The sequence below is a fragment of the Symphalangus syndactylus genome, chromosome 3 (genome assembly GCF_028878055.3).
Source record: "Symphalangus syndactylus isolate Jambi chromosome 3, NHGRI_mSymSyn1-v2.1_pri, whole genome shotgun sequence".
NCBI classification, from domain to species: domain Eukaryota; kingdom Metazoa; phylum Chordata; class Mammalia; order Primates; family Hylobatidae; genus Symphalangus; species Symphalangus syndactylus.
Genome location: NC_072425.2, coordinates 3,969,286 through 4,041,374, shown reverse-complemented (window position 1 = coordinate 4,041,374; position 72,089 = coordinate 3,969,286).

Sequence of the window (72,089 nt, the reverse complement as noted above, 5' to 3'; positions counted from 1 at the left end):
GGTCTCACTCTGTCACCCAGACTGGAGCGCAGTGGCATAATCACGGTCCACCGCAGCCTGCACCTGCCGGGCTCCGATCCTTCCACCGCAGCCTCCTGAGTGGCTGGGACCACAGGCGCCGCCACCACGTCTGCCTGGTTTTTGTATTTTTGTGGAGATGGGGTTTCACATGTTGCCCAGGCTGATCTGAGACTCCTGGGCTCAAGAGATCCACCTGCCCCGGCCTCCCAAAGTGCTGGGATTACATGAACGAGCCATTGTGCCCAGCCGGTCCCGCCCGGTTTTTAACCTTCGTACTGTTTATATAATCATCCTTCACAAAATAGAACACTTCATTACTCGATGGTTCTCATTATTCTAATATGAAGAACTATATTAAGAAAATAAATTCCTGGCCGGGCGCGGTGGCTCACACTTGTAATCCCAGCACTTTGGGAGGCCGAGGCGGGCGGATCACGAGGTCAGGAGATCGAGACCACGGTGAAACCCCGTCTCTACTAAAAATACAGAAAATTAGCCGGCGTGGTGGCGGCGCCTGTAGTCCCAGCTACTCGGGAGGCTGAGGCAGGAGAATGGCGGGAACCCGGGAGGCAGAGCATGCAGTGAGCCGAGATCGCGCCACTGCACTCCAGCCTGGGCGACAGAGCCAGACTCCAGCTCAGACAAAAAAATAAATCAATAAATTTCCAATATTTCCTAGCATATCCAATTTAATTCTATACATCACATAAAAATAAAAGCCATCTTACTGTGTTAGTTTCTTACTGCTGTTACAGTAAATTAACATAAACTCAGAGGCTTAAAACAACACATTTTTTTTCTTTATACTTCTGGGGGTCAGAAGTCCAAAATGGGTCTTAGTGTGCTAAAATCAAGGTATCATCAAGTGTATATTTTGTCTAGAGATTCCAGGAGAGAATTCACCAGGTTTGAGGGGTCACATGTATCCCTGAGCTCTTGGCCTCTGCACATCTTGGACACAGCACATCACTTCAGCCTCGGCTCCAGTTTACCCAAGCTCTTCTGCTCACTCTGGTCTCTCCGCCTTCCTGTCTGAAGGTTCTTTGTGACTACAGTGGGCCCACCTAGATAATTCAGGATAATCGCTCCAGTTTAAGGTGAGGTGATTAGCAATCTTAATTCCACCTCTAACCATAATGCTTCCATGCTGCCTAACAACACATTCAAAAGGTCATCCTGCTAAGGGTCATTATTCTACCTACACACTAAGTGACTGAGAAAAAGTAAAGTTATCTATCATGCCTTACCTATGGCGAGGAAATAATAACTTATAATGATTTATCTACGAAAACCTGTTTTTAAAAGCTTTGGTCCTAGTCTATTGATTAAAGTTTTGGTATATTCCAGATAAATTTCATGTCCTTGATGCTAACACATTGTGCACAGTAGATGGCCTTTTTAAAATAGTACTGCATAAAGGAATATTTAAGGTTGTCTGGACAATAGAAAAGGAACTTTAGTTGCTATGCCACAAAAGGCCGGATTTCTGCACATTACACCTCCTACCAGTGCACACATGTGCCAAACTCCTTCCTGAAAGCCTGGTTTATGTTTCCTATGTGCTTAGCAATAGTTTTACTCTCACGACTGTTTATATTAAGTCCTATTTTTTAAAGCATATCCTCATTTGTTTGTTTTCCTGAGCCTCTGAACTGGATTTCATCTGGTATGTATTGCACAGGTTTGCACACTTGATTGTACGCTACCTAAAAGCATCCTCTTGTGTTCTGGACACGGTTATTTTTCTCCATGGTAAGGTGATAAGTGACTTCTCTGAGGACTTGCCACCTTAGAATGCAGTGGTGACATCACCTGCTCAGGCTCTGTCTGCAATGTGGAATTTAGTATTTTCCAACTTCTGGTCTAACTTGAACTTCATAATTAAGCAGAGCCGCCTTTTGAGGGAACAGTAGGGTGTCTGCCCCTAAACGTCTGTGTAAATGCAGAGACACATTTGGGAACATAACTGACTTTTACGTACAGAAGCCAGATGCATTTCATGACCATGCATGCTTAGGGAAGCAAGTTCATCTCATCTATCACAATAAGCATCTGTGCCACTAAATTCCACTGCAGGATACTTTTCACACTTAGACAACAAAACATTTAAGGAAATAAAAGCTCTTTCCAATAAAAATGTGCATCAAATACTGTGTGTATGTTTAAAAAAAAACCTTCCTCTATAAGATAAGGCCACAGGAACTACTAAAAAAGCATTCTTGAAATACATTTTCTGATAGGAATCTAGGCCCTTGCCTTATATAAGATTTAAGGAAAGTGATGTGTGTGTCTTTATACTTGAAAGGCTGTTTTCAACAGCAAAGGGTATGCTTTGAGGTATCAATATAGTTTTGAGAATGCAAAAGTTTAAAAGAAATGGAATGCATATTCTCCAGGTATGAATATGCAATTGTCATTATTTTCCTACCATCTACTAGATTAGAAACAGAAGAAAAATTATGGAAATGTCTGTTTTCCCTCAATAGGAGTACCTATTTATTAAAGTTAATTAATTACTATTCTTTAAACATTTTCAAAATAGACTCATAAGTGACAACTTTCAGAGAAAACAAGGGTTTTTGGATGTAAATATTTACTTATAACATGGATAAAATAATTTTGTTAAATATTAACTCCATATTCATAATGTTCTCTATTGTTTTTGCATTTTGTTTAACAATAGAGAATCTAAGACATTTAGTGTTCATGAGTTTCATACAGTTTCCTGTCAATGTACTTTGTCTTTTTTTTATTGGACTACTAATCATTTATTTATGATTTGTTGGAACTACTCATATTTTAAATATGTCAAGTGAACTGCAAGCACTTGTTGCTGATTTGATATTTGCTTTTTACACATATTCATTGTATCCTCTGAAAAAGAAAAGTTTTATATTTTAACAAATTCCAATCCATAAATTTTTTTTTAAATTTTCTGTTATTGGTTAGGGCTATGTTTGGATATTTAATTTTAACCGTAATGTTGCAAGTGATATTTGTCTATGGTATTTTTTCTTTATATTTTGGAAAAGTGTATTTGACATCCACTATGGAATTAATATTTATTAATGACATATTATACCTTTGTGCAACTATAAAATACATATAGCCAATTATCTGAACACCATTTTATGAACTGTTTATCACTTATCCACTGATTTGAAACACTATCTTTATCATATATTGGATTTTAGGTTTATCGAGATTATGTAACATGAAATTATTTAATTATGAAATTATGTGAATTCAAGCATGACAGTCAGCTCTTCTTCCCCACCACTACCCTGTAAAAGGATGGATGGAATAATTGCTTCCCTATGGCTTAAGTGTATGAGAGGTATACAACATGGTCTTGATGAAGTGGGAACTACACAGAAACTGTTTTTGGTCCTGAAATGTACTCCAGCTTTACCAATTTGTTCTACACATATACCATTGAGGGTAGAAGCTGAATTTTGCTAATGATTATATTTACACTACTTAACATTGTGCCAGATACTGAGTAGATGCTTAGAAACATGTTTAATGACTTGTTTTATTGATAGAGACCTGATTATCTGCTGTAGTGGTGCTATCTCATTCAGAATCATTTTGACCAGCCTTTCTCCATCATGAATAAAACACTTATTTACACACTTGTGTACATGCACATGTGCATAGAAACACACACACCCTTTGCAGAGACAAACTGCATCGAAAGCATGTACAAACATTATAGTATTTTTGTTGATTCTGACCTGATTCTGATTCTATTGTATACATTTTCATTCTGATCACAATAACAATAAAAATAGAAAACTATAAGTTGTGAAGCTGGAAGATGCAGAACATGAAAGATCGAATTACCAATTTTTTTTTCTATTTTCTTTAGTTGGCTGCTGATAAAATCAGAAAAGAAATGGACACAAAAATGAAAGTATGCAATGTGTGTGCGTGTGTGTGTGTGTGTATCACATGCACTCGTTTCCATGATGTACATATGGAATTTCATAACCAGCCAAACTAAGCTTCATAAGTGAATGAGAAATAAAATCCTTTACAGACAAGCAGATGCTGACAGATTTAGTCACCATCAGACCTGCCTTCCAAGAGCTCCTAAAGGAAGCACTAAACATGGAAAGGAAAAACCAGTACCAGCCTCTGCAAAAACACACCAAAATATATAAACCAATGAAACTAGGAAGAAACTGCTTCAACTAATGTGCAGAATAACCAGCTAACATCATGATGACAGGACCAAATTCACACATAACAATATTAACGGTAAATATAAATGAGCTAAATGCCCCAATTAAAAGACATACACTGGCAAATTGGATAAAGAGTCAATACCCACAGGTGTGCTGTATTCAGGAGACACATCTCACTTGCAAGGTCACACATAGGCTCAAAATAAAGGGATGGAGGAATATTTACCAAGCAAATGGAAAGAAAGAAAAAAAAAGCAGGAGTTGCAATCCTAGTCTCTAATAAAACAGACTTTAAACCAACAAGGATAAAAAAGGACAAAGAAGGGCATTACATAGTAGTAAAGGGATCAATGCAACAAGAAGAGCTAAGTATCCTAAATATATATATATATGCCAAATACAGGAGCACCAGGATTCTTAAAACGAGTTCCTAGAGACCTACAAGGAGACTTAGACTCCCACACAATAATAGTGGGAAACTTTAACAACCCACTATCAATATTAGACAGATCAACAAGAAAGGAAATTAACAAGGATATTCAGACTTGAACTCAGCTCTGGTCCAAGTGGACCTAATAGATACCTACAGAACTCTCCACCCCAAATCAACAGAATATACATTCTTCTCAGCACCACATAGCACTTATTCTAAAATCAACCACATAATTGGAAGTAAAACACTCCTCAGCAAATGCAAAAGAATGAAAATCATAACAAACAATCTCTCACACCACAGTGTAATCAAATTAGAACTCAGAATTAAGAAGCTCACTCAAAACTGCACAACTACATGGAAACTGAACAACCTGCTTATGAATGACTACTGGGTAAATAGCAAAATTAAGGCAGAAATAAATAAGTTCTTTGAAACCAATGAGAACAAAGACACAACATATCAGAATTTCTGGGATACAGTTAAAACAGTGTTTAGAGGGAAATTTACAGCATTAAATGTCCACATTAGAAAGTGGGAAAGATCTAAAATAGACACCCTAACATCACAATCAAAAGAAGCAATGGAAAACACATTAAAAACCTAGTATAAAACAAGAAATAACTAAGATCACAGCAGAACCGAATGGGAGAGAAACACAAAAAAACCTTCAAAAAAAAATCAATGAATCTAGGAGTGGGTTTTTTGAAAAGATTAACAAAATAGATAGACCGGTAGCCAGACTAACAAGGAAGAAAAGAGAGAAAGATCAAATAGACACATTAAAAAACGATAAAGGGGATATCACCACTGATCCCACAGAAATACAAACTATTATTAGAGAATACTGTAAACACCTCTACACAAATAAACTAGAAAATCTAGAAGAAATGGATAAAGTCCTGGACACATACACCCTCCCAAGACTAAAGCAGGAAGAAGTCAAATCCCTGAATAGACCAATAACAAGTTCTGAAATTGACTCAGTAATTACTAGCCTACCAACCAAAAAAAGCCCAGGACCAGATGTCTTCACAGCCGAGTTCTACCAGAGGTACAAAGAGGAGCTGGTACCATTCCTTCTGAAACTATTCTGAACAATAGAAAAAGAAAGACTCCTCCCTAAATCATTTTATGAGGCCAGCATCACTCTGATTCCAAAACCTGGCGGAGACCCAATAGAAAAAGAAAATTTCAGGCCAATATCACTGATGAACATCGATGCGAAAATCCTGAATAAAATACTGGCAAGAGAATCCAGCAGCACATCAAAAACTTATCCACCACGATCAAGTTGGCTTCATGCCTGGCATGAAAGGCTGGTTCAACATATGCAAATCAATAAACATAATCCATCACATAAACAGAACCAATGACAAAAACCACATGATTATCTCAATAGATGCAGAAAAGGCCTTCAATAAAATTCAACACCCCTCATACTAAAAACTCTCAATAAACTAGGTATTGATGGAACATATCTCACAAAAATAAGAGCTATTTATGACAAATGCATAGCTAATATCATGCTAAATGGCCGAAAGCTGGAAGCATTACCTTTGAAAACTGGCCCAAGAGTAGGATGCCCTCTCTCCCCACTCTTATCAACATAGTATTGGAAGTTCTGGCCAGGGCAATCGAGTAAGAGAAAGAAATAAAAGCATGCAAATAGGAAGAGAGGAAATCAAATTGTCTCTGTCTGCAGATGACATGATTGTATATTTACAAAACGCCACCACCTCAGCCCAAAAATTCCTTAACCTGATAAGCAACTTTGGCAAAGTCTCAGGATATAAAATTAATGTGCAAAAATCACAATCATTCTTATATACCAATAACAGACAAGCAGAGAGCCAAATCATTAGTAAACTCCCATTCACAATTGCTATAAAGAAAACAAAATACCTAGGAATACAACCTACAAGGGATGTGAAGGACCTCTTCAAAGAAAACTACAAACCAGAGCTCAAGGAAATGACAGGACACAAACATATAGAGAAACACTCCATCCTCATGGATAGGAAGACTCAATATCATGAAAATGGCCATATTGCCCAAAGTAATTTATAGATTCAATGCTATTCCCATCAAGCTACCATTGACTTTCTTCACAGAACTAGAAAAAAACTATGTTAAATTTCATATGGAAGCAAAAAAGAGCCTGTGGAGCCAAGGCTAACCTAAGCAAAAAGAACAAAGCTGGAGGCATGACGCTGCCTGACTTCAAACTATATTACAAAGCTAAAGTAACCAAAACAGCATGGTGCTAATACCAAAACAGATATATAGACGAATGAAACAGAATAGAGGCCTCAGAAATAACACCACACATCTACAACAATCTGATCTTCAACAAACCTGACAAAAGCAAGCAATGGGGAAAGGATTCCCTATGTAATTAATGGCGCTGGGAAAACTGGGTAGCCATATGCAGAAAAGAGAAACTAGACCCCTTCATTATACCTTATAAAAGAATTAACTCAAGGTGGATTAAAAACATAAATGTAAAACCTAAAACTATAAAAACCCTAGAAGAAAACCTAGGCAATATGATTCAGGACATAGGTGTGGGCAAAGACTTCATGACTAAATCACCAACAGCACTTGAAACAACAGCCAAAATTGACAGATGGAATCTAATCAAACTAAAGAGCTTCTGCTCAGTAAAATAAACTATCACAAGAGTGAACAGGCAACCTACAAAATATGAGAAAATTTTTGCAATCTATCCATCTGACAAAGGTCTAATATCCAGAATCTAGAAGGAACTTAAACAAATTTACAAGAAAAAAAAAACAAACAACCCCATCAAAAAGTGGGCAAAGGATATGAACAGACACTCCTCAAAAGAAGATATGTATATGGCCAATAAACATATGAAAAAAGCTCATTATCACTGTTCATTAGAGAAATGCAAATCAAAACCACAATGACATACCATCTCACACCAGTTAGAATGGTGATCATTAAAAATTCTGGAAACAGCAGATGCTGGAGAAGATGCAGAGAAATAGGAACACTTTTACACTGTTGGTGGGCTTGTAAAATAGTTCAACCATTGTGGAATACAATGTGGTGATTCCTCAAGGATATAAAACCAGAAATACCATTTGACCCAGCAATCCCATTACTGGGTATATACCAAAGGATTATACATCATTCTACTCTAAAGACACATGTACATATATGTTTATCATGGGACTATTTACAATAGCAAAGACTTGGAACCAACATAATGCCCATCAATGATAGACTGGATGAAGAAAATGTGGCACATATTCACCATGGAATACTACACAGCCATAAAAAAGGATGAGTTCACGTCCTTTGCGGGGATATGGATGAAGCTGGAAACCATCATCCTCAGCAAACTAACACAGGAACGGAAAACCAAACACTGCATGTTCTCACTCATAAGTGGGTGCTGAACAATGAGAACATGTTGACACAGGGAGAGGAACATCACACACTGGGGTCTGTAGGTGGGTGTGGGGAAAGGGGAGGGAGAGCATTAGGACAAATAGCTAATGCATGTGGAGCTTAAAACCTAGATGACGGGTTGATGGGTGCAGCAAATTACCATGGCACAAGTATACCTATGTAACAAACCTGCATGTTCAGCACATGTATCCCAGAACTTAAAGTAAAATTTTAAAAAATGAAAGTATGCAATATGTGTATGTGTGTGTATACATACATATAAAACAAGCACTCATTTTCATTTTGTACATATATGCACATTATGAGTGTGAATATATGTTAAATAATATCCTATCAGTTTTGTATTTGTAACACATATATGTACATGCATATACAACAAATAGAGGTGTTTTGCATAATAATTTCATTTATATTCATTTCATCAGCTAAGAACTAAAAAGAATTTAAATCAAAATCAATTATTCATTTACAGGTGTTTTTAACCATCATCTCCCCCTTTATCTTCAGTTTTATGCCTCCTTGTATTGCCATTTTGTGACTTTTTTGCCATAAATTATACATATTTGGAACAGTCACTTTAAGAAATTCAATCTTTGGATAAGATCTCTAAGATTGATTTAGTATGAATACGTGTGTGGGCACACACTTGACAAAGAAAGGTCAGTTATAAATATATGTGTACACTTATCAAAATAATTCACATAAAATCTCTGAATAAAATTATCTGTATGCTTTTTCTGTCAATAAAAGCAATATAGTATAATTCTTGGTAGTAAACCTGTTTGTTTTCATTCTGTTGCCTACCATGTGAGCTGCCATGTTGGTATAAAACATCGATCATTTGATATTTTACTACAGCAAATAATAGTGATCCCCACGAAATAATAAATAAATCAGTGAGTTTCACGGAAATAAGTTTTTGGATGGATCAGATAATTTGAAGTTGTTAGTTTATTCTCCAGCAAGGTGAAAGAAAAAAGCTGTTAGTTTGTTCTCTATCAGGTGATCGAAGATGAAAACTAAAGTTCTCAAGGCCAGTGCATAATAATGGTGCCGTATTCTGTGCATCAATCACCATTACCAAATACCTATATTGCCAAATATTTCATGTACCGCTTTAGTGGTGATTAATCAATGTGCCATGGCACTGAAACTGAAACGAGACTTTGTAGTACAAGTGATATTCAAAGGGTTTTGAAAATTTATCAGCTCTATAGATATAGATGAAAATTTATCATCATCTATCTAGAAATCCTGTTTTTATAAATGTTACCTAGCCAAATATTGGTTTTATTTACTTAATATTTAGAAAACATGAGTTTAGTAAAAATTGTTCAGATTTTCTTAATGTAGTGTGTGAAATTACTATGTAATTATACAAGAAATATGCTACACAGCTGAATACACAAAGAGGTCAGCAGAGGGAGCAAAAGGTGCCTTTCCCCTATAATCCACAGCAACATCACCCGCTCTTCTCTCTACATCATCGATGTATGTTATCTAAAGTCCTGTGCAAATGCCACCTCAACACGAGTCCTCTAGCCTTGCCTTCTTATCAGAAGCAGCTCGAAAGCCCCGATAATTCTAGAACCACTGAAAAATACACACTTGTTGCAAGGATTGAAAAGCCTCATATTGCAAATTCAGAATTCACAGTACTGAAAAAATTCATAATTTTTTAAAGTTACAATACTGTGAACTATACAAAATGAATTATGCTGGGATCCGATGACTCTCTTCATTCCAGCCTATCTTATATTTTCTCATTCATTTCTCCACATAGTCACAACAACAGACTCACTATTACATTTCATTAATGGCTATTTTATAATAAATGATCTCAATAGCATTTCTGAAACCTCTGCTGTTCTGGTTTTACAGAACTCTTGAATTTTTGAATGAGTTAGTTTTTGATTGAAAAAGACCTGACTCTTATGCTTAGAAAAGCCATCATTTCTTTCTGTAAGCTTTCCGTCTTCTATAAGCTTTACATGTTCCATAAGCAAACATTCGCTGGTTTTGTGATCAAACTAGAGAGGCAAATTCAGTTAATAATAACAACGTCATTTATCATCCTCAAATCTAGTGTTATGGATAATACGATCTCCACAAGGAGACGGTTGCACGAGCGACAAGAGAAAGACAATCAACAGTCTTTTACTCATACCAAGATATGTCCACACACACTTGTTTCAACAGTCAAAGTAACGCCATATGTCCCCAGTGATGTGGGTGGGCAAAAGGAACAGTTGGCCTGCTAATGAGGGCCATATGTACACGCAGCCTATCGTACCATCCTTCTTACTTATGGTTGCTGAAAACTCAGTGGAAGAGCTTGCTCTGAGGAATGGCATGGCTGGAGGAGGAGAGGCTTCCTTAAGAGCAGGAAAGGACCATTTGTTGTACAACTACTGTATCTCTGAAACTGGGAGCTAAAGATATGCATGTACGTTACTCATTCTTATTAAGAGTTACTTACGCATCCGTAGAGTTCTTTACTCCAGTTTCACCTTCTTTCACTAAATTCTTTTGCATTTATGTGCAAAGGGATTTTGGGCCCTTTTCAAAAATTACTTTTCCTAATCAATCTTGTTAATTTGATGTTCATTTACATCGGCTTCTCTTTATTTTTAGCTTGATTTCCAGAAAAATTATACTTTCTTTGACATTGTTAAATGTTACAATATTAAAAGAAATGAAAAAGACTTAAAAACTTAGAATATTTGAATGAGGGTTTCTGGAAGGCAGAGAGAACAATAAGGCAAAAGTACTTACTGCACTACTGTTCCAAAGTAAAAGAAAAACAAAGATTTTAAAAATGATTATAGCAGCTTTGTATCTCAACCAGGGTTTCCTTTGAAATTTCTACAACTGCAAACACTATTCAGCAATTTGCACTGATTATAAAATTTATTGTTTTAAGGTCAATTGTGATACTATGATCAGATAATATAATTTACTTTACTCTTAATGGCTTCATTTTGACAACTGAGGGAGCTTTCAGGAAGGACAACGCTTCCTGCACAACAACCAGTAAAGCAGGTCACATCCATTTTCAATCTAATTTTAAGAAAAATGAAGGACAAACTACTTGTGAGGCAGCAAGAATTCATTTGCATTAAATTAATTTGAACAGGGCATTTCAAGTTCTCTCTGGCAACAATGGAATAAAGGGGAAAATGAATCTATCTTATGCAATGATCCTCTTCTAGGTTACAGAAAGATTTGAAAGGCTGACATGACCATTGCTAAATTTCTTCTAGAAGTCTATGATTAGTGTCATAGATATAACTCATGAGATAAAATATTCACAAAGAATGTCTGTGAACTGCATCAATTGTGATGGAACTACTGTCTAACATCCCTTTGAAAAGTTATATTCTGCAAAGGTTAAAAAACACCAACCTTTCGATGCTTTCTTATATGGATGAGCTTTTGTCAACAAGAACTAAGCTTCACAATTAAGCACTATGGAAGATAATGTTCTAGGTTAATTTAAACCTAACTAATCCAGGACTTGGCCTTGATAAATAATGGGTTTAATTAATATTTTTGACCCTAGCAGTGCAAATACTTTTACTTATATTTTACTAAAGCTAGTTTTGACAAATCTAAGGGTATTTAATTTATCAGTATCTGTTGTCAGATGAAAACTTCCCCATCAATACCTTCTAATGGTTCAAAAATAAACTGTTACCCCCACAGATACATTGTTTTTCCATGCGTAAGCAAGTACATTAATTTCAGGGTCTCAAGGCATAAAAGTGATATTACCACTTGTGATAGGCTGCATAATAGTCCCAAAAGATGTTCTTCACCTAATCTCCCGGCCCTGGGAATGTGCTGCCTTACACAGCCAAAGGACTTGTAGATACGATTCATTTAAGGATCTGGAGACAAGGTGATTATCCCAGATCATCCATGAGTCCAAAGTAATCACAGGAGTCCTTAGATGAAGTGGAGAGAAGGACTCAAAGTTAAAGGAGGAGACAGCGCGGAGACAGAAACAGAAATAAAAGCAACGCACCTTGAAAATGGAGGAATGGGGAAAAGACAATGAAGACAGGTGCCACCAGAAGCAGAAAATGCAAGAGAATGGATTCTCCCCTCAGCACCTCCAGAAGGAACCCACACTGCAGACACATTGACTTAGCCATATTAAAGTGATTTTGGACTTCTGACCTTTGAAACTGCAAGACAATAAATATGTGTTAAGTTATGTAAATGTGTCGTAATTTGTTATAGCAGCAGTAATACAACTAATACACCACTACAATAAGCAAAGGAAATAAAGTGCAATAGTGACAAACTTAAGGGTTTCCAGGAAAGAGAAACGAAGTGGTAAACTCAATCACAGGATTATATTAGTAACTGTAGTATATGTTACTTGCTTACCCTTTCAATCACATTATTGCTGTAATTATCATTATCATCCAATCAATATGATTACACCAGTATGTATAACTTAGACATGAAAATTTTTTTCTATTTCACTCTTCCCATAATTCCATGCAGCTACCTCTAAGCAACTATGTATCTGATGAAGCTAATATTTTCAGGGAAAATCTTCCATGTTAAGCAGAAAATTTACATCTAAAATTAAATTCTTTTAAGCCAGTCTGGGGACAATACCTAGAAAATTCAAACATTACTTCTCAAGAATACCACTAGCAGTGAATTTGTGACGCTATCTTCCACCAACTGAATCAAAATTAATTTTAAATATTTTCAAAGCAATATTTTAAAAAATCGTGTACACATTTTTTCCTCTTGGTAAAAATAAACCACTTCTCAACCATCCATTATATTTATGTTAGTTACATGAAGTCCATACATGAATTATCATACCACAAATAGAAAACTATTTAAATAGAAAAATCTCACTTGGTGCTGACAGAATGACAGCATAAAACTGTTAAGCATGAGGAGAAAGTTGTTTGCAGTGTAAATATTTCCCTTTTCCTATCAAAGTGTGTCCTGTGATCTAGCGCTCTTCTCTCCACATGCTTAAGTACAGCAAAAGTTATAAAAACACTCATTCTAGTTTTCTATACTTTAATGGTTGTAGAACATCAGAAGAGAATTGGGAGATGGGAATGTTTTGTGCTTGACATTGCATTTGAGGGGAAAATAAAAACTTGGACATAATATGTGGGATGTCTCCACAGTAATACATGGGAGGGCAAGAAAAAAATGCTATCAAATTTCTACCATGCGCTGAGCCCCTTATATCAACAAATATCCAGCCTTTCTAATGTACTAACAACCACTCTTCATAGCAAGTATTCTATTCCCAGCTTGTAGGTAAGAAACAAAGCTTCAGAAAGGGATCTTCACCAATTTCACACAGTCAATAAAAGGCAGAACTAGGGCAAATATCAATAATAAAAATAGCAATCTAATCCTAATTGGACCTGGCACTGTTCTAAGAAGAAAATCATTAACAAAGGATTTTGAGTTACCACACTCTTAGTCTCCCCGTTTTACAAAAGAAGCAACTGGGGTAAAGTGAAGCTATGCCGTTTCTTTTGAAGCTCATATACCTAACAAGATACCACTTTAATCATGGGTCTCTGATAGATCGTGTACCTCATTTCTAGCGTTTGCTGAGATTTTTCTTATTAACCCTAAGCAAGTATTTGATCCCTGGTAAGTATGCTGTAATTTTTTCACCGCTCATTCTTATCACGGTTCTTCAAGAAAAGTACAGTTCAACACATTTGTCCTATTTGGTTACAAATTTTGAAATTCAAAATATGTATCACACTAAGCTGTTAGCTCCATTTGGAATTTTAAAAAACTAAATTTTTCACTCAGTTAAAAAAAATTGCATTGTTTACTCCCATATCTACAATATAGCTTATAAGTGTATATTTGTATTGAAAACATAATTTTCTACAACTTTTATAATATTTAAATATTATTTAAGGTTTTAATAATATTTAAATATTTAAATAATACATTTAAAAACATAGTTCAACAAGTCCGAATAATCCATCACTTACTTATGACAGAATATTTGTTCAGTATCTTCTGTTTGTTCACTCTTGTGTAATATATCCTATTTTAAGAATCAAAAACTTCTCTTAATGTCAACACTACAGCCTCTTCACAATTCCTACTTATTCCTAATTACCCTTCAGGAGCAAATAAAATGAATTTATCCCAAATTTCTTTGCTTTGAAACAACTTCAGTGAAAATGGTGGTTGTCAACCATATCTACCATTCATATATCCCATTGTTTTCTGCATTAAATTTCATCTAATACTCCTTATGCCATCAGTGTCACTACAAAGGGGGACAGGGGATGAATCTCATCATGAACAAAGGTATATACACTAGATCTTAGGATGTTCAATCATTTCCTTACTCTATTATGTCCCATCTGAACTACTCATATTAAAATGAGCAACTATATGAACATGGTACTTTTAAGAAAGGATGTTCAAAAATTAATTCATATCTTGTACAAATTGGTATCCAAGAAATCATGACCTAATAGGCATCACATATGTGAATGAAAAAATTCACTTTCAGCAATGAATGTTGATGACACTCCTTTAGCAAGAGTTGTACCGAGCTACCCACAACTCCTCAGCACTCACTATTCTCATACATGCGGTCGGACAATGTCCAAGGGTGCAGTGATTCTGTCCAGAGGCTTTTCTGGGCCGTTAGAGCTGTCTCAGCCTGTGTACAGGGTTATACAGACACTCTAGGGCATTCATGACTCTGATCACTGGAGCAGCCCTGTACTAACTGCAAATTTATGGAGGAAACTTTCAAGTCCTCTTGCCCCCCAGTTGGGGTAACTCTGTTACCTATTTCATGTGGTCTCAGTTCTCCAACAAAAATGATCTCGGCCTGCTCATCTTACTTCCATTTCACTACATGGCATAACTAGAAGTTGACTAGGTATTCTGCTTTAATGTATATGCAAAGCCCTCTTGTTCAGGAATGTTTGTAGAATAATATTTCTAAATTAGGAATACAATTGGTCTTGTTCTTTCCTGAGGGATAAAATGTCATCTCTCTTCTTCTCTCCCTCTCTCCTTTCTTCCTAACTCAGCTAACCCTCTATCTGAAAGAATTACAAAGGAAGAAATCTAGGGCATTGTTTAGCATTCTCAGGAGGATTGGAAATGTTGGAATGACAGCGAGTATCACACATACACTGCTTGAAGTATTTTGTAGGATCCAAGGGAAGAGAAAATTTTGACATTCCAGAAAATTTAAGTCATCCTTTTAATATCAGGACCAGAAAGAAACAGGTCACACGGGCAAGAGCCATAAAACTAATTATCTTGACTCTTTCCAGAATACCTGAGCTATAAATGTACAGGGAATCCTGTAATCAGATGCAAAGTTGTGTATAATATACTTAGTTCCCAAATGTAACTAGGAATTTTATGTATATAATGTGAAAAATCGTTCCAAAGTATTTGAGACTCCAAAAACTTTCCTAGCTAGCATTCAATATTCTTGCTTAACTTCTCCTTATACCCCTAACTGTATTGAGCATGCATAGACACACAAAAGCTAGGATCAACTATTACCGCTTAAGAAAGAAAAGGAGGAAAAAGGCTGTATTATAGGGATTTAGTTTTCTTCCTCAACTCTTGAAGAAGCCTATTTGTATCAGCCCGTGTCAGACAACAAAGTACTTATCAATAAAGTTTTATGAATGTGGTCACATATGAAATATAAGAGCATTCAGTTTCTACCTCTCCTTTTCTCATAAATCCTACATCAGATAGACATTAGCTATATCTGCCAATGTTTCCACGGAATCTTAAAGACTATTCACTGCAAAGCTGGCAGTGTAGCCTGAAAGCAAGTTATGTCTGCGTTGCAACTTCACACTAAGTGGTTTAAAAATACAACTAAATGTGGCCTGTCTTTATCTTGATTATAAGACATAAATTATCCCAAGAATATTCTTAGTAAAAATTGGGTCTCCCGGTCAAGCCACTTCTATTAAGAAGGACACAGGTCAGTTTTTAGGAGTTTAGGTGTTATTTGGAAGTTAGGAGCATCTAAATATGGAATATAACTCCATTAAATTATAGTATATTTTATATCAAAGAGAAACGACAAAAATAAGAAATGTTTTAAGTATTTTTTCGTATAGCGTGTTCATATATAATTACTTCAGTAGTCTCAATGTAGTCATGCAATTGTTTGGGTAAAGAACTAAACTTGAAGTTAAATAGCATAGGTCTGAATTCTTATGGTTTATAACATTCATATATTTTATATGTTCCAGAATAATATGTAATTTCTAAGTTTATAACATAATAATTACCGAAATCTAGGTAAAGTAATACTTCTGTGACACAGTCTCTTCATCTACAAAATGGAATATTGCTTTTCTCCTTAAATTTATATTAAAAATTGGAGAAGTAATATATGTGAAAGAACCTTACATTAAATATGCAAGTTTTATTTGTTGAATTCAAACAGTCATTAAAGAACAAAATAAAACATTACATTTGGATTAACAAAGTAGATACATATATCTCAATCTGAGAAACCTTTAAGCTCTCTTGACCATAAAATGACATTGGATCCTATAAGAGAGTTTGGTAAATATTTGAAAGATATTTCAATTTCACACCTAAATGTTGATTCTGACATTTATTTCCTAAACTTATCATTTGTATACTTACCTGCTATTAAATCCACAGGGGTCATGTCACTAACTGTATGCCCACCGATTTTATTGAGAGGTATTCAGCAAGGCCCACAAAGTAAGTATTGAATTTTTTTAAAAAACAGACCCAAAACACCTAAAAGCAAAACACTTAGTAAATTCTTATAATCATGAAGATCACAAATTAGTGCTATTAGTAAGAAAGAAACTTCTAAACCAAATAAAGTCCTAATACCTCCAACGAATTTTGTCTCTCTGATACACACACACACGATTAAAAAAAAAATGAAGGAAATGTAAAAAAATAAATAAATGAAGGAAGTTCTGTGGGAAATGTCCATAATTTCATGCCCAGAATTTCCCTATCAATCTCTTTCCCCAAAGTTCTTCCGAGAAAATAAAGTTGCCTTTCTCTCAACGTTAACTCATCACTTTTCTCATAGCATTTTCAAAAGAAATATTTCCTGTCAGCCGGCCACTTAAACTTTGTGCTGTTAAAGAAATCCAAAAAGGTATCAATTTTGCAACAAAGGATAAAGAGGAGACGAAGTGAACCAACATGGCTTTTAAGCTAAATTGCCTTCATCTGTCACAGGTTGTCTAGCGAGCCTCAAGTTCCCTCTAATAAGCTTATGGAGGGTGCGGAGCAAAGGCACCTCAAGGTGCTCTGCGGGTTTTCCCCTGGTAAATTAGGCTGAAAGGAAAAGAGTCCCACCCCCCACCCCCAAACTTGGAGACCAGGGCTGCCCTTCCAAATGCTGTGCCCAGACCTCCTACTTCCACGCCCTTCCAGTCCTTTCCTCGGCTTGGAAAATTGGGCATGAGGCAAGCAAAAGGAAGGACAGAAGGCCAAAACGGGCATCCGGGAAGCCAAATTTCTGTCTCAAAAGCTCGTCTAGAAACGCGTACATAGCGCGTGCCTTGCGGACATCTCCTAAAACCCCGTTCACTGAAGCTAATTCCTCCCGAACGCCCCCACGCCGGCTGAGGATCGCAACCGCCCATCCGCCCCTCCAGCCTGTGCAGCCGCCCCCAAAACCTCCCGTGAATCGGGAAATGTCAAGGCAGCAGCGCTTGGGGAGCCGAGCAGCCTCGCCAGTTCCAAGTCTCTGGTTCGAGACCCCTCGCTTCGCCTCTTTGGGGAACTCACCTGGAGTCAGGTTTAGATGGCAGCCTCCACCCAGGGGACCGGGAAGCGGCCCCGGGAAGCGCCGCCGCGTCCTGTGAATAACGAGCGCAGCGCAGCGGAGCAGCTCCCCCTGGACTGGCCGCTCCCCGATTCCTCCCGCTCTGTCCGGGAACCGTCCCTCCGTTCTTTCCTCTCCCTCCCCTGCCTGCAGCCGCCGCGCTCCCTCCTCCTGCTGGCGGCTCAGGGCTGTGCTTCCGCCTCCCTCCTGCGGGCGCACGAGCTGCCCGCGCTGCTAATGAGCAGGCTCCAGGCTCCGCCCGGCCAGGGGTGCGCACACACCCCACGCCGGAGACGAGCTCCCGGGAGCGGAGCTATGGATACGCCTGGTGCGGCGGCTGGAGAAATGAACTGGAGGAGGCATCCAGCATCTCACACTTTCTGGCCACTCAGCTTAACTAAGCCATAACCCCAGACTTCTTCCTAAATCTCCAGTAATTTACAGGTGCTGAAAAGTCAATGAGGGGTTTGAGCACAATCTGTGTTAACAGTATTGCCAGTATAGAGATGCTAATCTGGCTAGATTCTAGGGATGAAATGTTCAAGGGACGGTATATGATTCTTTCTGGTGGTTATTTTGACATATTTTGGCTATACTTACAGATCTGTAAAATAAACCAGCAATCTTCTAATCATGACAACACAGATTCCTAATTGAAGGCAGCTGATACTTATTAAATACCAGGCTCTGTTTAATAGGCTCTTCTTTCCCAGCTGATCTTTACTACAATTCTGTGAGCACTACTAGCACCCCTATTCTATATTTTAAGAATTTGGGTTTAACTTTTAAAACAAGACGGTCTTAAAACAAGACTAAGGATCATGTCCAACCTTGCAGAGATTCTAAGTTTCTGAGCCTAAATAATAACTGAAATCTGTAGCTCCCACAACCCATAGCCTGTGTATAATGTGTTGCAGCATCTTGGATGGTACTGTGTAACTGAACCAACAAAGATAATAGGACCATCAGCAAATACACACCACGAGACTAATGAATACCTAGAATCCTAGTGAGACTTGTAAATAGTCAAGCACCCTAAGTAACAATAGTTCAAGTGCATGCTAAACATGGTGATTACTTATAAAAGAACAGCAACCAGTATGAGTGAAGACAGGCAAATAATGTTCAAAATGTTCAGAATCAATGTCCAGCCACTTATGAGTTGAATTCCCCACTCTAAAAAGGAGGCCAGATGTGATGTATTCTAAGAAGTCTACAATGGGCGTGGTCTTTTCGCAACCAAAAAGGGCTTTTTAAACACTTATTTCCCATTAAGAATATGCAATAGCTAATTAATATTAAATCTGAAAATCAGTGATAATTTATTTCAACTAACCTTACATGAAAAAATCATTACTCATTCAAGCTTTTAGAATTAGATTAAATAGCATTGAGTATCAAATTTACTTCAACCCATAGAAATAATAGACAGTTAATTAATAAAGTAAGTAATTTAATTAACTTTACTTTTGTGTCATGATGTATTTTTCCTTAGGAAAAGGATAAGACATTTTTTCCATGGTATAAAATACTAGAATATGACTTTTATATTTTTCTTCATGAAGATTAAAGACTTAATAAAATAAGTACAGACATATTGTCAACAAATCTATCCAGATCATTCATTCTCCACTCAAGAAATTATGCTAGGCAAGCTTTATTTCTCCATATGTACAAGGCAATTCAGAGGTCAAAAATTTGAAAACACTTCAATGAACATCAACCATTAATTAACTAAGAGTAGATTTTATTTATAAACAACTTTAAAAGACTATAAAAAAGGTATAACAAACTTCTACTTTATCAGTACTGCTACTCCTGTTGAACACAAAGATATATAATTATAGTTTTCTCCCTATTTAAAATATTTATTGATTCTGGCATAATAATGTCATACTCATCCCTCAATAATCAGTGTACATGGAACCAGAAATCTTTTCTTTCACCTAGTCAATTTAAGTATTTCTGTGTTTTGCATGTTAACACTCTATTTATTCTGTGTTTCTAGTGCTTATCCTCAAAATTTTTCTAGTTCCGTTCACATATGAGTTCTACCAATCAGCACTATATATAAATAATGCAACGTATAAAATGTGTTAAATAAATGGATGTAAGATTTATGCTAAATTTTTCACATAGTAAGTACTTCAAAACCCTTATTATTTTTCCTTAAGCTTTTATGTGCATATATTTTATCTCTCCAACTAAAGAATAAACTTCTAAATAAGAAGAGTTTTGTCTATAAATTTTACGCATTTTAATACATTATTAATCTAAAACCTTGGACTAGAGTTTGGAATTCTTTTATGTATTCATTTATTGATTCAAAAAATAGGTGTCCATGCCATTTTTTCTAAACCTTGTGCAAGATGTAGGGTATACAATGATGTCCAGACTTTAGAGTCCTTGACCTCATGGCGTTTAAAGTGCAGTAATGTACAGTAATTTTAAAATCTATTTATTATTATTTAAAACAATCAATGAATACATTCTTGTCGAAAATAACTGAAAAGTCTGTCTGAATTCCCTGGCCAAGGCCAAAACATGAAAGCAAAAGAGCTGCCTGAAAACAGTGCAAGCCACTCTCCAGAGGGTTTCTCTGTTGAAACAGCACATCGCATTATGGAAATAATGAGAAAAATTAGTAACTGTGCAAACGACAACACATATGCATCTTTGTGGTTTCTGACCTTTTAGCATCGTCGAAGCAAGACCACAAACCTTTCAACACCAGGCGTGGTATTAATCTTGCACAGAATATAATGTTTTCACATATTTTATTCTGATTTCCTACAAAGTAATTTCAATTTCTAGCTAAAGCTAATGGATTTTTCTAGTGAAAACATTGTGTACCGAATGACTTTCCAGTGAGATCCGCGTACCATGCGCCATTTTCATGTTCGTGCTCATTTCTCTGAAGTCTGTTTGCCTTTAATTCACCATAATGAAATTCCTTGTGTACTTTTATTGGCAACCATTGCATAGTGACACTTGCATCCAAATGTAATTCCATTTGAGTTTGGCAGTGTTTGCTTTTTTATCAGAAGAGGAAAGTTAGAGGGAACAAGGGGCAAAGATGTGTGTAAGAATATCTGAGGGACCATCACAGCATCACAAATTCAAGATTTTTTTGAAACATTAGACAAGGGACTCACAGCCATGCCCTGGGATGGCTGAAACACTTCACAACCTGCTCATGTTTATGACCAAAATCATCACCTAAAATGAATTCAATGTGTCAATATCATAATATTGTTTGTGTATAAGTAATCATGAAGCAGTTAGGGAAGGGAGTATAATCTAGTAAGAAATTGGAACAAAAAGTGTTAGACAAAATTCAAGAAGATTTAAAAGAAGAAAATTAACCTGTCTGATCTGAACAGAATTGGAAAAGCACATCAATCATAGCTCTATACATTGACCATAGACTTAAAGCATAACATAAAAATAAAGAAGGCAGATAACTCAGGAAAACATTTCTATTAAATCTACTCCGTAAAGTTTTCCCATACTTTTATTTTACTAACAGGAGCATACATTTAAATCTGACAAAATCATATATATTTTGTTGATTCAATTTGTAGCAGATAGAGAAGCATGTCCCAGTGCTATGACAGTGAGTTGTCACTATAACATACCACTGCTTTACATCTTACCCACAGGCTAAAATGTTTACCCCTAGAGTCGTGACTTTGTATATGACAGGAGATTGCTACTAAAAGTAAATATATTTGGCTGAAGGGTAGATACAACTTTAGGCCATTATATCATTCACTAAAATTTAGCTGGCATTTACATATTTACCTGCTTAGTTCATATGACAAATATGTTTGAGAGACTGCCATATACAAAAAAAAAAAGATGGAACCATCTTACAAATTTAGAGATTACTTAAAGAAATGGAACTGAAGGGTTAACTGTGATGGCAAGAATGAAGAGAGCAAAACCAGAGGGTACTTCAAGGAGAACAGGCATGAGAGAGGCATTATAATTTGGAGGGTGCTATGATTTGAACCTATGTGCCCATCCAAAGTTTGTATGTTGAAACTAAAATCCCAGGACAATGACATCAAGAGATGGGGCTTTTGGTTAAGTGATTAAATGAAGAAGGATCCACCCTCATGAATGAGATAAACGTCCTCGTAAAAGATGCTTTAGAGGAATGCCGGGCTCCTCAGTCTCTTCTGCCATGTCGTTACATTGTCCGTTTTTGCCCACTTTTGTCACGTGAAGACGAAGCAAGAAGGTGCCACCTCGGGACCAACTGCCAAATCTCCACTGCCTTGATTTCGGACTTCTCAGCCCCAGAACTGTGAGAAATACATTTCTGTTTTTTATGAATTACTCAATCTGTGGCATTTTGTTATAGCAGCATACAGACAAAAACAGGGTAAACAGCCTGGTGAGAGTGGATATTTTAGAAACTTGAGATGATTCAATGTCGCTGATTCTCCATTTTCTCATATGTAAAATGAAGGAAATAATGCTGATTACTTCATAGTTCATTGTACAAATTAAATTAACTATGTAAATAAAGCAATATAGTTCCTTTTATCTAGTATACATTGTTTAAGTGTTGTTGTCATTACATGAGGAAAACAAGAACTTCCCCAAACAGAAGGATGTGGGAACCAAAACTAAGATATAAGAAAGGACCAAAGTTCACTGTGACAATCTGGTCAAGCGCTGGTTAGGGAAGATAGCATAATGTTACGCATAGATATTATTATAGGATAATTTTCCTCCACCCCGAACTCCTCTAGCACTTTCCCTACGTCTTTCATTGCACTTCTTCATTTGTCTCTTTAATTACGGTTATTTATATAAATCTTTTAGCTTCCTACAAAAATAAGCTTGTAGTGGGACAGATTCTTGAGGATCTATGTCAAAGCAATTTTTCTATTTCCTACAGCAAGTAACCCAGTAGTAATCACACAGAATTTGTTAAAAGAATAAACATAGGAAGATTAATTTCCATTTTTTTCTTTGCTAATTTTTAATCAGAATTATACCATTGTTAGGGAGGGAGAAATTATAAATTGAGGACATGAGTATTAACATTTAAATCTGTTATTCTGCTTTATTTTAGAGCTTGCCATGTTTTGTGATTAAAAAAAGAAACAGGACATTCTATATAGCTGTTGCAAAACGTGTGGTCTGTTGGTGAACTAGCAGCACCAGCATTATCAAGATTTCCTTAGTTTGCAGGGCTACTGAGTCAGAATTCGCATTTTGACAAAACTCCAGGTGATTCATGCTCTGCATTTAAGTTGGAGAAGCACTGTTCTATAGTTCTCCTTATGTCCTAAATGCATTGTCAGTGAAAGAAAATACTATACGTATGATAATAATAACGGTAATATTAACAAAAATGTAACTATTAGTAATTTTCTATGCTCTCCCAGATACTAAGTCCTTTATTTAATACTTGTGATATTTCTGCGAAGTTGCAATTGATATCACCTACTAAACTGATACTCAGAAATCTGAAGTAATTCTCCAAGGTCACAAAGCTAGTGAATCACAAACCAGATTTTTAAACTCTTGCTGCTTCATTCCAAAGACTAAACCGTTTCTAACTCACGGTTAATACATTTGCTTCTGCCTTCCATTTCCTAAATATGGTTTCCTTTCTATTTCATTAGCTTTACTTATACATGACTGATTTTTAACCCTCTCTAACATTTGCAGAATATGGTGTACTATGGTTAATAAGGACAATACCAAGTAATATCATGTTGAGAAAGTGTGCAGAAGTAGCATCAAAAAACAGACTTTTTCCAAAATGTTTACTAAAAACTTTCAATAAAAACAAGATTTTCTACTTAGAATTTCTACCTTGCATAACTCAAATGGAGCATGATTATTAAAATGACAAAAAGATTCCGTAATTGCCTAAGAGCTAAGAATAAGAATTGCTATATAAAAAAGCATAAATATGCCATATGAATGACATGTATAAGAATCATGGGAGTGCTATTTGGTATTTAGTATTTAGTTCCATTCTGCAGCATGATCAAAAAGAAGCATCTGTATAGTTCACTGTGCATTATAGCACAATAAATCACCTCATTAGGCTCAGATATATGTAAAGATTTACAGTCTGGGAAAGTCCACTAGATATTCTTAATCACTTCTTAGACTGTACTGTCCCCCATATTTCTCTTTTTCTATAGAAAGGTTGCACATGGAAAGGCTTTATTTGAAATCCAGCAATGAATGGAATGTCTGTGAAGCAAGAAATAGATGGAAATTGACATTTTAAAAGAAAGTTTGGCTTCTGAAGAGATACAGCTGTGACCTTGGTCTTTTTGTTGGAGAGAAGTATTCCCTAGCCTTACTGTACTATTTTTCCCAAAGCACCCTCTCTATTGTTCTCCCTTCATCTCTGGCTCGTATCATATGGCCCCTCCCTCATTCTATCTGGTGAGTTCTGAGAAAAATGCTTAAATTCTGCAGAGAAGATTGAGAACAATGCTAAATATTCCTCAGAGAAGCAAAATATTATGTTAACAGTTTATATTTTCACATGAAATTGTCTATCTCTTCTCTCTGTCTCATGTGTGTATGTGTGTATGTGTGTATGTGTATATATATATATATACATATAATATACAGTAGATATGTATATATAGAGTATAATATTCAGTATATATGTATATATAGTATAATATACCGTATATATGTATATATATACAGTGTGTGTGTGTATATATATATACATATATATATATATATGTATATATATACTACCATTTACCTCCCAGGCTATACGTCCTGACATCTTAAAAGTAGAAAGCCCTCACAGGCCGCGGTTGCTCATGCCTGTAATCCCAGCACTTTGAGAGGCCGAGGCGTGCAGATCACCTGAGGTCGGGAGTTCAAGACCAGCCTGACCAACATGGTGAAACCCCATCTCTACTAAAAATACAAAAAATTAGCTGGGCGTTGTGTTGCGCACCTGTAATCCCAGCTACTCAGGAGGTGGAGGCAGGAGAATCACATGAACCCGGGAGTCGGAGGTTGTGTGAGCCGAGACCATGACATTGCACTGCAGCCTGGGCAATGAGAGCAAAACTCCATCTGAAAAATAAAGGTGGATAGGCCTTAAAAGACTTTTGAAAATGAGATTTGTCAAATATTTATTAGAGATGAAGAAAATAAGTGCGGACCCACACGTAACTTGTCTGAGGTCACAGAAGTAGGGACCCACACGTAACTTGTATGAGGTCACAGAGGTAGTCATGCTGCAGCAGCCTTATTGGTTTTCCTCTATGACATGCATTATTATTGTTTTTGATCATTTCAAGAGGTTTCTAGTCGATAGTGGGACAAAATTTCTAATTTGGGAACCTAATTTTCTCTGCAAATCTTCTTTACATCTCTAGCTTATTAATACACCTCAGAAGTGTTACAGGAATTAATTCGCAGGATTTTGAAGAATATTTTGAGGTATGCTGGGAAAAATCATGTCAAGTATCAATGATTAGAAACTAAACAATCAATATTAGATATTGTAAAATTATATTTAATCTTCCATATGGCATAAATAAGTTATTTTAATGTACAGTCGTTGTACTTTGTAAATTTGCATATAAAATATTTGAAAAAATAACTTTCAATATGTAAAATGTAAATATACAAAGGAAAGGATCGGAAAAAATAGATAAAAATAATCAGGCTAAGAAAACACTACAGTGTCACCCTCAGAAGACTATAGAAGGATTCTCACCCTCGAGAAACAGAGGAACTTGAACATGGAAATGACCCTCTGCTGGCCATACTGATTATGGTACATAATTTTAAAAGGCTTTTAGAGAGAAGGGAAATGTTTTATTATGCATTCAGCACAGTGTTATGGTGATGTTTCTTAACTATCAGCTATTTTTAAAATTCTTATAATCTTTCTATAGATGACAAAGTTACATAAATATGAAGGATAAGAAGGGCCCCTGCAAACCTGATAATACAATTCTCTTTTCAATGATAACGTATTTCTAAGCGCGCATCTCCTAATCATATTGATGTGCATTAAGTGTTCTTTAACCTGCCCCTGTCAAAGTGGCTAAAGTAATATTTCATGAGGAGATAATTTTTTCCTTTAGGTGATTTTTTCCACATAATAGTCTAAAATTTCCAATTCCATATTTCTCGAAAAAGTTTACATGATATACATATACAATTACTAGAATTTTGGCGGCATAAATAAATTAAATGGACTTTACTTCAAAGATAATATTTATTTTTAAAGTTGTAAACCTTGGAATCATCAATTAATTAGAATTATCTTTTTCTTTATAAATAAAGTTTTTTGTCCCTACATATTTATGATTTGGAAATTTTCACCTGGAAAATTTCATTTTCAGTTGTATGCCTTGTCTTTAGTATAAAATTCAGTATTTCAATTTCAATATAATTTTTTGATTGATTTTAATGCAGAGAACAGAAAGGAATATCTTCAAATATAAACTACACAGAATCATTCTGTGAAACATCTTTCTGATCTGTGCATTCAGCTAACAGAGTTAAACCGTACTTTTGATTGAGCAGTTCTGAACACTCTTTCTGTAGAAAATGCAACTGGACATTTGCAGCGCTAAGAGGGTAGTAGTGGAAAAAGGAATATATTCAAATATAAAGTAAACAGAAGCATTCTGTGAAATTTCTTTCTGTTCTCTGCAACTTCTTTCTGTTCTCTGCATTCAACTAACAGAGTTGAGCCTTACTTTTGAAGGAGCAGTTCCGAAACACTCTTTGTGTAGAAACTGAAATTGGACATTCGGAGAGCTAAGAGGATAAAAGTCGAAAAAGGAATATCTTCAGCTAAATACTACACAGAAGCATTCTGTGAAACTTATTTCTGATATGTGCATTCAACTAACAGAGTAAAACCATACTTTTGATTGAGCCATTATGAACACTCTTTCTGAAGAAAATGCAAGTGGACATTCGGAGCACTAAGAAGGTAATACAGGAAAAAGGAATATATTCAAATATAAACTACACAGAAGAATTCTGTGAAACTTCTTTCTGTTCTGTGCATTCAACTAACAGAGTTGAACCTTACTTTTGATTGAGCCGTCCTGAAACACTCATTCTGTAGAAATCGCAATTGGACATTCTGAGCGCTAAGTGGCCTATATTGGGAAAAAGAATATCTCCAAATAAAAACTACTCAGAAGAATTCTGTGAAACTTATTTCTGATCTGTGCATTCAGCTAACAGAGTTAAACCATACTTTTGATTGAGCAGTTATTAAACACTGTTTCTGTAGGAAATGCAAGTGGACATTAGGAGCGCTAAGATTGTAATAGTGGAAAAAGGAATATCCCTAAATAAAAACTACACAGAAGCATTCTCTGAAACTCCTTTCTGTTCTCTGCATTAAACTAACAGAGTTGAGCCTTACTTTTGAAGGAGCTGTTCTGAAACACTCTTTGTGTAGAAACTGCCAGTGGACATTCGGAACGCTAAGAGGGTAATAGTCGAAAAAGGAATATCTTCAACTAAATACTAAACAGAAGCATTATGTGAAACTTCTTTCTTTTCTGTGCATTCAACTAAAAGAGTTGAACCTTACTTTTCATTGAGCCGTTCTGAAACACTCTTTCTGTAGAAAATGCAAGTGGTGATTCAGAGCGCTAAGAGGGTAATAGAGGAAAAAGGAATATCTTCAAATATAAACTACACAGAAGCATTCTGTAGAACTTCTTTCTGTTCCTTGCATTCAACTAACAATATTGAACCTTACTTTTGATTGACCAGTTCTGAAACTCTCTTTCTGTAGATACTGCAATTGGAAATTCTGAACGCTAAGAGTCCTATATTGGAAAAAGGAATATCTTCAAATAAAAACTACACAGAAGAATTCTGTGAAACTTCTTTCTGATCTGTGCATTCAACTAACAGAGTTAAACCATACTTTTGATTGAGCAGTTCTGAACACTCTTTCTGTAGAAAATGCAAGTGGACATTCGGAGCTCTAAGAGGGTAATAGTGGAAAAAGTAATATCGTCAAATAAGAACTACAGACAAGCATTCTGTGAAACTACTTTCTGTTCTGTGCATTCAAATAACAGAGTTGAACCTTACTTTTGATAGAGCCATTCTGAAACACTCTTTCTGTAGAAAATTCAATTGGACAATCTGAGCGATAAGAGGCCTATATTGGGAAAAAGAATATCTTCAAATAAAAACTACACAGAAGCATTCTGTGACACTTTTTCTGATCTGTGCATTCAGCTAACAGAGTTAAATCATACATTTGATTGATCAGTTCTGAACACTCTTTCTGTAGAAAATACAACAGGACATTTGGAGCGCTAAGAGGGTAGTAGTGCAAAAAGGAATATATTCAAATATAAACTACACAGAAGCATTCTGTGAAACTTGTTTCTGTTCTGTGCATTCAACTAACATAGTTGAACCTTACTTTTGATTGAGCCTTTCTGAAACACTCTTTCTGTAGAAAATGCAATTGGACATTCTGAGCGCTAAGAGGCCTATATTGGTAAAAAGAATATCTTCATATAAACACTACACAGCAGCATTCTGTGAAACTTCTTTCTGATCTGTGCATTCAGCTAACAGAGTTAAACCATACTTTTGATTGAGCAGTTCTGAAACACTCTTTCTGTAGAAAATGCAACTGGACATTCAGAGCGCTAAGTGGGTAATAGTGGAAAATGGAATATCTTCAAATATAAACTACACAGAAGAATTCTGTGAAACTTATTTCTGATCTGTGCATTCACCTAACACAGTTAAGCCATACTTTTGAAAGAGCAGTTCTGAACACACTTTCTGTAGAAAATGCAAGTGGACATTCGGAGATCTAAGAGGCCTATATTGGTAAAAAGAATATCTTCATATAAACACTACACAGCAGCATTCTGTGAAGCTTCTTTCTGATCTCTGCATTCAGCTAACAGAGTTAAACCATACTTTTGATTGAGCAGTTCTGAAACACTCTTTCTGTAGAAAATGCAACTGGACATTCAGAGCGCTAAGTGGGTAATAGTGGAAAATGGAATATATTCAAACATAAACTACACAGAAGCATTCTGTGAAACTACATTCTGTTCTGTGCATTCAACTAACAGAGTTGAACCTTAATTTTGATTGAGCAGTTCTGAAACACACTTTCTGTACAAAGTGTAATTGGATTTCTGAACGCTAAGAGTCCTATATTGAGAAAAATAATATCTTCAAATAAAAACTACAGAGATGCATTCTCTGAAACTACTTTCTGATCTGTGCATTCAGCTAACAGAATTAAATGATACATTTGATTTAGCAGTTCTGAAACACTCTTTCTGTAGAAAATGCAAGTGGACATTCGGTGCGCTAAGTTGGTAATTGTGGAAAAAGTAATATCTTCAAATAAAAACTACACAGAGGCATTCTCTGAAACTTCTTTCTGTTCTCTGCATTCAACTAACAGAGTTGAGCCTTATTTTTGAAGGAGCAGCCCTGAAACACACTTTCTGTAGAAACTGCAAGTGGACATTCCGAGCGCTACTAGGGTAATAGTGGAAAAAGAATACCTTCAAATAAATACTACACAGAAGCAATCTGTGAAACTACTTTCTGTTCTGTGAATTCAACTAAAAGTGTTGAATCCTACTTTTCATTTTGCCGTTCTGAAACACTCTTTCTGTAGAAACTGCAATTGGATATTCGGAGCGCTAAGAGGCCTATATTTGAAAAAGGACTATCTTCAAATAAAAACTACACAGAAGCATTCTGTGAAACTTCGTACTGATATGTGCATTCAGCTAACAGAGATAAACCATACTTTTGATTGAGCAGTTCTGAACACTCTTTTTGTAGAAAATGCAGGTGGACATTCGGAGCGCTAAGAGGGTAATACTGAAAAAAGGAATATATTCAAATATAAACTACACAGAAGCATTCTGTGAAACTTCTTTCTGTTCTCTGCATTCAACTTACACTGTTGAGCATTACTTTTGAAGGAGCAGTTCTGAAAAACTCTTTGTGTAGAAACTGCCAGTGGACATTCGGAGCGCTAAGAGGTTAATATTCAAAAAAGGAATATCTTCAACTAAATACTACACAGAAGCCTCCTCTGAAACTTATTTCTGATATGTGCATTTAACTAACAGAGTAAAACCATATTTTTGATTGAGCCGTTCTGAACACTCTTTATGTAGAAAATGCAAGTGGACATTCGGAGCGCTAAGAGGGTAATAGTGGAAAAAGGAATATATTCAAATATAAACTACTGAGAAGAATTCTGTGAAACTTCTTTTTGTTCTGTGCATTCAACTAACAGAGTTGAACCTTACTTTTGATTGAGCCGTTCTGAAACACTCTTTCTGTAGAAACTGCAATTTAACATACTGAGCGCTATGATGCCTATATTGGGATAAAGAATATCTTAAAATAAAAACTAAACAGATGCATTCTGTGAAACTTCTTTCTTATCTGTGCATTCAGCTAACAGAGTTAAACGATACTTTTGATTTAGCAGTTCTGAAACACTCTTTCTGTAGAAAATGCAAGTGGTCATTCGGTGCGCTAAGATGGTAATTGTGGAAAAAGGAATATCTTCAAATAAAAACTACACAGAGGCATTCTCTGAAACTTGTTTCTGTTCTCTGCTTTCAACTAACAGGGTTGAGCCTTATTTTTGAAGGAGCAGTCCTGAAACACTCTTTCTGTAGAAACTGCAAGTGGACATTCGGAGCGCTAAGAGGGTAATAGTGGAAAAAGGAATATATTCAAATAAATACTACACAGAAGCATTCTGTGAAACTACTTTCTGTTCTGTGCATTCAACTAAAAGAGTTGAACCCTACTTTTGATTGAGCCATTCTGAAACACTCTTTCTGTAGAAACTGCAATTGGATATTCGGAGCGCTAAGAGGCCTATATTGGAAAAAGGACTATCTTCAAATAAAAACTACACAGAAGCATTCCGTGAAACTTCGTACTGATCTGTGCATTCAGCTAACAGAATTAAACCATACTTTTGATTGAGCAGTTCGGAAACACTCTTTCTGTAGAAAATGCAAGTGGACATTCGGAGCGCTTAGAAGGTAATAGTGGAAAAAGGAACATCTTCAAATATAAACTACACAGAAGCATTCTATGAAACTTCTTTCTGTTCCGTTCATTCAACTAACAGAGTTGAACCTTACATTTGATTGAGCAGTTCAGAAACACTCTTTCTGTAGATACTGCAATTGGACATACTGAGCGCTAAGGCTCCTATATTGGAGAAAGGAATATCTTCAAATAAAAAGTACACAGAAGCATTCTGTGAAAATTCTTTCTGATCTGTGCATTCAGCTAACAGAGTTAAACCATACTTTTGATTGAGCAGTTCTGAACACTCTTTCTGTAGAAAATGCAAGTGGACATTCAGAGCGCTAAGAGGGTAATACTGAAAAAGGGAATATATTCAAATATAAACTACACAGAGGCATTCTGTGTACCTCCTTTCTGTTCTCTGCATTCAACTAACAGAGTTGAGCCCTACTTTTGAAGGAGCAGTTCTGAAACACTCTTTGTGTAGAAACTGAAATTGGACATTCGGAGAGCTAAGAGGATAATAGTCGAAAAAGGAATATCTTCAACAAAATACTACACGGAAGGATTCTGTGAAACTTATTTCTGTTATGTGCATTCAAATAACAGAGTAAAACCATACTTTTGATTGAGCCGTTCTGAACACTCTTTCTGTAGAAAATGCAAGTGGACATTCGGAGCACTAAGAGGGTAATACTGGAAAAAGGAATATATTCAAATATAAACTACACAGAAGTATTCTGTGAAACTTCTTGCTGTTCTGTGCATTCAAGTAACAGAGTAGAACCTTACTTTTGATGGAACCGTTCTGAAACCCTCTTTCTGTAGAAAATGCAAGTGGACATTCGGAGCGCTAAGAAGGTAATAGTGGAAAAAGAAATACATTCAAATATAAACTACACAGAAGCATTCTGTGAAACTTCTTTCTGTTCTGTGCATTCAACTAACAGAGTTGAACCTTACTTTTGATTGAGCCTTCTGAAACACTCATTCTGTAGAAACTGCAATTGGACATTCTGAGCACTAAGTGGCCTATATTGGGAAAAAGAATATCTCCAAATAAAAACTACTCAGAAGCATTCTGTGAAACTTATTTCTGATCTGTGCATTCAGCTAACAGAGTTAAACGATACTTTTGATTGAGAATTTATGAGAAACTCTTTCTGTAGAAAATGCAAGTGGACATTCGGAGCGCTAAGATTGTATTAGTGGAAAAAGGAATATCCCCAAATTAAAACTACACAGAAGCATTCTCTGAAACTCTTTTCTGTTCTCTGCATTCAACTAACAGATTTGAGCCTTACTTTGAAGGAGCTGTTCTGAAACACTCATTGTGTAGAAACTGCCAGTGGACATTCGGAACGCTAAGAGGGTAATAGTTGAAAAAGGAATATCTATAACTAAATACTACACAGAAGCATTCTGTGAAACTTCTTTCTGTTCTGTTCATTCAACTAAAAGAGTTGAACCTTACTTTTGATTGAGCCGTTCTGAAACACTCTTTCTGTAGGAAATGCACGTGGTGATTCGGAGCGCTAAGAGGGTGATAGTGAAAAAAGGAATATCTTCAAATATATACTACAAAGAAGCATTCTCTGAAACTTCTTTCTGTTCCGTGCATTCAACTAACAGTATTGAACCTTACTTTTGATGGAGCAGTTCTGAAACTCTCTTTCTGCAGATACTGCAATTGGACATTCTGAGCGCTAAGAGACCTATATTGGAAAAAGGAATATCTTCAAATAAAAACTACACAGAAGAATTCTGTGAAACTTCTTTCTGATCTGTGCATTCAACTAACAGAGTTAAACCATACTTTTGATTGAGCAGTTCTGAACACTCTTTCTGTAGAAAATGCAAGTGGACATTCGGAGCTCTAAGTGGGTAATAGTGGAAAAAGTAATATCGTCAAATATGAATTACAGAGAAGCATTCTGTGAAACTACTTTCTGTTCTGTGCATTCAAATAACAGAGTTGAGCCCTACTTTTGAAGGAGCAGTTCTGAAACACTCTTTGTGTAGAAACTGCAATTGGACAATCTGAGCGCTAGAGGCCTATATTGGGAAAAAGTATATCTTCAAATAAAAACTACACAGAAGCATCCTGTGCAACTTCTTTCTAATCTGTGCATTCAGCTAAGAGAGTTAAATCATACATTTGATTGAGCAGTTCTGAACACTCTTTCTGTAGAAAATGCAACTGGACATTTGGAGCGCTAAGAGGGTAGTATTGGAAAAAGCAATATATTCAAATATAAACTACACAGAAGCATTCTGTGAAACTTCTTTTTGTTCTGTGCATTCAACTAACATAGTTGAACCTTACTTTTGATTGAGCTTTTCTGAAACACCCTTTCTGTAGAAACTGCAATTGGACATTCTGAGCGCTAAGAGGCCTATATTGGTAAAAAGAATATCTTCATATAAACATTACACCACAGCATTCTGTGAAACTTCTTTCTGTTCTGTGCATTCAGCTAACAGAGTTAAACCATTCTTTTGATTGAGCAGTTCTGAAACAATCTTTCTGTAGATAATGCAATTGGAGATTCAGAGCGCTAAGTGGGTAATAGTGAAAAATGGAATATCTTCAAATATAAACTCCCCAGAAGAATTCTGTGAAACTTCTTTCTGATCTGTGCATTCACCTAACAGGGTTAAACCACACTTATGTTTGAGCAGTTCTGAACACTCATTCTGTAGAAAATGCAACTGGACATTTGGAGAGCTAAGAGGTTAATAGTGGAAAAAGGAATACCTTCAAATAAATACTACACAGAAGCATTCTGTGAAACTTCTTTCTGTTCTGTGAATTCAACTAAAAGAGTTGAACCCTACTTTTCATTGAGCCGTTCTGAAACACTCTTTCTGTAGAAACTGCAATTGGATATTCGGAGCGCTAAGAGGCCTATATATGAGAAAGGACTATCTTCAAATGAAAACTACACAGAAACATTCTGTGAAACTTCGTACTGATCTGTGCATTCAGCTAACAGAGTTAAACCATACTTTTGATTGAGCAGTTCGGAAACACGCTTTCTGTAGAAAATGCAAGTGGACATTCGGAGCGCTTAGAAGGTAATAGTGGAAAAAGGAATATCTTCAAATATAAACTACACAGAATCATTCTCTGAAACTACTTTCAGTTCTGTTCATTCAACTAACAGAGTTGAACCTTACTTTTGATTGAGCCTTTCTGAAACACTCTTTCTGTAGAAACTGCAATTGGACATTCTGTGCGATAAGAGGCCTATATTGGTAAAAAGAATATCTCCATATAAACACTACACAGCAGCATTCTGTGAAACATCTTTCTGATCTGTGCATTCAGCTAACAGAGCTAAACCATACTGTTGATTGAGCAGTTCTGAAACACTCTTTCTGTAGAAAATGCAAATGGACATTCAGAGAGATAAGTGGGTAATAGTGGAAAATGGAATATCTTCATATATAAACTACACAGAAGAATTCTGTGAAACTTATTTCTGATCTGTGCATTCACCTAACAGAGTTAAATCATACTTTTGATAGAGCAGTTCTGAACACACTTTCTGTAGAAAATGCAAGTGGACATTCTGAGCTCTAAGAGGGTAACAGTGGAAAAAGGAATATCTTCAATTACAAACTACACAGAAGCAATCTGTGAAACTACATTCTGTTCTGTGCATTCAACTAACAGATTTGAACCTTAGATTTGATTGAGCCGTTCTGAAACACTCTTTCTGTAGAAAATGCAAGTGGAGATTCGGAGCGCTAAGAGGGTAATAGTGGAAAATGGAATGTCTTCAAATATAAACTGCACAGAATGATTCTGTGAAACTTCTTTCTGATCTGTGCATTAAGCTAACAGAGTTAAACCATACTTTTGATTCAGCAGATCTGAACACTCTTTCTGTAGAAAATGCAACTGGACATTTGGAGCGCTAAGAGGGTAGTAATGGAAAAAGGAATATATTCAAATATAAACTACACAGAAGCATTCTGTGAAACTTCTTTCTGATCTGAGCATTCAGCTAACAGAGTTAAACCATACTTTTGATTGAGCAGTTTTGAAACACTCTGTCTGTAGAACATGCAACTGGTCATTCGTAGCGCTAAGTGGGTAATATTGGAAAAAAGAATATGTTCAAATATAAACTACACAGAACCATTGTATGAAACTTCTTTCTGTTCTGTGCATTCAACTAAAAGAGTTGAACCTTACTTTTGATTGAGCCGTTCTGAAACACTCTTTCTGTAGAAACTGCAATTGGACATTCTAAGCGCTAAGAGGCCTACATTGGGAAAAATAATATCTTCAAATAAAAACTACACAGATGCATTCTGTGAAACTTATTTCTGATCTGTAAATTCAGATAACAGAGCTAAACCATATTTTTGATTGAGCAGTTATGAAACACTCTTTGTGTAGAAATTGCCAGTGGATATTCGGAGCGCTAAGTGGGTAATAGTCCAAAAAGGAGTATCTTCAACTAAATACTACACAGAAGCATTCTGTGAAACTTCTTTCTGTTCTGTGCATTCAACTAAGAGAGTTGAACCTTACATTTGATTGAGCCGTTCTGAAACACTCTTTCTGTAGAAACTGGAATTGGACATTCTGAGTGCTAAGAGGACTATATTGGGAAAAATAATATCTTCAAATAAAAACTACACAGAAGCATTGTTTGAAACTTATTTCTGATATGTGCATTCAGCTAACAGAGTGAAACCATACTTTTGATTGCGCAGTTCAGAACACTCTTTCTGTGGAAAATGCAAGTGGACATTCGGAGCGCTATGAGGGTAAGATTGGAAAAAGGAATATATTCAAATATAAACTACACAGTAGCATTCTGTGAAACTTCTTTCTCTTCTGTTCATTCAACTAAAAGTGTTCAACCTTAGTTTTGATTGAGCCGTTCTGAAACACTCTTTCTGTAGAAACTGCAATTGGACATTCTGAGCGCTAAGAGGCCTATATTGGGAAAGAGAATATCTACAAATAAAAACTACACAGAAGCATTCTGTGAAACTACTTTCTGTTCTGTTCATTCAACTAAAAGTGTTGAACCTTAGTTTTGATTGAGCCGTTCTGAAACACTCTTTCTATAGAAAATGCAAGTGGAGATTCGGAGCGCTAAGAGGGTAATAGTGGAAAAAGGAATGTCTTCAAATATAAACTACACAGAATCATTCTGTGAAACTTCTTTCTGATCTGTGCATTCAGCTAACAGAGTTAAACTATACTTTTGATTGAGCCGATCTGAACACTCTTTCTGTAGAAAATGCAACTGGACATTTGGAGCGCTAAGAGGGTAGTAGTGGAAAAAGGAATATATTCAAATATAAACTACACAGAAGCATTCAGTGAAACTTCTTTCTGATCTTAGCATTCAGCTAACAGAGTTAAACCATACTTTTGATTGAGCAGTTTTGAAACACTCTGTCTGTAGAAAATGCAACTGGACATTCGTAGCGCTAAGTGGGTAATAGTGGAAAAAATAATATGTTCAAATATAAACTACACAGAAACATTGTATGAAACTTCTTTCTGTTCTGTGCATTCAACTAACAGAGTTGAACCTTACCTTTGATTGAGCCGTTCTGAAACACTCTTTCCGTGGAAACTGCAATTGGACATTCTGAGCGCTAAGAGGCCTCTATTGGGAAAAATAATATCTTCAAATAAAAACTACACAGAAGCATTGTGTGAAACTTATTTCTGATATGTGCATTCAGCTAACAGAGTTAAACCATACTTTTGATTGCGCAGTTCCGAACACTCTTTCTGTAGAAAATGCAAGTGGACATTCGGAGCGCTAAGAAGGTAATAGTGGAACAAGGAATATATTCAAATATAAACTACACAGTAGCATTCGGTGAAACTTTTTTCTGTTCTGTGCATGCAACTAACAGAGTTGAACCTTACTTTTGATTGAGCCGTTCTGAAACACTCTTTCTGTAGAAACTGCAATTGGACATTCTAAGCGCTAAGAGGCCTACATTGGGAAAAAGAATATCTTCAAATAAAAACTACACAGATACATTCTCTGAAACTTATTTCTGATCTGTAAATTCAGTTAACAGACCTAAACCATATTTTTGATTGAGCAGTTATGAAACACTCTTTTTGTAGAAAATGCAAGTGGACATTCGGAGCGCTAAGATTGTAAGAGAGGAAAAAGGAATATCTCCAATTAAAAACTACACAGAAGCATTCTCTGAAACCCCTTTCTGTTCTCCGCATTCAACTAACAGAGATGAGCCTTACTTTCGAAGGAGCAGTTCTGAAACACACTTTGTGTAGAAACTGCCAGTGGATATTCGGAGCGCTAAGTGGGTAATAGTCCAAAAAGGAGTATCTTCAACTAAATACTACACAGAAGCATTCTGTGAAACTTCTTTCTGTTCTGTGCATTCAACTAAGAGAGCTGAACCTGACATTTGATTGAGGCGTTCTGAAACACTCTTTCTGTAGAAACTGCAATTGGACATTCTGAGCGCTGAGAGGCCTATATTGGGAATAATAATATCTTCAAATAAAAACTACACAGAAGCATTGTTTGAAACTTATTTCTGATATGTGCATTAAGCTAACAGAGTTAAACCATACTTTTGATTGCTCAGTTCAGAACACTCTTTCTGTAGAAAATGTAAGTGGACATTCGGAGCGCTAAGAGGGTAATAGTGGAAAAAGGAATATATTCAAATATAAACTACACAGAAGCATTCTGTGAAACTTCTTTCTGTTCTGTGCATTCAACTACCAGGATTGAACCTTAATTTTGATTGAGCCGTTCTGAAACACTCTTTCTGTAGAAACTGCAATTGGACATACTGAGCGCTAAGAGGCCTATATTGGGAAAAAGAATATCTACAAATAAAAACTACACAGAAGCATTCTGTGAAACTTCTTTCTGTTCTGTTCATTCAACTAAGAGAGTTGAACCTTAGTTTTGATTGAGCTGTTCTGAAACACTCTTTCTGTAGAAAATGCAAGTGGAGATTCGGAGCGCTAAGAGGGTAATAGTGGAAAAAGGAATATCTTCACATATAAACTACACAGAATCATTCTGTGAAACTTCTTTCTGATCTGTGCATTAAGCTAACAGAGTTAAACTATACTTTTGATTGAGCAGATCTGAACACTCTTTCTGTAGAAAATGCAACTGGACATTTGGAGCGCTAAGAGGGTAGTAGTGGAAAAAGGAATATATTCAAATATAAACTACACAGAAGCATTCTGTGAAACTTCTTTCTGATCTGAGCATTCAGCTAACAGAATTAAACCATACTTTTGATTGAGCAGTTTTGAAACACTCTGTCTGTAGAAAATGCAACTGGACATTCGTAGCGCTAAGTGGGTAATAGTGGAAAAAAGAATATGTTCAAATATAAACTACACAGAAGTATTGTATGAAACTTCTTTCTGTTCTGTGCATTCAACTAACAGAGTTGAACCTTACTTTTGATTGAGCCGTTCTGAAACACTCTTTCCGTAGAAACTGCAATTGGACATTCTGAGCGCTAAGAGGCCTATATTGGGAAAAATAATATCTTCAAATAAAAACTACACAGAAGCATTGTGTGAAACTTATTTCTGATATGTGCATTCAGCTAACAGAGTTAAACCATACTTTTGATTGCGCAGTTCCGAACAATCTTTCTGTAGAAAATGCAAGTGGACATTCGGAGCGCTAAGAGGGTAATAGTGGAAAAAGGAATATATTCAAATATAAACTACACAGTAGCATTCTGTGAAACTTCTTTCTGTTCTGTGCATTCAACTAACAGAGTTGAACCTTACTTTTGATTGAGCCGTTCTGAAACACTCTTTCTGTAGAAACTGCAATTGGACATTCTAAGCGCTAAGAGGCCTACATTGGGAAAAAGAATATCTTCAAATAAAAACTACACAGATACATTCTCTGAAACTTATTTCTGATCTGTAAATTCAGTTAACAGAGCTAAACCATATTTTTGATTGAGCAGTTATGAAACACTCTTTTTGTAGAAAATGCAAGTGGACATTGGGAGCGCTAAGATTGTAATAGAGGAAAAAGGAATATCTCCAATTAAAAACTACACAGAAGCATTTTCTGAAACCCATTTCTGTTCTCCGCATTCAACTAACAGAGTTGAGCCTTACTTTCGAAGGAGCAGTTCTGAAACACTCTTTGTGTAGATACTGCCAGTGGATATTCGGAACGCTAAGTAGGTAATAGTCCAAAAAGGAGTATCTTCAACTATATACTACACAGAAGCATTCTGTGAAACTTCTTTCTGTTCTGTGCATTCAACTAAGACAGTTGAACCTGACATTTGATTGAGGCGTTCTGAAACACTCTTTCTGTAGAAACTGCAATTGGACATTCTGAGCGCTAAGAGGCCTATATTGGGAATAAAAATATCTTCAAATAAAAACTACACAGAAGCATTGTTTGAAACTTATTTCCGATATGTGCATTCAGCTAACAGAGTTAAACCATACTTTTGATTGCGCAGTTCAGAACACTCTTTCTGTAGAAAATGCAAGTGGACATTCGGAGCGCTAAGAGGGTAATAGTGGAAAAAGGAATATATTCAAATATAAACTACACAGAAGCATTCTGTGAAACTTCTTTCTGTTCTGTGCATTCAACTGCCAGGGTTGAACCTTAATTTTGATTGAGCCGTTCTGAAACACTCTTTCTGTAGAAACTGCAATTGGACATTCTGAGCGCTAAGAGGCCTATATTGGGAAAAAGAATATCTACAAATAAAAACTACACAGAAGCATTCTGTGAAACTTCTTTCTGTTCTGTTCATTCAACTAAAAGAGTTGAACCTTAGTTTTGATTGAGCCATTCTGAAACACTCTTTCTGTAGAAAATGCAAGTGGAGATTCGGAGCACTAAGAGGGTAATAGTGGAAAAAGGAATGTCTTCAAATATAAACTACACAAAATCATTCTGTGAAACTTGTTTCTGATCTGTGCATTCAGCTAACAGTGTTAAAACATACTTTTGATTGAGCAGATCTGAACACTCTTTCTGTAGAAAATGCAACTGGACATTTGGAGCGCTAAGAGGGTAGTAGTGGAAAAAGGAATATATTCAAATATAAACTACACAGAAGCATTGTGTGAAACTTCTTTCTGATCTGAGCATTCAGCTAACAGAGTTAACACATACTTTTGATTGAGCAGTTTTGAAACACTCTGTCTGTAGAAAACGCAACTGGACATTCGTAGCGCTAAGTGGGTAATAGTGGAAAAAAGAATACGTTCAAATATAAACTACAGAGAAGTATTGTATGAAACTTCTTTCTGTTCTGCGCATTCAACTAACAGAGTTGAACCTTACTTTTGATTGAGCCGTTCTGAAACACTCTTCCCGTAGAAACTGCAATTGGACATTCTGAGCGCTAAGAGGCCTATATTGGGAAAAATAATATCTTCAAATAAAAACTACACAGAAGCATTGTGTGAAACTTATTTCTGATATGTGCATTCAGCTAACAGAGTTAAACCATACTTTTGATTGCGCAGTTCCGAACAATCTTTCTGTAGAAAATGCAAGTGGACATTTGGAGCGCTAAGAGGGTAATAGTGGAAAAAGGAATATATTCAAATATAAACTACACAGTAGCATTCTGTGAAACTTCTTTCTGTTCTGTGCATTCAACTAACAGAGTTGAACCTTACTTTTGATTGAGCCGTTCTGAAACACTCTTTCTGTAGAAACTGCAATTGGACATTCTAAGCGCTAAGAGGCCTACATTGGGAAAAAGAATATCTTCAAATAAAAACTACACAGATACATTCTCTGAAACTTATTTCTGATCTGTAAATTCAGTTAACAGAGCTAAACCATATTTTTGATTGAGCAGTTATGAAACACTCTTTTTGTAGAAAATGCAAGTGGACATTGGGAGCGCTAAGATTGTAATAGAGGAAAAAGGAATATCTCCAATTAAAAACTACACAGAAGCATTCTCTGAAACCCCTTTCTGTTCTCCTCATTCAACTAACAGTGTTGAGCCTTACTTTCGAGGGAGCAGTTCTGAAACACTCTTTGTGTAGATACTGCCAGTGGATATTCGGAACGCTAAGTGGGTAATAGTCCAAAAAGGAGTATCTTCAACTATATACTACACAGAAGCATTCTGTGAAACTTCTTTCTGTTCTGTGCATTCAACTAAGACAGTTGAACCTGACATTTGATTGAGGCGTTCTGAAACACTCTTTCTGTAGAAACTGCAATTGGACATTCTGAGCGCTAAGAGGCCTATATTGGGAATAAAAATATCTTCAAATAAAAACTACACAGAAGCATTGTTTGAAACTTATTTCCGATATGTGCATTCAGCTAACAGAGTTAAACCATACTTTTGATTGAGCAGATCTGAACACTCTTTCTGTAGAAAATGCAACTGGACATTTGTAGCGCTAAGTGGGTAATAGTGGAAAAAGGAATATATTCAAATATAAACTACACAGAAGCATTCTGTGAAACTACTTTCTGATCTGAGCATTCAGCTAACAGAGTTAAACCATACTTTTGATTGAGCAGTTTTGAAACACTCTGTCTGTAGAAAATGCAACTGGACATTCGTAGCGCTAAGTGGTTAATAGTGGAAAAAAGAATATGTTCAAATATAAACTACACAGAAGCATTCTATGAAACTTCTTTCTGTTCTGTGCATTCAACTAACAGAGTTGAACCTTACTTTTGATTGAGCCTTTCTGAAACACTCTTTCTGTAGAAAATGCAACTGGACATTTGGAGCGCTAAGAGGGTAGTAGTGGAAAAAGGAATATATTCAAATATAAACTACACAGAAGCATTCTGTGAAACTTCTTTCTGATCTGAGCATTCAGCTAACAGAGTTAAACCATACTTTTGATTGAGCAGTTTTGAAACACACTGTCTGTAGAAAATGCAACTGGACATTCGTAGCGCTAAGTGGGTAATAGTGGAAAAAAGAATATGTTCAAATATAAACTACACAGAAGCATTGTATGAAACTTCTTTCTGTTCTGTGCATTCAACTAACAGAGTTGAACCTTACTTTTGATTGAGCCTTTCTGAAACACTCTTTCTGTAGAAACTGCAATTGGACATTCTGAGCGCTAAGAGGCCTCTATTGGGAAAATAATATCTTCAAATAAAAACTACACAGAAGCATTGTGTGAAACTTATTTCTGATATGTTCATTAAGCTAACAGAGTTAAACCATACTTTTGATTGCGCAGTTCTGAACACTCTTTCTGTAGAAAATGCAAGTGGACATTCGGAGCGCTAAGAGGGTAATAGTGGAAAAAGGAACATATTCAAATATAAACTACACAGTAGCATTCTGTGAAAATTCTTTCTTTTCTGTGCATTCAACTAACAGAGTTGAACCTTACTTTTGATTGAGCCGTTCTTAAACACTCTTTCTGTAGAAACTGCAATTGGACATGCTAAGCGCTAAGAGGCCTACATTGGGAAAATAATATCTTCAAATAAAAACTACAAAGATGCATTCTTTGAAACTTATTTCTGATCTGTAAATTCAGTTAACAGAGATAAAACATATTTTTGATTGAGCAGTTATGAAACACTCTTTCTGTAGAAAATGCAAGTGGAGATTCGGAGCGCTAAGAGGGTAATAGTGGAAAAAGGAATATCTTCAAATATAAACTACACAGAATCATTCGGTGAAATTTCTTTCTGATCTGTGCATTCAGCTAACAGAGTTAAACCATGCCTTTGATTGAGCAGATCTGAACACTCTTTCTGTAGAAAATGCAACTGGACATTTGGAACGCTAAGTGGGTAATAGTGGAAAAAGGAATATATTCAAATATAAACTACACAGAAACATTCTGTGAAACTTCTTTCTGATCTGAGCATTCAGCTAACAGAGTTAAACCATACGTTTGATTGAGCAGTTTTGAAACACTCTGTCTGTAGAAAACGCAACTGGACATTCGTAGCGCTAAGTGGGTAATAGTGGAAAAAAGAATATGTTCAAATATAAACTACACAGAAGTATTGTATGAAACTTCTTTCTGTTCTGTGCATTCAACTAACAGAGTTGAACCTTACTTTTGATTGAGTCGTTCTGAAACACTCTTTCTGTAGAAACTGCAATTGGACATTCTGAGTGCTAGGAGGCCTATATTGGGAAAAAGAATGTCTACAAATAAAAACTACACAGAAGAATTGTGTGAAACTTCTTTCTGTTCTGTTTGTTCAACTAAAAGAGTTGAACCTTAGTTTTGATTGAGCCGTTCTGAAACACTCTTTCTGTAGAAAATGCAAGTGGAGATTCGGAGCGCTATGAGGGTAATAGTGGAAAAAGGAATGTCTCCAAATATAAACTACACAGAATCATTCTGTGAAACTTCTTTCTGATCTGTGCATTCAGCTAACAGAGTTAAACCATACTTTTGATTGAGCAGATCTGAACACTCTTTCTGTAGAAAATGCAACTGGACATTTGGAGCGCTAAGAGCGTAGTAGTGAAAAAAGAAATATATTCAAATATAAACTACCCAGAAGCATTCTGTGAAACTTCTTTCTGATCTGAGCATTCAGCTAACAGAGTTAAACCATACTTTTGATTGAGCAGTTTTGAAACACTCTGTCTGTAGAAAATGCAACTGGACATTCGTAGCGCTAAGTGGGTAATAGTGGAAAAAAGAATATGTTCAAATATAAACTACACAGAAGCATTGTATGAAACTTCTTTCTGTTCTGTGCATTCAACTAACAGAGTTGAACCTTACTTTTGATTGAGCCGTTCTGAAACACTCTTTCTGTAGAAACTGCAATTGGACATTCTGAGCGCTAGGAGGCCTATATTGGGAAAAATTATGTCTACAAATAAAAACTACACAGAAGAATTGTGTGAAACTTCTTTCTGTTCTGTTTGTTGAACTAAAAGAGTTGAACCTTAGTTTTGATTGAGCCGTTTTGAAACACTCTTTCTGTAGAAAATGCAAGTGGAGATTCGGAGCGCTATGAGGGTAATAGTGGAAAAAGGAATGTCTCCAAATATAAACTACACAGAATCATTCTGTGAAACTTCTTTCTGATCTGTGCATTCAGCTAACAGAGTTAAACCATACTTTTGATTGAGCAGATCTGAACACTCTTTCTGTAGAAAATGCAACTGGACATTTGGAGCGCTAAGAGAGTAGTAGTGGAAAAAGGAATATATTCAAATATAAACTACACAGAAGCATTCTGTGAAACTTCTTTCTGATCTGAGCATTCAGCTAACAGAGTTAAACCATACTTTTGATTGAGCAGTTTTGAAACACTCTGTCTGTAGAAAATGCAACTGGACATTCGTAGCGCTAAGTGGGTAATAGTGGAAAAAAGAATATGTTCAAATATAAACTACACAGAAGCATTGTATGAAACATCTTTCTGTTCTGTGTATTCAACTAACAGAGTTGAACCTTACTTTTGATTGAGCCTTTCTGAAACACTCTTTCTGTAGAAACTGCAATTGGACATTCTGAGCGCTAAGAGGCCTCTATTGGGAAAATAATATCTTCAAATAAAAACTACACAGAAGCATTGTGTGAAACTTATTTCTGATATGTTCATTAAGCTAACAGAGTTAAACCATACTTTTGATTGCGCAGTTCGGAACACTCTTTCTGTAGAAAATGCAAGTGGACATTCGGAGCGCTAAGAGGGTAATAGTGGAAAAAGGAATATATTCAAATATAAACTACACAGTAGCATTCTGTGAAAATTCTTTCTGTTCTGTGCATTCAACTAACAGAGTTGAACCTTACTTTTGATTGAGCCGTTCTGAAACACTCTTTCTGTAGAAACTGCAATTGGACATGCTAAGCGCTAAGAGGCCTACATTGGGAAAAAGGATATCTTCAAATAAAAACTACAAAGATGCATTCTGTGAAACTTATTTCTTATCTGTAAATTCAGTTAACAGAGATAAAACATATTTTTGATTGAGCAGTTATGAAACACTCCTTCTGTAGAAAATGCAAGTGGAGATTCGGAGCGCTAAGAGGGTAATAGTGGAAAAAGGAATATCTTCAAATATAAACTACACAGAATCATTCGGTGAAACTTCTTTCTGATCTGTGCATTCAGCTAACAGAGTTAAACCATACTTTTGATTGAGCAGATCTGAACACTCTTTCTGTAGAAAATGCAACTGGACATTTGGAGCGCTAAGTGGGTAATAGTGGAAAAAGGAATATATTCAAATATAAACTACACAGAAGCATTCTGTGAAACTACTTTCTGATCTGAGCATTCAGCTAACAGAGTTAAACCATACTTTTGATTGAGCAGTTTTGAAACACTCTGTCTGTAGAAAATGCAACTGGACATTCGTAGCGCTAAGTGGTTAATAGTGGAAAAAAGAATATGTTCAAATATAAACTACACAGAAGCATTGTATGAAACTTCTCTCTGTTCTGTGCATTCAACTAACAGAGTTGAACCTTACTTTTGATTGAGCCGTTCTGAAACACTCTTTCTGTAGAAACTGCAATTGGACATTCTGAGCGCTAGGAGGCCTATATTGGGAAAAAGAATGTCTACAAATAAAAACTACACAGAAGAAATGTGTGAAACTTCTTTCTGTTCTGTTTGCTCAACTAAAAGAGTTGAACCTTAGTTTTGATTGAGCCGTTCTGAAACACTCTTTCTGTAGAAAATGCAAGTGGAGATTCGGAACGCTAAGAGGGTAATAGTGGAAAAAGGAATGTCTCCAAATATAAACTACACAGAATCATTCTGTGAAACTTCTTTCTGATCTGTGCATTCAGCTAACAGAGTTAAACCATACTTTTGATTGAGCAGATCTGAACACTCTTTCTGTAGAAAATGCAACTGGACATTTGGAGCGCTAAGAGAGTAGTAGTGGAAAAAGGAATATATTCAAATATAAACTACACAGAAGCATTCTGTGAAACTTCTTTCTGATCTGAGCATTCAGCTAACAGAGTTAAACCATACTTTTGATTGAGCAGTTTTGAAACACTCTGTCTGTAGAAAATGCAACTGGACATTCATAGCGCTAAGTGGGTAATAGTGGAAAAAAGAATATGTTCAAATATAAACTACACAGAAGCATTGTATGAAACACCTTTCTGTTCTGTGTATTCAACTAACAGAGTTGAACCTTACTTTTGATTGAGCCTTTCTGAAACACTCTTTCTGTAGAAACTGCAATTGGACATTCTGAGCGCTAAGAGGCCTCTATTGGGAAAATAATATCTTCAAATAAAAACTACACAGAAGCATTGTGTGAAACTTATTTCTGATATGTTCATTAAGCTAACAGAGTTAAACCATACTTTTGATTGCGCAGTTCTGAACACTCTTTCTGTAGAAAATGCAAGTGGACATTCGGAGCGCTAAGAGGGTAATAGTGGAAAAAGGAATATATTCAAATATAAACTACACAGTAGCATTCTGTGAAAATTCTTTCTGTTCTGTGCATTCAACTAACAGAGTTGAACCTTACTTTTGATTGAGCCGTTCTGAAACACTCTTTCTGTAGAAACTGCAATTGGACATGCTAAGCGCTAAGAGGCCTACATTGGGAAAAAGGATATTTTCAAATAAAAACTACAAAGATGCATTCTGTGAAACTTATTTCTTATCTGTAAATTCAGTTAACAGAGATAAAACATATTTTTGATTGAGCAGTTATGAAACACTCTTTCTGTAGAAAATGCAAGTGGAGATTCGGAGCGCTAAGAGGGTAATAGTGGAAAAAGTAATATCTTCAAATATAAACTACACAGAATCATTCGGTGAAACTTCTTTCTGATCTGTGCATTCAGCTAAAAGAGTTAAACCATACTTTTGATTGAGCAGATCTGAACACTCTTTCTGTAGAAAATGCAACTGGACATTTGGAGCGCTAAGTGGGTAATAGTGGAAAAAGGAATATATTCAAATATAAACTACACAGAAGCATTCTGTGAAACTACTTTCTGATCTCAGCATTCAGCTAACAGAGTTAAACCATACTTTTGATTGAGCAGTTTTGAAACACTCTGTCTGTAGAAAATGCAACTGGACATTCGTAGCGCTAAGTGGTTAATAGTGGAAAAAAGAATATGTTCAAATATAAACTACACAGAAGCATTGTATGAAACTTCTCTCTGTTCTGTGCATTCAACTAACAGAGTTGAACCTTACTTTGGATTGAGCCGTTCTGAAACACTCTTTCTGTAGAAACTGCAATTGGACATTCTGAGCGCTAGGAGGCCTATATTGGGAAAAAGAATGTCTACAAATAAAAACTACACAGAAGAAATGTGTGAAACTTCTTTCTGTTCTGTTTGCTCAACTAAAAGAGTTGAACCTTAGTTTTGATTGAGCCGTTCTGAAACACTCTTTCTGTAGAAAATGCAAGTGGAGATTCGGAGCGCTATGAGGTTAATAGTGGAAAAAGGAATGTCTCCAAATATAAACTACACAGAATCATTCTGTGAAACTTCTTTCTGATCTGTGCATTCAGCTAACAGAGTTAAACCATACATTTGATTGAGCAGATCTGAACACTCTTTCTGTAGAAAATGCAACTGGACATTTGGAGCGCTAAGAGAGTAGTAGTGGAAAAAGGAATATATTCAAATATAAACTACACAGAAGCATTCTGTGAAACTTCTTTCTGATCTGAGCATTCAGCTAACAGAGTTAAACCATACTTTTGATTGAGCAGTTTTGAAACACTCTGTCTGTAGAAAATGCAACTGGACATTCGTAGCGCTAAGTGGGTAATAGTGGAAAAAAGAATATGTTCAAATATGAACTACACAGAAGCATTGTATGAAACTTCTTTCTGTTCTGTGCATTCAACTAACAGAGTTGAACCTTACTTTTGATTGAGCCTTTCTGAAACACTCTTTCTGTAGAAACTGCAATTGGACATTCTGAGCGCTAAGAGGCCTCTATTGGGAAAAATAATATCTTCAAATAAAAACTACACAGAAGCATTGTGTGAAACTTATTTCTGATATGTTCATTAAGCTAACAGAGTTAAACCATACTTTTGATTGCGCAGTTCTGAACACTCTTTCTGTAGAAAATTCAAGTGGACATTCCGAGCGCTAAGAGGGTAATAGTGGAAAAAGGAATATATTCAAATATAAACTACACAGTAGCATTCTGTGAAAATTCTTTCTGTTCTGTGCATTCAACTAACAGAGTTGAACCTTACTTTTGATTGAGCCGTTCTGAAACACTCTTTCTGTAGAAACTGCAATTGGACATGCTAAGCGCTAAGAGGCCTACATTGGGAAAAAGAATATCTTCAAATAAAAACTACAAAGATGCATTCTGTGAAACTTATTTCTGATCTGTAAATTCAGTTAACAGAGATAAAACATATTTTTGATTGAGCAGTTATGAAACACTCTTTCTGTAGAAAATGCAAGAGGAGATTCGGAGCGCTAAGAGGGTAATAGTGGAAAAAGGAATATCTTCAAATATAAACTACACAGAATCATTCGGTGAAACTTCTTTCTGATCTGTGCATTCAACTAACAGAGTTAAACCATACTTTTGATTGAGCAGATCTGAACACTCTTTCTGTAGAAAATGCAACTGGACATTTGGAGCGCTAAGTGGGTAATAGTGGAAAAAGGAATATATTCAAATATAAACTACACAGAATCATTCTGTGAAACTGCTTTCTGATCTGAGCATTCAGCTAACAGAGTTAAACCATACTTTTGATTGAGCAGTTTTGAAACACTCTGTCTGTAGTAAATGCAACTGGACATTCGTAGCGCTAAGTGGGTAATACTGGAAAAAAGAATATGTTCAAATATAAACTACACAGAAGCATTGTATGAAACTTCTTTCTGTTCTGTGCATTCAACTAACAGAGTTGAACCTTACTTTTGATTGAGCCGTTCAGAAACACTCTTTCTGTAGAAACTGCAATTGGACATTCTGAGCGCTAGGAGGCCTATATTGGGAAAAAGAATGTCTACAAATAAAAACTACACAGAAGAATTGTGTGAAACTTCTTTCTGTTCTGTTTCTTCAACTAAAAGAGTTGAACCTTAGTTTTGATTGAGCCGTTTTGAAACACTCTTTCTGTAGAAAATGCAAGTGGAGATTCGGAGCGCTATGAGGGTAATAGTGGAAAAAGGAATGTCTCCAAATATAAACTACAAAGAATCATTCTGTGAAACTTCTTACTGATCTGTGCATTCAGCTAACAGAGTTAAACCATACTTTTGATTGAGCAGATCTGAACACTCTTTCTGTAGAAAATGCAACTGGACATTTGGAGCGCTAAGAGAGTAGTAGTGGAAAAAGGAATATATTCAAATATAAACTACACAGAAGCATTCTGTGAAACTTCTTTCTGATCTGAGCATTCAGCTAACAGAGTTAAACCATACTTTTGATTGAGCAGTTTTGAAACACTCTGTCTGTAGAAAATGCAACTGGACATTCGTAGCGCTAAGTGGGTAATAGTGGAAAAAAGAATATGTTCAAATATAAACTACACAGAAGCATTGTATGAAACATCTTTCTGTTCTGTGTATTCAACTAACAGAGTTGAACCTTACTTTTGATTGAGCCTTTCTGAAACACTCTTTCTGTAGAAACTGCAATTGGACATTCTGAGCGCTAAGAGGCCTCTATTGGGAAAATAATATCTTCAAATAAAAACTACACAGAAGCATTGTGTGAAACTTATTTCTGATATGTTCATTAAGCTAACAGAGTTAAACCATACTTTTGATTGCGCAGTTCGGAACACTCTTTCTGTAGAAAATGCAAGTGGACATTCGGAGCGCTAAGAGGGTAATAGTGGAAAAAGGAATATATTCAAATATAAACTACACAGTAGCATTCTGTGAAAATTCTTTCTGTTCTGTGCATTCAACTAACAGAGTTGAACCTTACTTTTGATTGAGCCGTTCTGAAACACTCTTTCTGTAGAAACTGCAATTGGACATGCTAAGCGCTAAGAGGCCTACATTGGGAAAAAGGATATCTTCAAATAAAAACTACAAAGATGCATTCTGTGAAACTTATTTCTTATCTGTAAATTCAGTTAACAGAGATAAAACATATTTTTGATTGAGCAGTTATGAAACACTCCTTCTGTAGAAAATGCAAGTGGAGATTCGGAGCGCTAAGAGGGTAATAGTGGAAAAAGGAATATCTTCAAATATAAACTACACAGAATCATTCGGTGAAACTTCTTTCTGATCTGTGCATTCAGCTAACAGAGTTAAACCATACTTTTGATTGAGCAGATCTGAACACTCTTTCTGTAGAAAATGCAACTGGACATTTGGAGCGCTAAGTGGGTAATAGTGGAAAAAGGAATATATTCAAATATAAACTACACAGAAGCATTCTGTGAAACTACTTTCTGATCTGAGCATTCAGCTAACAGAGTTAAACCATACTTTTGATTGAGCAGTTTTGAAACACTCTGTCTGTAGAAAATGCAACTGGACATTCGTAGCGCTAAGTGGTTAATAGTGGAAAAAAGAATATGTTCAAATATAAACTACACAGAAGCATTGTATGAAACTTCTCTCTGTTCTGTGCATTCAACTAACAGAGTTGAACCTTACTTTTGATTGAGCCGTTCTGAAACACTCTTTCTGTAGAAACTGCAATTGGACATTCTGAGCGCTAGGAGGCCTATATTGGGAAAAAGAATGTCTACAAATAAAAACTACACAGAAGAAATGTGTGAAACTTCTTTCTGTTCTGTTTGCTCAACTAAAAGAGTTGAACCTTAGTTTTGATTGAGCCGTTCTGAAACACTCTTTCTGTAGAAAATGCAAGTGGAGATTCGGAGCGCTATGAGGTTAATAGTGGAAAAAGGAATGTCTCCAAATATAAACTACACAGAATCATTCTGTGAAACTTCTTTCTGATCTGTGCATTCAGCTAACAGAGTTAAACCATACTTTTGATTGAGCAGATCTGAACACTCTTTCTGTAGAAAATGCAACTGGACATTTGGAGCGCTAAGAGAGTAGTAGTGGAAAAAGGAATATATTCAAATATAAACTACACAGAAGCATTCTGTGAAACTTCTTTCTGATCTGAGCATTCAGCTAACAGAGTTAAACCATACTTTTGATTGAGCAGTTTTGAAACACTCTGTCTGTAGAAAATGCAACTGGACATTCGTAGCGCTAAGTGGGTAATAGTGGAAAAAAGAATATGTTCAAATATGAACTACACAGAAGCATTGTATGAAACTTCTTTCTGTTCTGTGCATTCAACTAACAGAGTTGTACCTTACTTTTGATTGAGCCTTTCTGAAACACTCTTTCTGTAGAAACTGCAATTGGACATTCTGAGCGCTAAGAGGCCTCTATTGGGAAAATAATATCTTCAAATAAAAACTACACAGAAGCATTGTGTGAAACTTATTTCTGATATGTTCATTAAGCTAACAGAGTTAAACCATACTTTTGATTGCGCAGTTCTGAACACTCTTTCTGTAGAAAATGCAAGTGGACATTCGGAGCGCTAAGAGGGTAATAGTGGAAAAAGGAATATATTCAAATATAAACTACACAGTAGCATTCTGTGAAAATTCTTTCTGTTCTGTGCATTCAACTAACAGAGTTGAACCTTACTTTTGATTGAGCCGTTCTGAAACACTCTTTCTGTAGAAACTGCAATTGGACATGCTAAGCGCTAAGAGGCCTACATTGGGAAAAAGGATATCTTCAAATAAAAACTACAAAGATGCATTCTGTGAAACTTATTTCTCATCTGTAAATTCAGTTAACAGAGATAAAACATATTTTTGATTGAGCAGTTATGAAACACTCTTTCTGTAGAAAATGCAAGTGGAGATTCGGAGCGCTAAGAAGGTAATAGTGGAAAAAGGAATATCTTCAAATATAAACTACACAGAATCATTCGGTGAAACTTCTTTCTGATCTGTGCATTCAGCTAACAGAGTTAAACCATACTTTTGATTGAGCAGATCTGAACACTCTTTCTGTAGAAAATGCAACTGGACATTTGGAGCGCTAAGAGCGTAGTAGTGGAAAAAGGAATATATTCAAATATAAACTACACAGAAGCATTCTGTGAAACTTCTTTCTGATCTGAGCATTCAGCTAACAGAGTTAAACCATACTTTTGATTGAGCAGTTTTGAAACACTCTGTCTGTAGAAAATGCAACTGGACATTCGTAGCGCTAAGTGGGTAATAGTGGAAAAAAGAATATGTTCAAATATAAACTACACAGAAGCATTGTATGAAACTTCTTTCTGTTCTGTGCATTCAACTAACAGAGTTGAACCTTACTTTTGATTGAGCCGTTCTGAAACACTCTTTCTGTAGAAACTGCAATTGGACATTCTGAGCGCCAGGAGGCCTATATTGGGAAAAAGAATGTCTACAAATAAAAACTACACAGAAGAAATGTGTGAAACTTCTTTCTGTTCTGTTTGCTCAACTAAAAGAGTTTAACCTTAGTTTTGATTGAGCCGTTCTGAAACACTCTTTCTGTAGAAAATGCAAGTGGAGATTCGGAGCGCTATGAGGGTAATAGTGGAAAAGCGAATGTCTCCAAATATAAACTACACAGAATCATTCTGTGAAACTTCTTTCTGATCTGTGCATTCAGCTAACAGAGTTAAACCATACTTTTGATTGAGCAGATCTGAACATTCTTTCTGTAGAAAATGCAACTGGACATTTGGAGCGCTAAGAGAGTAGTAGTGGAAAAAGGAATATATTCAAATATAAACTACACAGAAGAATTCTGTGAAACTTCTTTCTGATCTGAGCATTCAGCTAACAGAGTTAAACCATACTTTTGATTGAGCAGTTTTGAAACACTCTGTCTGTAGAAAATGCAACTGGACATTCGTAGCGCTAAGTGGGTAATAGTGGAAAAAAGAATATGTTCAAATATGAACTACACAGAAGCATTGTATGAAACTTCTTTCTGTTCTGTGCATTCAACTAACAGAGTTGAACCTTACTTTTGATTGAGCCTTTCTGAAACACTCTTTCTGTAGAAACTGCAATTGGACAATCTGAGCGCTAAGAGGCCTCTATTGGGAAAATAATATCTTCAAATAAAAACTACACAGAAGCATTGTGTGAAACTTATTTCTGATATGTTCATTAAGCTAACAGAGTTAAACCATACTTTTGATTGCGCAGTTCTGAACACTCTTTCTGTAGAAAATGCAAGTGGACATTCGGAGCGCTAAGAGGGTAATAGTGGAAAAAGGAATATATTCAAATATAAACTACACAGTAGCATTCTGTGAAAATTCTTTCTGTTCTGTGCATTCAACTAACAGAGTTGAACCTTACTTTTGATTGAGCCGTTCTGAAACACTCTTTCTGTAGAAACTGCAATTGGACATGCTAAGCGCTAAGAGGCCTACATTGGGAAAAAGAATATCTTCAAATAAAAACTACACAGATGCATTCTGTGAAACTTATTTCTGATCTGTAAATTCAGTTAACAGAGATAAAATATATTTTTGATTGAGCAGTTATGAAACACTCTTTTTGTAGAAAATGCAAGTGGAGATTCGGAGCGCTAAGAGGGTAATAGTGGAAAAAGGAATGTCTTCAAATATAAACTACACAGAAACATTCGGTGAAACTTCTTTCTGATCTGTGCATTCAGCTAACAGAGTTAAACCATACTTTTGATTGAGCAGATCTGAACACTCTTTCTGTAGAAAATGCAACTGGACATTTGGAGTGCTAAGAGCGTAGTAGTGGAAAAAGGAATATATTCAAATATAAACTACACAGAAGCATTCTGTGAAACTTCTTTCTGATCTGAGCATTCAGCTAACAGAGTTAAACCATACTTTTGATTGAGCAGTTTTGAAACACTCTGTCTGTAGAAAATGCAACTGGACATTCGTAGCGCTAAGTGGGTAATAGTGGAAAAAAGAATATGTTCAAATATGAACTACACAGAAGCATTGTATGAAACTTCTTTCTGTTCTGTGTATTCAACTAACAGAGTTGAACCTTACTTTTGATTGAGCCTTTCTGAAACACTCTTTCTGTAGAAACTGCAATTGGACATTCTGAGCGCTAAGAGGCCTCTATTGGGAAAAATAATATCTTCAAATAAAAACTACACAGAAGCATTGTGTGAAACTTATTTCTGATATGTTCATTAAGCTAACAGAGTTAAACCATACTTTTGATTGCGCAGTTCTGAACACTCTTTCTGTAGAAAATTCAAGTGGACATTCCGAGCGCTAAGAGGGTAATAGTGGAAAAAGGAATATATTCAAATATAAACTACACAGTAGCATTCTGTGAAAATTCTTTCTGTTCTGTGCATTCAACTAACAGAGTTGAACCTTACTTTTGATTGAGCCGTTCTGAAACACTCTTTCTGTAGAAACTGCAATTGGACATGCTAAGCGCTAAGAGGCCTACATTGGGAAAAAGAATATCTTCAAATAAAAACTACAAAGATGCATTCTGTGAAACTTATTTCTGATCTGTAAATTCAGTTAACAGAGATAAAACATATTTTTGATTGAGCAGTTATGAAACACTCTTTCTGTAGAAAATGCAAGAGGAGATTCGGAGCGCTAAGAGGGTAATAGTGGAAAAAGGAATATCTTCAAATATAAACTACACAGAATCATTCGGTGAAACTTCTTTCTGATCTGTGCATTCAACTAACAGAGTTAAACCATACTTTTGATTGAGCAGATCTGAACACTCTTTCTGTAGAAAATGCAACTGGACATTTGGAGCGCTAAGAGAGTAGTAGTGGAAAAAGGAATATATTCAAATATAAACTACACAGAAGCATTCTGTGAAACTTCTTTCTGATCTGAGCATTCAGCTAACAGAGTTAAACCATACTTTTGATTGAGCAGTTTTGAAACACTCTGTCTGTAGAAAATGCAACTGGACATTCGTAGCGCTAAGTGGGTAATAGTGGAAAAAAGAATATGTTCAAATATAAACTACACAGAAGCATTGTATGAAACATCTTTCTGTTCTGTGTATTCAACTAACAGAGTTGAACCTTACATTTGATTGAGCCTTTCTGAAACACTCTTTCTGTAGAAACTGCAATTGGACATTCTGAGCGCTAAGAGGCCTCTATTGGGAAAAATAATATCTTCAAATAAAAACTACACAGAAGCATTGTGTGAAACTTATTTCTGATATGTTCATTAAGCTAACAGAGTTAAACCATACTTTTGATTGCGCAGTTCTGAACACTCTTTCTGTAGAAAATTCAAGTGGATATTCCGAGCGCTAAGAGGGTAATAGTGGAAAAAGGAATATATTCAAATATAAACTACACAGTAGCATTCTGTGAAAATTCTTTCTGTTCTGTGCATTCAACTAACAGAGTTGAACCTTACTTTTGATTGAGCCGTTCTGAAACACTCTTTCTGTAGAAACTGCAATTGGACATGCTAAGCGCTAAGAGGCCTACATTGGGAAAAAGAATATCTTCAAATAAAAACTACAAAGATGCATTCTGTGAAACTTATTTCTGATCTGTAAATTCAGTTAACAGAGATAAAACATATTTTTGATTGAGCAGTTATGAAACACTCTTTCTGTAGAAAATGCAAGAGGAGATTCGGAGCGCTAAGAGGGTAATAGTGGAAAAAGGAATATCTTCAAATATAAACTACACAGAATCATTCGGTGAAACTTCTTTCTGATCTGTGCATTCAACTAACAGAGTTAAACCATACTTTTGATTGAGCAGATCTGAACACTCTTTCTGTAGAAAATGCAACTGGACATTTTGAGCGCTAAGTGGGTAATAGTGGAAAAAGGAATATATTCAAATATAAACTACACAGAATCATTCTGTGAAACTGCTTTCTGATCTGAGCATTCAGCTAACAGAGTTAAACCATACTTTTGATTGAGCAGTTTTGAAACACTCTGTCTGTAGTAAATGCAACTGGACATTCGTAGCGCTAAGTGGGTAATACTGGAAAAAAGAATATGTTCAAATATAAACTACACAGAAGCATTGTATGAAACTTCTTTCTGTTCTGTGCATTCAACTAACAGAGTTGAACCTTACTTTTGATTGAGCCGTTCAGAAACACTCTTTCTGTAGAAACTGCAATTGGACATTCTGAGCGCTAGGAGGCCTATATTGGGAAAAAGAATGTCTACAAATAAAAACTACACAGAAGAATTGTGTGAAACTTCTTTCTGTTCTGTTTCTTCAACTAAAAGAGTTGAACCTTAGTTTTGCTTGAGCCGTTTTGAAACACTCTTTCTGTAGAAAATGCAAGTGGAGATTCGGAGCGCTATGAGGGTAATAGTGGAAAAAGGAATGTCTCCAAATATAAACTACACAGAATCATTCTGTGAAACTTCTTTCTGATCTGTGCATTCAGCTAACAGAGTTAAACCATACTTTTGATTGAGCAGATCTGAACACTCTTTCTGTAGAAAATGCAACTGGACATTTGGAGCGCTAAGAGAGTAGTAGTGGAAAAAGGAATATATTCAAATATAAACTACACAGAAGCATTCTGTGAAACTTCTTTCTGATCTGAGCATTCAGCTAACAGAGTTAAACCATACTTTTGATTGAGCAGTTTTGAAACACTCTGTCTGTAGAAAATGCAACTGGACATTCGTAGCGCTAAGTGGGTAATAGTGGAAAAAAGTATATGTTCAAATATAAACTACACAGAAGCATTGTATGAAACATCTTTCTGTTCTGTGTATTCAACTAACAGAGTTGAACCTTACTTTTGATTGAGCCTTTCTGAAACACTCTTTCTGTAGAAACTGCAATTGGACATTCTGAGCGCTAAGAGGCCTCTATTGGGAAAATAATATCTTCAAATAAAAACTACACAGAAGCATTGTGTGAAACTTATTTCTGATATGTTCATTAAGCTAACAGAGTTAAACCATACTTTTGATTGCGAAGTTCTGAACACTCTTTCTGTAGAAAATGCAAGTGGACATTCGGAGCGCTAAGAGGGTAATAGTGGAAAAAGGAATATATTCAAATATAAACTACACAGTAGCATTCTGTGAAAATTCTTTCTGTTCTGTGCATTCAACTAACAGAGTTGAACCTTACTTTTGATTGAGCCGTTCTGAAACACTCTTTCTGTAGAAACTGCAATTGGACATGCTAAGCGCTAAGAGGCCTACATTGGGAAAAAGGATATTTTCAAATAAAAACTACAAAGATGCATTCTGTGAAACTTATTTCTTATCTGTAAATTCAGTTAACAGAGATAAAACATATTTTTGATTGAGCAGTTATGAAACACTCTTTCTGTAGAAAATGCAAGTGGAGATTCGGAGCGCTAAGAGGGTAATAGTGGAAAAAGTAATATCTTCAAATATAAACTACACAGAATCATTCGGTGAAACTTCTTTCTGATCTGTGCATTCAGCTAACAGAGTTAAACCATACTTTTGATTGAGCAGATCTGAACACTCTTTCTGTAGAAAATGCAACTGGACATTTGGAGCGCTAAGTGGGTAATAGTGGAAAAAGTAATATATTCAAATATAAACTACACAGAAGCATTCTGTGAAACTACTTTCTGATCTGAGCATTCAGCTAACAGAGTTAAACCATACTTTTGATTGAGCAGTTTTGAAACACTCTGTCTGTAGAAAATGCAACTGGACATTCGTAGCGCTAAGTGGTTAATAGTGGAAAAAAGAATATGTTCAAATATAAACTACACAGAAGCATTGTATGAAACTTCTTTCTGTTCTGTGCATTCAACTAACAGAGTTGAACCTTACTTTGGATTGAGCCGTTCTGAAACACTCTTTCTGTAGAAACTGCAATTGGACATTCTGAGCGCTAGGAGGCCTATATTGGGAAAAAGAATGTCTACAAATAAAAACTACACAGAAGAAATGTGTGAAACTTCTTTCTGTTCTGTTTGCTCAACTAAAAGAGTTGAACCTTAGTTTTGATTGAGCCGTTCTGAAACACTCTTTCTGTAGAAAATGCAAGTGGAGATTCGGAGCGCTATGAGGTTAATAGTGGAAAAAGGAATGTCTCCAAATATAAACTACACAGAATCATTCTGTGAAACTTCTTTCTGATCTGTGCATTCAGCTAACAGAGTTAAACCATACATTTGATTGAGCAGATCTGAACACTCTTTCTGTAGAAAATGCAACTGGACATTTGGAGCGCTAAGAGAGTAGTAGTGGAAAAAGGAATATATTCAAATATAACCTACACAGAAGCATTCTGTGAAACTTCTTTCTGATCTGAGCATTCAGCTAACAGAGTTAAACCATACTTTTGATTGAGCAGTTTTGAAACACTCTGTCTGTAGAAAATGCAACTGGACATTCGTAGCGCTAAGTGGGTAATAGTGGAAAAAAGAATATGTTCAAATATGAACTACACAGAAGCATTGTATGAAACTTCTTTCTGTTCTGTGCATTCAACTAACAGAGTTGAACCTTACTTTTGATTGAGCCTTTCTGAAACACTCTTTCTGTAGAAACTGCAATTGGACATTCTGAGCGCTAAGAGGCCTCTATTGGGAAAAATAATATCTTCAAATAAAAACTACACAGAAGCATTGTGTGAAACTTATTTCTGATATGTTCATTAAGCTAACAGAGTTAAACCATACTTTTGATTGCGCAGTTCTGAACACTCTTTCTGTAGAAAATTCAAGTGGACATTCCGAGCGCTAAGAGGGTAATAGTGGAAAAAGGAATATATTCAAATATAAACTACACAGTAGCATTCTGTGAAAATTCTTTCTGTTCTGTGCATTCAACTAACAGAGTTGAACCTTACTTTTGATTGAGCCGTTCTGAAACACTCTTTCTGTAGAAACTGCAATTGGACATGCTAAGCGCTAAGAGGCCTACATTGGGAAAAAGAATATCTTCAAATAAAAACTACAAAGATGCATTCTGTGAAACTTATTTCTGATCTGTAAATTCAGTTAACAGAGATAAAACATATTTTTGATTGAGCAGTTATGAAACACTCTTTCTGTAGAAAATGCAAGAGGAGATTCGGAGCGCTAAGAGGGTAATAGTGGAAAAAGGAATATCTTCAAATATAAACTACACAGAATCATTCGGTGAAACTTCTTTCTGATCTGTGCATTCAACTAACAGAGTTAAACCATACTTTTGATTGAGCAGATCTGAACACTCTTTCTGTAGAAAATGCAACTGGACATTTGGAGCGCTAAGTGGGTAATAGTGGAAAAAGGAATATATTCAAATATAAACTACACAGAATCATTCTGTGAAACTGCTTTCTGATCTGAGCATTCAGCTAACAGAGTTAAACCATACTTTTGATTGAGCAGTTTTGAAACACTCTGTCTGTAGTAAATGCAACTGGACATTCGTAGCGCTAAGTGGGTAATACTGGAAAAAAGAATATGTTCAAATATAAACTACACAGAAGCATTGTATGAAACTTCTTTCTGTTCTGTGCATTCAACTAACAGAGTTGAACCTTACTTTTGATTGAGCCGTTCAGAAACACTCTTTCTGTAGAAACTGCAATTGGACATTCTGAGCGCTAGGAGGCCTATATTGGGAAAAAGAATGTCTACAAATAAAAACTACACAGAAGAATTGTGTGAAACTTCTTTCTGTTCTGTTTCTTCAACTAAAAGAGTTGAACCTTAGTTTTGATTGAGCCGTTTTGAAACACTCTTTCTGTAGAAAATGCAAGTGGAGATTCGGAGCGCTATGAGGGTAATAGTGGAAAAAGGAATGTCTCCAAATATAAACTACACAGAATCATTCTGTGAAACTTCTTTCTGATCTGTGCATTCAGCTAACAGAGTTAAACCATACTTTTGATTGAGCAGATCTGAACACTCTTTCTGTAGAAAATGCAACTGGACATTTGGAGCGCTAAGAGAGTAGTAGTGGAAAAAGGAATATATTCAAATATAAACTACACAGAAGCATTCTGTGAAACTTCTTTCTGATCTGAGCATTCAGCTAACAGAGTTAAACCATACTTTTGATTGAGCAGTTTTGAAACACTCTGTCTGTAGAAAATGCAACTGGACATTCGTAGCGCTAAGTGGGTAATAGTGGAAAAAAGAATATGTTCAAATATAAACTACACAGAAGCATTGTATGAAACATCTTTCTGTTCTGTGTATTCAACTAACAGAGTTGAACCTTACTTTTGATTGAGCCTTTCTGAAACACTCTTTCTGTAGAAACTGCAATTGGACATTCTGAGCGCTAAGAGGCCTCTATTGGGAAAATAATATCTTCAAATAAAAACTACACAGAAGCATTGTGTGAAACTTATTTCTGATATGTTCATTAAGCTAACAGAGTTAAACCATACTTTTGATTGCGCAGTTCGGAACACTCTTTCTGTAGAAAATGCAAGTGGACATTCGGAGCGCTAAGAGGGTAATAGTGGAAAAAGGAATATATTCAAATATAAACTACACAGTAGCATTCTGTGAAAATTCTTTCTGTTCTGTGCATTCAACTAACAGAGTTGAACCTTACTTTTGATTGAGCCGTTCTGAAACACTCTTTCTGTAGAAACTGCAATTGGACATGCTAAGCGCTAAGAGGCCTACATTGGGAAAAAGGATATCTTCAAATAAAAACTACAAAGATGCATTCTGTGAAACTTATTTCTTATCTGTAAATTCAGTTAACAGAGATAAAACATATTTTTGATTGAGCAGTTATGAAACACTCCTTCTGTAGAAAATGCAAGTGGAGATTCGGAGCGCTAAGAGGGTAATAGTGGAAAAAGGAATATCTTCAAATATAAACTACACAGAATCATTCGGTGAAACTTCTTTCTGATCTGTGCATTCAGCTAACAGAGTTAAACCATACTTTTGATTGAGCAGATCTGAACACTCTTTCTGTAGAAAATGCAACTGGACATTTGGAGCGCTAAGTGGGTAATAGTGGAAAAAGGAATATATTCAAATATAAACTACACAGAAGCATTCTGTGAAACTACTTTCTGATCTGAGCATTCAGCTAACAGAGTTAAACCATACTTTTGATTGAGCAGTTTTGAAACACTCTGTCTGTAGAAAATGCAACTGGACATTCGTAGCGCTAAGTGGTTAATAGTGGAAAAAAGAATATGTTCAAATATAAACTACACAGAAGCATTGTATGAAACTTCTCTCTGTTCTGTGCATTCAACTAACAGAGTTGAACCTTACTTTTGATTGAGCCGTTCTGAAACACTCTTTCTGTAGAAACTGCAATTGGACATTCTGAGCGCTAGGAGGCCTATATTGGGAAAAAGAATGTCTACAAATAAAAACTACACAGAAGAAATGTGTGAAACTTCTTTCTGTTCTGTTTGCTCAACTAAAAGAGTTGAACCTTAGTTTTGATTGAGCCGTTCTGAAACACTCTTTCTGTAGAAAATGCAAGTGGAGATTCGGAGCGCTATGAGGTTAATAGTGGAAAAAGGAATGTCTCCAAATATAAACTACACAGAATCATTCTGTGAAACTTCTTTCTGATCTGTGCATTCAGCTAACAGAGTTAAACCATACTTTTGATTGAGCAGATCTGAACACTCTTTCTGTAGAAAATGCAACTGGACATTTGGAGCGCTAAGAGAGTAGTAGTGGAAAAAGGAATATATTCAAATATAAACTACACAGAAGCATTCTGTGAAACTTCTTTCTGATCTGAGCATTCAGCTAACAGAGTTAAACCATACTTTTGATTGAGCAGTTTTGAAACACTCTGTCTGTAGAAAATGCAACTGGACATTCGTAGCGCTAAGTGGGTAATAGTGGAAAAAAGAATATGTTCAAGTATGAACTACACAGAAGCATTGTATGAAACTTCTTTCTTTTCTGTGCATTCAACTAACAGAGTTGTACCTTACTTTTGATTGAGCCTTTCTGAAACACTCTTTCTGTAGAAACTGCAATTGGACATTCTGAGCGCTAAGAGGCCTCTATTGGGAAAATAATATCTTCAAATAAAAACTACACAGAAGCATTGTGTGAAACTTATTTCTGATATGTTCATTAAGCTAACAGAGTTAAACCATACTTTTGATTGCGCAGTTCTGAACACTCTTTCTGTAGAAAATGCAAGTGGACATTCGGAGCGCTAAGAGGGTAATAGTGGAAAAAGGAATATATTCAAATATAAACTACACAGTAGCATTCTGTGAAAATTCTTTCTGTTCTGTGCATTCAACTAACAGAGTTGAACCTTACTTTTGATTGAGCCGTTCTGAAACACTCTTTCTGTAGAAACTGCAATTGGACATGCTAAGCGCTAAGAGGCCTACATTGGGAAAAAGGATATCTTCAAATAAAAACTACAAAGATGCATTCTGTGAAACTTATTTCTCATCTGTAAATTCAGTTAACAGAGATAAAACATATTTTTGATTGAGCAGTTATGAAACACTCTTTCTGTAGAAAATGCAAGTGGAGATTCGGAGCGCTAAGAAGGTAATAGTGGAAAAAGGAATATCTTCAAATATAAACTACACAGAATCATTCGGTGAAACTTCTTTCTGATCTGTGCATTCAGCTAACAGAGTTAAACCATACTTTTGATTGAGCAGATCTGAACACTCTTTCTGTAGAAAATGCAACTGGACATTTGGAGCGCTAAGAGCGTAGTAGTGGAAAAAGGAATATATTCAAATATAAACTACACAGAAGCATTCTGTGAAACTTCTTTCTGATCTGAGCATTCAGCTAACAGAGTTAAACCATACTTTTGATTGAGCAGTTTTGAAACACTCTGTCTGTAGAAAATGCAACTGGACATTCGTAGCGCTAAGTGGGTAATAGTGGAAAAAAGAATATGTTCAAATATAAACTACACAGAAGCATTGTATGAAACTTCTTTCTGTTCTGTGCATTCAACTAACAGAGTTGAACCTTACTTTTGATTGAGCCGTTCTGAAACACTCTTTCTGTAGAAACTGCAATTGGACATTCTGAGCGCCAGGAGGCCTATATTGGGAAAAAGAATGTCTACAAATAAAAACTACACAGAAGAAATGTGTGAAACTTCTTTCTGTTCTGTTTGCTCAACTAAAAGAGTTTAACCTTAGTTTTGATTGAGCCGTTCTGAAACACTCTTTCTGTAGAAAATGCAAGTGGAGATTCGGAGCGCTATGAGGGTAATAGTGGAAAAGCGAATGTCTCCAAATATAAACTACACAGAATCATTCTGTGAAACTTCTTTCTGATCTGTGCATTCAGCTAACAGAGTTAAACCATACTTTTGATTGAGCAGATCTGAACATTCTTTCTGTAGAAAATGCAACTGGACATTTGGAGCGCTAAGAGAGTAGTAGTGGAAAAAGGAATATATTCAAATATAAACTACACAGAAGAATTCTGTGAAACTTCTTTCTGATCTGAGCATTCAGCTAACAGAGTTAAACCATACTTTTGATTGAGCAGTTTTGAAACACTCTGTCTGTAGAAAATGCAACTGGACATTCGTAGCGCTAAGTGGGTAATAGTGGAAAAAAGAATATGTTCAAATATGAACTACACAGAAGCATTGTATGAAACTTCTTTCTGTTCTGTGCATTCAACTAACAGAGTTGAACCTTACTTTTGATTGAGCCTTTCTGAAACACTCTTTCTGTAGAAACTGCAATTGGACAATCTGAGCGCTAAGAGGCCTCTATTGGGAAAATAATATCTTCAAATAAAAACTACACAGAAGCATTGTGTGAAACTTATTTCTGATATGTTCATTAAGCTAACAGAGTTAAACCATACTTTTGATTGCGCAGTTCTGAACACTCTTTCTGTAGAAAATGCAAGTGGACATTCGGAGCGCTAAGAGGGTAATAGTGGAAAAAGGAATATATTCAAATATAAACTACACAGTAGCATTCTGTGAAAATTCTTTCTGTTCTGTGCATTCAACTAACAGAGTTGAACCTTACTTTTGATTGAGCCGTTCTGAAACACTCTTTCTGTAGAAACTGCAATTGGACATGCTAAGCGCTAAGAGGCCTACATTGGGAAAAAGAATATCTTCAAATAAAAACTACACAGATGCATTCTGTGAAACTTATTTCTGATCTGTAAATTCAGTTAACAGAGATAAAATATATTTTTGATTGAGCAGTTATGAAACACTCTTTTTGTAGAAAATGCAAGTGGAGATTCGGAGCGCTAAGAGGGTAATAGTGGAAAAAGGAATGTCTTCAAATATAAACTACACAGAAACATTCGGTGAAACTTCTTTCTGATCTGTGCATTCAGCTAACAGAGTTAAACCATACTTTTGATTGAGCAGATCTGAACACTCTTTCTGTAGAAAATGCAACTGGACATTTGGAGTGCTAAGAGCGTAGTAGTGGAAAAAGGAATATATTCAAATATAAACTACACAGAAGCATTCTGTGAAACTTCTTTCTGATCTGAGCATTCAGCTAACAGAGTTAAACCATACTTTTGATTGAGCAGTTTTGAAACACTCTGTCTGTAGTAAATGCAACTGGACATTCGTAGCGCTAAGTGGGTAATACTGGAAAAAAGAATATGTTCAAATATAAACTACACAGAAGCATTGTATGAAACTTCTTTCTGTTCTGTGCATTCAACTAACAGAGTTGAACCTTACTTTTGATTGAGCCGTTCAGAAACACTCTTTCTGTAGAAACTGCAATTGGACATTCTGAGCGCTAGGAGGCCTATATTGGGAAAAAGAATGTCTACAAATAAAAACTACACAGAAGAATTGTGTGAAACTTCTTTCTGTTCTGTTTCTTCAACTAAAAGAGTTGAACCTTAGTTTTGATTGAGCCGTTTTGAAACACTCTTTCTGTAGAAAATGCAAGTGGAGATTCGGAGCGCTATGAGGGTAATAGTGGAAAAAGGAATGTCTCCAAATATAAACTACACAGAATCATTCTGTGAAACTTCTTTCTGATCTGTGCATTCAGCTAACAGAGTTAAACCATACTTTTGATTGAGCAGATCTGAACACTCTTTCTGTAGAAAATGCAACTGGACATTTGGAGCGCTAAGAGAGTAGTAGTGGAAAAAGGAATATATTCAAATATAAACTACACAGAAGCATTCTGTGAAACTTCTTTCTGATCTGAGCATTCAGCTAACAGAGTTAAACCATACTTTTGATTGAGCAGTTTTGAAACACTCTGTCTGTAGAAAATGCAACTGGACATTCGTAGCGCTAAGTGGGTAATAGTGGAAAAAAGTATATGTTCAAATATAAACTACACAGAAGCATTGTATGAAACATCTTTCTGTTCTGTGTATTCAACTAACAGAGTTGAACCTTACTTTTGATTGAGCCTTTCTGAAACACTCTTTCTGTAGAAACTGCAATTGGACATTCTGAGCGCTAAGAGGCCTCTATTGGGAAAATAATATCTTCAAATAAAAACTACACAGAAGCATTGTGTGAAACTTATTTCTGATATGTTCATTAAGCTAACAGAGTTAAACCATACTTTTGATTGCGCAGTTCGGAACACTCTTTCTGTAGAAAATGCAAGTGGACATTCGGAGCGCTAAGAGGGTAATAGTGGAAAAAGGAATATATTCAAATATAAACTACACAGTAGCATTCTGTGAAAATTCTTTCTGTTCTGTGCATTCAACTAACAGAGTTGAACCTTACTTTTGATTGAGCCGTTCTGAAACACTCTTTCTGTAGAAACTGCAATTGGACATGCTAAGCGCTAAGAGGCCTACATTGGGAAAAAGGATATCTTCAAATAAAAACTACAAAGATGCATTCTGTGAAACTTATTTCTTATCTGTAAATTCAGTTAACAGAGATAAAACATATTTTTGATTGAGCAGTTATGAAACACTCCTTCTGTAGAAAATGCAAGTGGAGATTCGGAGCGCTAAGAGGGTAATAGTGGAAAAAGGAATATCTTCAAATATAAACTACACAGAATCATTCGGTGAAACTTCTTTCTGATCTGTGCATTCAGCTAACAGAGTTAAACCATACTTTTGATTGAGCAGATCTGAACACTCTTTCTGTAGAAAATGCAACTGGACATTTGGAGCGCTAAGTGGGTAATAGTGGAAAAAGGAATATATTCAAATATAAACTACACAGAAGCATTCTGTGAAACTACTTTCTGATCTCAGCATTCAGCTAACAGAGTTAAACCATACTTTTGATTGAGCAGTTTTGAAACACTCTGTCTGTAGAAAATGCAACTGGACATTCGTAGCGCTAAGTGGTTAATAGTGGAAAAAAGAATATGTTCAAATATAAACTACACAGAAGCATTGTATGAAACTTCTCTCTGTTCTGTGCATTCAACTAACAGAGTTGAACCTTACTTTGGATTGAGCCGTTCTGAAACACTCTTTCTGTAGAAACTGCAATTGGACATTCTGAGCGCTAAGAGGCCTATATTGGGAAAAAGAATGTCTACAAATAAAAACTACACAGAAGAAATGTGTGAAACTTCTTTCTGTTCTGTTTGCTCAACTAAAAGAGTTGAACCTTAGTTTTGATTGAGCCGTTCTGAAACACTCTTTCTGTAGAAAATGCAAGTGGAGATTCGGAGCGCTATGAGGTTAATAGTGGAAAAAGGAATGTCTCCAAATATAAACTACACAGAATCATTCTGTGAAACTTCTTTCTGATCTGTGCATTCAGCTAACAGAGTTAAACCATACTTTTGATTGAGCAGATCTGAACACTCTTTCTGTAGAAAATGCAACTGGACATTTGGAGCGCTAAGAGAGTAGTAGTGGAAAAAGGAATATATTCAAATATAAACTACACAGAAGCATTCTGTGAAACTTCTTTCTGATCTGAGCATTCAGCTAACAGAGTTAAACCATACTTTTGATTGAGCAGTTTTGAAACACTCTGTCTGTAGAAAATGCAACTGGACATTCGTAGCGCTAAGTGGGTAATAGTGGAAAAAAGAATATGTTCAAATATGAACTACACAGAAGCATTGTATGAAACTTCTTTCTGTTCTGTGCATTCAACTAACAGAGTTGAACCTTACTTTTGATTGAGCCTTTCTGAAACACTCTTTCTGTAGAAACTGCAATTGGACAATCTGAGCGCTAAGAGGCCTCTATTGGGAAAATAATATCTTCAAATAAAAACTACACAGAAGCATTGTGTGAAACTTATTTCTGATATGTTCATTAAGCTAACAGAGTTAAACCATACTTTTGATTGCGCAGTTCTGAACACTCTTTCTGTAGAAAATGCAAGTGGACATTCGGAGCGCTAAGAGGGTAATAGTGGAAAAAGGAATATATTCAAATATAAACTACACAGTAGCATTCTGTGAAAATTCTTTCTGTTCTGTGCATTCAACTAACAGAGTTGAACCTTACTTTTGATTGAGCCGTTCTGAAACACTCTTTCTGTAGAAACTGCAATTGGACATGCTAAGCGCTAAGAGGCCTACATTGGGAAAAAGAATATCTTCAAATAAAAACTACACAGATGCATTCTGTGAAACTTATTTCTGATCTGTAAATTCAGTTAACAGAGATAAAATATATTTTTGATTGAGCAGTTATGAAACACTCTTTTTGTAGAAAATGCAAGTGGAGATTCGGAGCGCTAAGAGGGTAATAGTGGAAAAAGGAATGTCTTCAAATATAAACTACACAGAAACATTCGGTGAAACTTCTTTCTGATCTGTGCATTCAGCTAACAGAGTTAAACCATACTTTTGATTGAGCAGATCTGAACACTCTTTCTGTAGAAAATGCAACTGGACATTTGGAGTGCTAAGAGCGTAGTAGTGGAAAAAGGAATATATTCAAATATAAACTACACAGAAGCATTCTGTGAAACTTCTTTCTGATCTGAGCATTCAGCTAACAGAGTTAAACCATACTTTTGATTGAGCAGTTTTGAAACACTCTGTCTGTAGTAAATGCAACTGGACATTCGTAGCGCTAAGTGGGTAATACTGGAAAAAAGAATATGTTCAAATATAAACTACACAGAAGCATTGTATGAAACTTCTTTCTGTTCTGTGCATTCAACTAACAGAGTTGAACCTTACTTTTGATTGAGCCGTTCAGAAACACTCTTTCTGTAGAAACTGCAATTGGACATTCTGAGCGCTAGGAGGCCTATATTGGGAAAAAGAATGTCTACAAATAAAAACTACACAGAAGAATTGTGTGAAACTTCTTTCTGTTCTGTTTCTTCAACTAAAAGAGTTGAACCTTAGTTTTGATTGAGCCGTTTTGAAACACTCTTTCTGTAGAAAATGCAAGTGGAGATTCGGAGCGCTATGAGGGTAATAGTGGAAAAAGGAATGTCTCCAAATATAAACTACACAGAATCATTCTGTGAAACTTCTTTCTGATCTGTGCATTCAGCTAACAGAGTTAAACCATACTTTTGATTGAGCAGATCTGAACACTCTTTCTGTAGAAAATGCAACTGGACATTTGGAGCGCTAAGAGAGTAGTAGTGGAAAAAGGAATATATTCAAATATAAACTACACAGAAGCATTCTGTGAAACTTCTTTCTGATCTGAGCATTCAGCTAACAGAGTTAAACCATACTTTTGATTGAGCAGTTTTGAAACACTCTGTCTGTAGAAAATGCAACTGGACATTCGTAGCGCTAAGTGGGTAATAGTGGAAAAAAGTATATGTTCAAATATAAACTACACAGAAGCATTGTATGAAACATCTTTCTGTTCTGTGTATTCAACTAACAGAGTTGAACCTTACTTTTGATTGAGCCTTTCTGAAACACTCTTTCTGTAGAAACTGCAATTGGACATTCTGAGCGCTAAGAGGCCTCTATTGGGAAAATAATATCTTCAAATAAAAACTACACAGAAGCATTGTGTGAAACTTATTTCTGATATGTTCATTAAGCTAACAGAGTTAAACCATACTTTTGATTGCGCAGTTCGGAACACTCTTTCTGTAGAAAATGCAAGTGGACATTCGGAGCGCTAAGAGGGTAATAGTGGAAAAAGGAATATATTCAAATATAAACTACACAGTAGCATTCTGTGAAAATTCTTTCTGTTCTGTGCATTCAACTAACAGAGTTGAACCTTACTTTTGATTGAGCCGTTCTGAAACACTCTTTCTGTAGAAACTGCAATTGGACATGCTAAGCGCTAAGAGGCCTACATTGGGAAAAAGGATATCTTCAAATAAAAACTACAAAGATGCATTCTGTGAAACTTATTTCTTATCTGTAAATTCAGTTAACAGAGATAAAACATATTTTTGATTGAGCAGTTATGAAACACTCCTTCTGTAGAAAATGCAAGTGGAGATTCGGAGCGCTAAGAGGGTAATAGTGGAAAAAGGAATATCTTCAAATATAAACTACACAGAATCATTCGGTGAAACTTCTTTCTGATCTGTGCATTCAGCTAACAGAGTTAAACCATACTTTTGATTGAGCAGATCTGAACACTCTTTCTGTAGAAAATGCAACTGGACATTTGGAGCGCTAAGTGGGTAATAGTGGAAAAAGGAATATATTCAAATATAAACTACACAGAAGCATTCTGTGAAACTACTTTCTGATCTCAGCATTCAGCTAACAGAGTTAAACCATACTTTTGATTGAGCAGTTTTGAAACACTCTGTCTGTAGAAAATGCAACTGGACATTCGTAGCGCTAAGTGGTTAATAGTGGAAAAAAGAATATGTTCAAATATAAACTACACAGAAGCATTGTATGAAACTTCTCTCTGTTCTGTGCATTCAACTAACAGAGTTGAACCTTACTTTGGATTGAGCCGTTCTGAAACACTCTTTCTGTAGAAACTGCAATTGGACATTCTGAGCGCTAAGAGGCCTATATTGGGAAAAAGAATGTCTACAAATAAAAACTACACAGAAGAAATGTGTGAAACTTCTTTCTGTTCTGTTTGCTCAACTAAAAGAGTTGAACCTTAGTTTTGATTGAGCCGTTCTGAAACACTCTTTCTGTAGAAAATGCAAGTGGAGATTCGGAGCGCTATGAGGTTAATAGTGGAAAAAGGAATGTCTCCAAATATAAACTACACAGAATCATTCTGTGAAACTTCTTTCTGATCTGTGCATTCAGCTAACAGAGTTAAACCATACTTTTGATTGAGCAGATCTGAACACTCTTTCTGTAGAAAATGCAACTGGACATTTGGAGCGCTAAGAGAGTAGTAGTGGAAAAAGGAATATATTCAAATATAAACTACACAGAAGCATTCTGTGAAACTTCTTTCTGATCTGAGCATTCAGCTAACAGAGTTAAACCATACTTTTGATTGAGCAGTTTTGAAACACTCTGTCTGTAGAAAATGCAACTGGACATTCGTAGCGCTAAGTGGGTAATAGTGGAAAAAAGAATATGTTCAAATATGAACTACACAGAAGCATTGTATGAAACTTCTTTCTGTTCTGTGCATTCAACTAACAGAGTTGAACCTTACTTTTGATTGAGCCTTTCTGAAACACTCTTTCTGTAGAAACTGCAATTGGACAATCTGAGCGCTAAGAGGCCTCTATTGGGAAAATAATATCTTCAAATAAAAACTACACAGAAGCATTGTGTGAAACTTATTTCTGATATGTTCATTAAGCTAACAGAGTTAAACCATACTTTTGATTGCGCAGTTCTGAACACTCTTTCTGTAGAAAATGCAAGTGGACATTCGGAGCGCTAAGAGGGTAATAGTGGAAAAAGGAATATATTCAAATATAAACTACACAGTAGCATTCTGTGAAAATTCTTTCTGTTCTGTGCATTCAACTAACAGAGTTGAACCTTACTTTTGATTGAGCCGTTCTGAAACACTCTTTCTGTAGAAACTGCAATTGGACATGCTAAGCGCTAAGAGGCCTACATTGGGAAAAAGAATATCTTCAAATAAAAACTACACAGATGCATTCTGTGAAACTTATTTCTGATCTGTAAATTCAGTTAACAGAGATAAAATATATTTTTGATTGAGCAGTTATGAAACACTCTTTTTGTAGAAAATGCAAGTGGAGATTCGGAGCGCTAAGAGGGTAATAGTGGAAAAAGGAATGTCTTCAAATATAAACTACACAGAAACATTCGGTGAAACTTCTTTCTGATCTGTGCATTCAGCTAACAGAGTTAAACCATACTTTTGATTGAGCAGATCTGAACACTCTTTCTGTAGAAAATGCAACTGGACATTTGGAGCGCTAAGAGAGTAGTAGTGGAAAAAGGAATATATTCAAATATAAACTACACAGAAGCATTCTGTGAAACTTCTTTCTGATCTGAGCATTCAGCTAACAGAGTTAAACCATACTTTTGATTGAGCAGTTTTGAAACACTCTGTCTGTAGAAAATGCAACTGGACATTCGTAGCGCTAAGTGGGTAATAGTGGAAAAAAGAATATGTTCAAATATGAACTACACAGAAGCATTGTATGAAACTTCTTTCTGTTCTGTGTATTCAACTAACAGAGTTGAACCTTACTTTTGATTGAGCCTTTCTGAAACACTCTTTCTGTAGAAACTGCAATTGGACATTCTGAGCGCTAAGAGGCCTCTATTGGGAAAAATAATATCTTCAAATAAAAACTACACAGAAGCATTGTGTGAAACTTATTTCTGATATGTTCATTAAGCTAACAGAGTTAAACCATACTTTTGATTGCGCAGTTCTGAACACTCTTTCTGTAGAAAATTCAAGTGGACATTCCGAGCGCTAAGAGGGTAATAGTGGAAAAAGGAATATATTCAAATATAAACTACACAGTAGCATTCTGTGAAAATTCTTTCTGTTCTGTGCATTCAACTAACAGAGTTGAACCTTACTTTTGATTGAGCCGTTCTGAAACACTCTTTCTGTAGAAACTGCAATTGGACATGCTAAGCGCTAAGAGGCCTACATTGGGAAAAAGAATATCTTCAAATAAAAACTACAAAGATGCATTCTGTGAAACTTATTTCTGATCTGTAAATTCAGTTAACAGAGATAAAACATATTTTTGATTGAGCAGTTATGAAACACTCTTTCTGTAGAAAATGCAAGAGGAGATTCGGAGCGCTAAGAGGGTAATAGTGGAAAAAGGAATATCTTCAAATATAAACTACACAGAATCATTCGGTGAAACTTCTTTCTGATCTGTGCATTCAACTAACAGAGTTAAACCATACTTTTGATTGAGCAGATCTGAACACTCTTTCTGTAGAAAATGCAACTGG